Source organism: Astyanax mexicanus, chromosome 12, assembly GCF_023375975.1.
Source record: "Astyanax mexicanus isolate ESR-SI-001 chromosome 12, AstMex3_surface, whole genome shotgun sequence".
Lineage (NCBI taxonomy): Eukaryota > Metazoa > Chordata > Actinopteri > Characiformes > Acestrorhamphidae > Astyanax > Astyanax mexicanus.
In genome coordinates this window covers 19,932,624-19,993,015 of record NC_064419.1, presented here as the reverse complement: position 1 = coordinate 19,993,015, position 60,392 = coordinate 19,932,624, and the positions used below count along the sequence as shown (strand labels likewise).

Below are 60,392 nucleotides of genomic sequence, written 5' to 3'. Positions count from 1 at the left end.
GCTTTACATGGCCTGTAGGTCCCCTGCAGAGACTGATGGCATCTGGATTTTGTGGAGATTCTGTACTGTTCAGTTCCTGAGCAGTGTCTGCGATCCATTAGACCTGGGCTGCGTTCAATCAGACATACGCTATGTCCTCCTTTCAGTGTAAAAGGAAAACAGCTTAAAGACAGCAATTTTCATTCCTTGCTGTACATCTGGCTGGAATGAGAGCAGGAGCGAGAGGACAGCCTAGGGCTGATTTTTAAAGGGCTGTATATGACCAGGGGGGTGTTTGAGCAGGGATATGTCAGTGTTAATTGCAGTTGCACTTTATGATGAGGAAACAGCGTCTGTGTTTACTGACTCCGCTCAACCTGAGTAAATGGAATTCTTAATGGAACTGAGCTGCTTTTGAGTGCAGAAACGTGATGCTACAAAACTGAAAACAATAGTAACGGTCTGAGAGTGGCGCTAATTAGGCCGGGAAGCGTGTAAAAGAAGAGGGCAGTAATGCGACGTGGGGGACCACAACTGCTCATTAAGACTTTGTTAGTACTGTAACTAATTCTGGAGCTCAGAGGAAACCCTGAATGCTGAAACTGGATCTGGACCAAATTGAAACCACACACGGCTGTGAACACACCGCATCTTCGTGCATATATACATACCACTGTATATCATACCTAAAGGCCTCATAGACACACGCTTGATTTTATAAAATGTCAGGATGCGGGGTCATAGGTATGTCCTGTATATATTAGATTTAACTACATCTGGCAGATGCTCATTCTTAGAGAGACATACACTTGAATCATGTTGCAAAGGTAAGTGATTGCAGCTTGAGGAGTCTTGCATAAGGAAAGGTGTAGTGTTGCTAACAGATGCATAGATCTGTACTCTGTAGCTGCATGGAATACACAACCCAAAATCAGATTAGAAAAAAAAATTGCTTTAAAAATGGGCAGTGTCTTTTACATTTACTTTGACCTTTATTTAATTGCAGACTGTCTGTACCCAAGATATTTAATGTTCTGTCCGCTCAAAGTTGTTTCATTGTCATGATTGAGATGGTATCGGACACGCGCAGATGCAATCTGCAATCAAAATATACTTTACTAAATAAGGTATAAGATAATGGGATGTTCAGACAAAGCAAGGTCAACACCGGTAAACAGCAGCAACAAGGAGTTAGCATACCAGTGTTGATAAACTGTCCAGAGGCCAAAACATGACAAGGCAATATCAGACAGCAAGCAAAAACTCAAGGTCAGTAATACAAATCAAGGTTAAAACGAGAGAGTAACATAGATAATGGAAATACACGCTGTGAGAGGATAAACAGTCACTACTCAGCACTGAATGAGATGAAATGAGCCCCGTATATAGGGCTAAACCATGTGTCTAGTACTCTGGTGATCTACATCCTGGAAGTGTCACGTGATTGGGATTGGGTATTACACAATCCAAACACATTCCAAAATTGTGGATGGGCAATTTAGGTCTAGTAAAGATTTGATTTCAAACAGGTGATATTAACAGATAATTGTAATCATGATTCTGTATCAGTGCAGTTTCCACCGAAGGCTGTGACTTTGAAGAGCCAAGATTTGAAAGAAGATCTCCAGTTTGGCAAGAAATGTGTGAGAAAATGATTAAAAAGTTTGGAAAGTGTGGAAAAAAATTACTTTGGACTTTGGAAAAGAACTGTCCAAACTGTTATCAGCAACCCAGGGTCTGTATTAAGTTGTGCAAATACTATCTCAATACACTAACACAATGTACTATAGGAAATATAAAACTCCTCCCTATTCTTTCACTTCTATTAATACAGAAAAGAGAAAAGTACAGCATCAGATTAGACAGCAACATACGCAGAATTCAGGGTGCGTTCTTGTTTTCTTTTTAAGATACATCCATTCACTTTTCTAAGAGACAATGACAAACCACATGCTGCACACATTGCAAAGCTTACAATTTTGCATAGCTGTAAAATAGAGTATATGGGTAGTATTGGACTCATCTAAAATGGAATGGCAACCTAACAAATAATTTAAAAACATGATTTACAGTCCCAACTGACATGCTGGAAGTGTTCAAACTTTGTTAGCTATGCCAGTGTTTACTCACAAGATAACACCTCATAAAACAGGTGTATACAGGTGTGAGCATTCCCAAGCCTTGCCCTAAAGAAACACTGCATAATCAATATACAGACTGCTATCCCATGACTCTTGGTATGTCTGTGAACCTGCTTATTTAACTTACACCAGTTTTGACCTGCCCACTCAAGTTAAAGTTAAAGTGGCAGTAGTCCGTATTACTTTGTTTCTAAACTGAAAGCAGAAGCATTTCTGAGCGGAGAAGGAACAGAATATTGTGTTTAATGGTAGCAGTGTGCTGGAACCACCATCCCTGCCAAGCCTAAAAACTCCCTTCAATCTAAAAATTGGGTTGTCCGGTTGCTTTTTGCGGGAGCTCTTTTGGCCACGTCACGCGTCTTTACGTACTTACGTCACACGTACAGCCTCTAAAAAAGGATCCAGCTCAGTTTTACAGAATGCGAGCGGCTGGTGGAGCAGTGGAGACTTCAGAAGGAGGAACTCAGTGCTCAGTAGCTCATTCAATCACAGTAAAACCAAAGTGTGTAGCTGAAGTAAAGTTTCTGACTGAGCGCACTCTCTATGACTGAACATAACCTGGAATCGGATTCACCCGCACAGTTTAAAATGATTCTTCCACATTCTCGGTGTAGTTACCCATTTTCACCAGAGAGGGCCCTAAATCCCAAAACATTAAAGGTCTCATTCCATTCCATTTCATTTTAAAACGTCTAGTTGTGGTCCCTAGTATGAATGAATGCCATGTGAGCCGTTTTTTTGAGAAAAAAAGTGCTCAGGTGTTTCTAATTAGCCCTGCTTTAGATCACTAAATTAGAGGTCTTTGAAGAAAGACAGGTTTTGGTTCTTGCTCATTAATATTCATACATGCAAATATATCGCCTCTAATTGGCTAACAGCACTGCAGCAGAGAACGCCTACATAATTTCCCCCCACAACCAATTTTACAGCTCTAAAATTCAAAGAACAAAATGTTTTCAAAGCTAAGGCTACTGACTCTTACCTCAGACTTGAGAAGTTTCACAACGTCGAAGCCCCAGAGTTAGCTCTAAATCATAAAATCCAACATGAACGATGCCCGCTTTGACCGGTATTCTGTCAAGTTAAGCTGCCTTGTCAAACCATGGTTCCCTAGTGTATATTTACAGTCTTGGTAAAATGCAAAATCAACCGGAGATCCGATTTAAACCTCCAGTTACTTACACAAGATAGTTAACGCTAACTAGCTCTGTAAACAGATGCTGTATATAGAGTAAACATATCTGTTAGCTCTTCCTTAGCTATAGCTTCTAATGCTGTAGCCCGGGTTCAGCGCTGTCGGTGGGCAGTCCTGAGCTGAGGTGGGCGAGGCCATGAAGTCACTGGTTAATGTCAACACCCTAACGTCTCTCTGAACAACTTGTATTTCTGAGGATTTTCTTTTACTAGCTACTGCAGACAATGGAGGTTGAGAAACAGTTTCATGTGCAGCATGCATATACAACTTAGAGAGACCTACTGTATTTTCATAAAGAACAAGAAAAAGTGGATTTTTTCTTTAGAGGGAATGATACTTTTAAGAAGTTTTCTGCCGGGATTGCAATATAAAGCAGCCTTTTAAAAAAGACTTTTAATAGTTTTAAAGAAAATCAAGGTGGAAAATGGTCATGGTAAAACAATTAAGACTGGTTTTATAATCTGAAACCCTACAAATGTCTTAAATGAAGGTATGAAAAGTATACATAAATGACTGCTTTGATTTGCAACCAGTTTGTTTTGCCCAAAAATTTAAAAAGTGAGCACACAAACACCTACAATACACACACACAGACACACACACACACACACACGCAGGGTTAATGATAAGGCACGGGGTCTCCGTTCTGGCAGTGCGGAAAGGACGGTTGTTAAACAGCAGATGTGTTGCCTTTAGACACACATGGCATTCATATTCACATGGCTTCAGGACACACACAACCCAGCAATTTTATGCAGCATGTATTTGGAAGAGACCAGCAAACCACAATGTGTGTGTTGGAGGGTAGAGTAAATGTAGTAGGCTGAGGTGTATCAGTGTGTGATTATCTTGTGTTTAAATGTGTGGGTGTGTGCTTTATATTCAGATATTGCATATTGTTGTTGGATGTTTTATAGTGTTATGTGTGAACATGCACATTTGATCATCTATAGATCTATAGAGAACAGTGTAAAACGGTACACTACCATGCATGTAAAGTTGTATGGTTGTGTGCAGTGTTACATATTAGCAAACCCCAAAACTACCCCCACTGTACCCACCCACACCCCTCAGTATTCTCCACCTCTTAGCCTCACTTTCTCAGAACCTGTCCTGCACTGAGATCTTGGCGCACTGGAAGGAGAAGGAGACGGAAAGGAAGAGTGAGGAAACACACCCTGCAAGCAGAAGTAGGTGTAACTTTTTGTTCTTTTTTTTAATTTAGTAATAATTTACTGATAAAACAAAAGAGTAAAGACAGTAAAACGTTGCTGCGATCTGTAGAAATCTTATTTATCTGCTAAATGACCAGTCTATAAAGATTTTATTCAAGGTTTTTCTGCATTTTGGAGCATTTCTATTAGTCTTTTCATCATAAAAAGAACAACTGTCAGATTTACAAAAGTCAAAAAAGTCAAACCTATCAAAAATAAAGGTAGGCAGTCTATTGCATGACAGATATTTAGTATGGTTAAAGGGATAGATTTACGATTTACTCTGAATTTGAGGCAAAACATTCTAGTTACCAATCTAATATATTTCAAGAACTGTAATTGTATGTAATCTGTATACAACTCTATGCTTTGGTTATTTATTTGACTGCTGGCATTAAAAGTTAGAATTAAGAGCCAATATCTGAACTAAACTGCTATGTTACTGACATTTAGGAGAGACAAATACAGTTACACTAGGCTTAGTCTAAATCTGGCTTTAGAACAGTACTAATTATTCTACACCAGGAAAACAAATATTTTAAAAATAATTATTTAGACTTATCTTAGGTCTTATAATAGCTCTAGACAACTGCCTCTAAGTATTTTATACCAAGTAACAAGTATTTCAAGGTTTAATTCCACATCCTTTGGTTATGTACTTCAATGTAAGTATTAACAGTTGGCAATAAAAAAGGCAACATCTGGATTAAGCTGCAACATTATTGATGTTTTAGCATGAAAAATATATATTTAGTCTTGGTTTAGGTTTAATCTAACTCTAGAAGACCAACTACTATATTTTATAAAACGTAAGAGGTAATATAAGAATAAGATAAATCAGAATTAATGAATTACTACAAATTCTTGTCAATATCTGAGATATTCTGAGAATACTATTTGAATTGGAACACTACATACTGGATACCTCAACCCCTCGTTTAGTCCTTAAGAGGATTAATCCATCTTCACATCTCTGTCACAAAGATGCCCTCAGGAAAAAGCTTGCTGTTCTCTGCAGGAAGCAGTTAACAGTATGATAGTCGGATAGGCTGCCTGTCCAGGCACGAGGAAATTTTGCATATAACCTTGTTGTCAACTAAGTGAGAAGTGATGTTACAATTTGAGCTGGCACGATATGAAGATGCTGTTTATACAGTGGTATGAAAAATTTTGGGCACATTTTTTCTTTTTTTTTTAAGATTTTCTTTTATAAATCTTTGGTTGTTCGGATCAGCAATTTCAATGAAATGTATCATATAGCAGATGAACACAGTGATATTTTAGAAGTGAAATGAAGTTGGTAGGATTTACAGAAAGTGTGCGACAAAATTAGCAGATGCATAAATTTGGGCACCCCCAAAAGGAAAAAAATTACATCAATATTTGGCGGGCCACCAAAACAAAATTCTGTTTTGGAAAAGTGTAATGGAATGGAGTGCTACACACTAGTAGCTCTCCAGCCCAGAGGGTTGTTGAACCCAATTACATTACAGTTGATCACAAAGCAGGGAAAAAAAATAACCTCCTGAGACCCTGTGTCCTCATATGGGGACGTTACATTTCTGCGTCTCTGCACTATGATTTTTTTTTTTTTTTTTTTTAAGATGTCCCTTTGGCCTCATATGAGACACAAAATGGTTGCATGATAACATTACACCATAAATTGATTGAAAAAAAGGTTGCAGGAATCTCAGTCAAAAGTTTCTACAGCCAGTCTAGACAGAAACATGGGCCAGATAAAAATTCTCATCGAATTTTATGTGTAAAACTAGTTTATTGATTTACTGTAGAAATCTTTAGAAAACTTTAAAAAGCTGTGGACTGATTAGGTCTCTCTTAAGGACAATTTTTAAAGGTTAAAGTAAACTAATGTCCCCAAATGAGGACACTATTTTTTGGCAAAAATCATTTATGTTCGGTTCTACTAATCCCAAATATCAAGCAAAAGTCTAGTTCTTAGGAGGATAAAAAAACACACTGTTTCTCACGCGGGATCGAACCCATTATATCAGGGTCATGGTCCAATACACTACCGCTGCCCCGGCTAGTGAATTGGGACACGACCAGGAAAAAACATCTGGCCCGCAGGCCGCCTATTGCCGACCCCTGCTCTATATTCTTCCCATAGCTTCCAATTAGTGTCTGTCTTCTGGTTGAAGGTATTTTGGACCATTCCTCTTTACAAAACATCTCCAGGTCAGTCAGGTTTGATGGTTTCTGATCATGAACAGCCTGCTTTAAATCACACCACAAATAAATCACTGCCACACTTTAGAGAAGATACAAAGAGGGGGGGAAACCTGCAATTGGCCACATTAACCCTTTTCATAATTGGATTCATCTGTGTACGTAGGTCAAGGGTCAATGAGCTTACCAAACAAATGTTGTGTTCCAGTAATTAGTGCTAAATATATCCAAATTTATGCATCTGCATATTCACTTCTCAAATATATAACTGTTTTTTCTGAAAAAAATATATATTTAACTGAAATTGCTGATCCGAACAACCAATGATTTAAAAAGGAAAATCATAAAACAAATTACCAGTACCACTGTATATTTATATTTAGGCAACTAATGTTATTTTCTGTACTCCAGCCCAAAAGCTGGTTCATCTATAAGCAGTTAAAAAAAAAAGTATGGAATTCAGTGCACTTTGTAAAACACAGCCCCCTCCCCATTTAAGGGTCCATAAGTAATCGGAAAACTGGCAGCAAGACAATTGGAAAACAATTGGAAAATTGTTTCATGGTCTGCTGTGCATTACTGCATCATTAGCTCATCCAAAACCATACGATGAGTTTTGGAGTTTTGGAATTGACTCTAGCTGCTGCACGGGCACGTAATGCCACTGGTTAGCAAAGCTTACGAATAAAATCAAATAAACCACAGAAATGTGCATATACCACTTTATTATATTAGATGCAAGGAACCACTGCTGTGATTGACAATAGTAAGACATCTGGCAACCACACAGCACTGGACTGCTTAGCATGCATGTTTAGAGGTCATAAAGAGGGTTAAATGTTTAGAACTTAAAAAGTATATAAAAAGCCTAGAGGTCTGGTATGAGGAACAATTCATCCGAAACTGTCTCTGAAGGTGCCATAGGAACAGTTATTCCATATTTAAGTTGTTCCTTGATGCAGAAATAAGTATTTAGATTTCGTTAGGATGATATGCTGTTTCATTTACTACTCTTCGTATCAAAATTGCAATGAAAATTCTAGAAACATTTTTAGACTCAGGTTTAAACAAAGGTCTCAAAAAAGTTAAGCAAGTGAAATTCACATTTCAAAAATCTTTTTTTTCTCTTATAAGATTTTGTCTTACTAAGCATTGTAAGTATAAGTTTATTTTGCTTATTTTAGGAATAACGATCTTAATGAGTGTTACTCAAAAATGTCACCTTATTTAAATACTGTGAACTCAAAAGAAGCACCAGCCTTATGCCCAAATTGATGATTTGGGCTTGATTTAAGTCTTACTTTACTTATTTTGAGACTTGGCAATTGAGGCTTTTGTTTCTGCTTTAGGCTAAATTCATTTTGGTTTACATTAAATTAAGATCACGAGACAAAGTATCAACATTTCAGCTTTAAGTTGTCGTCTTATTGTGACTTTTATAATGTATGTGGGTCACTATACCAGAGGGGGCCAAAAAATGAATGAATTAATGAATAAAAAAAAAAATAAAAATAAAAGAAGAGGTAGTGCCCTCTAAATTGGCAAAAATGAGACAGCGCCCTATCGGCTGCAAATGGCAACAAATGACTAAGTGTCTTCTAAGGTCCCCTTTCTTGCAAAAAATGATTACAAGAAATTTTGATAATGTGTGCCCTTAATAAGTGCCTTTATCAATGCCAATCAGGGCAAAAGAGATAGGATAAAGACTATTTGATCATGCATGGTGCATCATATCTTTTCCATGCTGGTGGGCCCCATATTAAGTACTTGGTGCCCCTTTTATGTTTTGGCCCCCTGCCCTTCAAACAGCTTAAATACACCACAGTGTGCGTGCGCTTGATAAGGGCTTCTTCTTGGCTGAAGACCAGGGGCCTCATGTACTAAGACTTGCGTGGACTTCCTACTAAAATGTTCCGTACGCTCAGATCTGAAAAGTTCCGTACGCACAAAAAAATCCGGATTTATCAAACCGTGCGTAGGCAGAATTCCACGTACTTTCTCTTAGTACATCACAATCAACTTGAAATCAAGCGCAAATGCACGAAAGCATCACACTTGCCACGACTCCTCCCTCAATTACGCAGAGTATAATGTTATATTATTATTATTATTATTGTTATTATTATTGTTATTATTAATAATAATAATAACAATAATAATAATAATATTATATACGCATAGCGTATAATTACCCATGTTTTAAGTTTTATTATTCTAAGATAAATGCTTTCATTTAAATGCTTTAAATGAGTTGCCTACCAAAAAGACACACGTCACACACTCAGCTTGTTTTCTTATGCTCTTGGAAATCTAAAACTGCTTATAAGCCAGTCATCATCATGGGCCAAAAAAACATAATGGTCACGGAAAATGCGCGCTCAATGAATTCGGCCATTAGCAGTATTTTCCAGTAATGCCAACGCTGCATCTCCAACAACTCCAGCGCAAACCTGATCTAGGCTAAGTGGAAACACGTTAAACGATTATTTCTGTAAGACAATGAAACTGTCTGATTAATTTACTTTATTTTACCCAATAATGCTTACTTCAATGTGTGCATAAAGGATATCTTAATAGTTGTAATTTCAATGCATCGCCTCTAAGTGTCGCGAAATGACAAAAACACAATACATACGCACAAAAAAAAGGCGTACGCCCAAAACAAAACTTCCGTGGGGGAACGCACTTTCACACGTTCAAGTCAAATTTAGTACATCAGACCGTGAGCGTGAAATATGGCGTACGCAATGTTTTTGTGCGTACGCACCTTTAGTACATGAGGCCCCAGGCCTTCAGGCCTGCAGTTGTGCATCCCTGATCTCCACAGATTTTTAGACCCATATACTAGATCAGATGTTCAGAAGTTCTGTCATATTTAAGTTTGCTGAATTTCTGCACAAGTTCTAGAGTAGAGAACCAACATCTTAATCTTATGTATAATCATGCTCTCCCTCACTCTTCTCAGTGACCATGTATGGCTGGCTTGTGCTGTTGCTGTGGGCAGGATCTGTGGGTTTGGCCACACAACAACCAGACACCCAGACCTGGCTTTCCTACCTGCGCAGCCGGGCCTCCAATCGTGTTTACGGCCGATATCCTGGCAACTACTACGCTTCCAATTACGAAGATGATGAAGATGAATCTGCCGAGGTATTGGACTGCCCACTGGAATGCGACTGCCCCTCAGCTTACCCCTATGCTATGTACTGCCACAGTCGCAACCTCCGCCACGTTCCCTTTGTGCCCTCCCGCATGAAGTATGTATACCTGCAGAACAATCAAATCACTGGCATCACTGACGGAGTCTTTGACAATGCCACCGGACTCGTCTGGATCATCCTCCACATGAATCAGCTCAAATCTGACAAGATCAGCAACAAGGTCTTCTCCAAACTGCCTAAACTGGAACGCCTATTTCTGTACCACAACAAGCTGGATCGCATCCCACAAGGTCTTCCACGGTCCCTTCGAGACCTGCGCATCAACCACAACGACATTTCATCCATACCAGCAGACACCTTGCGTGGGATGGTCAACTTGACTGCGTTACGTCTCCAGTCAAATGCCATCAAAGACACTAATGGTGCTTTGGAATCGTTGCAGTCTCTGACCTATCTGGACCTGCGTGGGAACCTGTTGACCAAGATCCCAGATCGTTTGCCACCAAAGCTGAACCAACTGTACCTTGAGTACAACCGAATCTCTGCCATCCCCGCGGATTTCCTGCGCAACAGACCCGAGCTGCGCTTTGTGCGACTCTCACACAACGAGATTACAGACAAAGGAATCCCACCCAATGCCTTCAACGTGACTAACCTGATGGAGCTGGACCTGTCTTACAACAAGCTGGAGAAGATCCCCACCATCAACACCAACCTCATGAACCTCTACCTCCAGGCTAACCACATTAAAGGTACAGCAAAAAAAAAAAAAAAAACACAAATGTGCTGTCACTACAAATCACCTGCTTGCTTGGTCTTGTGTTGAGTAAACTTGTAGCAAACTGCCAAAAAAAAAAAAAAAAAAAAGTTTCCAGCCTAAGGCAGGTATCAAACCAAGTACAGTTATTTAAGACAGTTCGTTTAGGACACAGAAAATTGGAGCTAATTGGTTGTAAATTTCCTATTGTCACCTAAACTGTTTTCTTTCAGGACTAAACACCGCCTTGAATGGATCAACAGAAAGTATTGTTTAGACAATCAAAAAACGTCTTGTAATGCCTTGTAATGAACAAATTTTTTCCCTCGTATATAAAGGTAAACTATTACACTAAATAATCTTTACACAATCAAATGATTATTTTACTTGATTTTTTTATGTAGATTCTAGTCGGGTGAAAAAGTGGTATTTGTTTCCTTAATACATTAAATCTATGGATTCAAATTAAGAAGATAAGATGTGGTTGAAAGGTTTTTAACTAAATACCCTTTTGTTTAAAAATAACAGCCATTTAATCCCTTTCTTTTCACTGGCCCAAAAGAAACTGGACAAAACACAAATAAAATATTAAAAGTATTTTAATACGTGGATGCAAATTCGGTCCAGTCATCGACATCTTAAAATGTGGGACCCTTAGTGGTTTTCCCAACATCTCTAAGGCCTATTGGGTCTTGCTGTGCTCACCAGTTTTTCAGTTACCAAACTCAGCATTTTAGGGAAACAAGAGGCCAAAACAGACAAGATTTATATAAACCTGTGGAAATGGAGAGTATTTGTAAATATGACTATTAAACATATTTTCTGTTAAAGCTAAAAGTTTATTCATTTTAAATTCTCTAATGTGGTGTGCGGAGGCAAAAATGAATAAATAAACAAAATTTAATTTCTGGACTTAATTATATATAGAACCAGTCTTTATTCATTTACTCTTTCTTTTTTTAGTTGACCATTAGTTTAAAAGTGTTGAGAAGCCTAGCCTTTAATAGGTAGAACCCTAAAAAACAGACAAGCACTTTCACAGCATTCTGATCACTCTCTGACTTACAGATTGACTTACAGACATAAACAAAATGTAATCACAAACATGCCAAATGAGATTAGACAGAAACTACTACTTTGTCCCATGCCTCTTGGAAGCTAAAGAACATTGGACTGACCTGTGGGATACTCCTGCACTAAAATGTCAGGGTTCTTGCACTATTTCAAAAGACAAATTTAATGCCTTTTTAAGATCTTTTTAAGACCTCAATAAATACAATTTAAGACCCAAAAATATAGTCATAAATTCTTTGGTAGACAATAATTTGTGTTTCTAAATCTAAATTTAGTGTTTACCATTTGTTATTATTTAAAATCTTGTTCCATTGTGATGTAGAACAGAGCCAACGTAACATATGTAAAGATGAATGAGCTCTTTTGTAGCTTCCTACACATATAATATTCTTAGTCAAGGCTTACTTTGAACTTCTGTTAGCTAGCTCACCGCTAACATTAGTATGTAAGCTAGCTCACTGCTGATGTTAGCTAGCTTTCCGTTTACCTTAGTTCTCATCCCAGTAATGTGAGCTAACTCGCTGCTCAAGTTAGTATGTTAGCTAGTTCGCTGCTAATATTAGCTAGCTCACCGCTAATGTAAGCTAGCCCTCTGCTAACCTTAGTTTTCACCCCGGTAATGTTTCCTAACTCGCTGCTAACGTTAGTATGTTAGCTAGCACGCTGCTAATATTAGCTAGCTCACCGCTAATATTAGCTAGCTCGCCGCTAATGTTGGCTAGCTTTCCGTTAACCTTAGTTCTCTCCCTGGTAACATAGCTAACTTGCTGATAAAGTTAGTATGTTAGCTGGAGCAATGCTAAATTTAGCTAGCTCACTACAAATGTTAGCTAGCTCTCCACTTATGTATGTTAGCTAGCTCGCCTCTAACGTTGGCTAGCCCACTGCTAATGTTAGATAGCTCACCGTTAAAGTTAGTATGTTAGCTAGTTCTCTGTTAACCTTATCACTATATACTATACTATTCATAGAATTACTACGACCCAAATTGCAGTGCCATCATGCATTCTTATTACACACAACACTGTTAATGTCAAAAACATGCACAATTTCAGAAAATACATGTCCCATCCATCTGGCACCCACCACCAGACCTCGCTTCAACTCTAATTCTTCAGGTCACCTTGTAAAAAGCACACCGACAAATGTGTTTAACCTTACTCACAACATAACACCTCACAACTTATACAGGTGTGGCAATTTCCAAGTTCTCCCCTGAGGTTAACTCATGATAAAAAGCTATATAACATAATAAATCTACTATTAATTCTAATATGCTCACACTATTACTTGCATCTAAAACTTTTTTTTTTGTTTTGTTTTTCTAACAGAGTTTTCGATCAGCAGTTTCTGTAGGGTGGTGGACATGGCCAACTACTCGAACCTGCGTGTTCTACGACTGGAAGCCAATGAGATCAGGGCCCATGACGTGCCACCTGAGGCTTTACTCTGCCTGCGCATGGCCACAAACATCAACCTGTAGCCAAAGAACATGATTTCATGCCAACAGCAGCAAATATCGGGTATTTGTAAATGTACAGACCAGAGGCATTGACCCAATAACTTACAGGCTTTTTAATCGGGCAGTTATGTTACAGCATCAAAAAAGAGCAATAAGTTTACAAGCTTTAAACCTCAATAAACTAATGTGCAGAAAGAACCACCTTCTCCAAAAGTTTGAATGAGGAAATGGAAACATAAATGCTTAAAAAAAACTTGCAACAAACCTGCAGTAAAAGAAATCCTTAAATAAATCAATAAATAACTACTGTACTACTAGTATCTACTACGGTAGGACAATAAAGCTAATGTTTACTGGGATTTTGGGTATGCTAGGTTCTGGCTTTAAAATGTATTTTTACATATTATCCTAGGGCTGTGTATTGGTAGAACCTGGCAATGTGATGCATCACAATACAGGGGTTACACTTTGATGTACTGCAATCCTGTAAGAAAGATGGTTTATTGCGATATATTTTTGATCAAATTAAGGAAAAGTGCTATAGTTATAGCTATTAGTAGTTTAAAACAACAAAGTCAACCACTTTCACAGCTGCCAATCTTTGTGTAAATAAATAAAACTTAGTACTGTGCTTTTGAGAATATTGTTTTTTTTTATAAACACTCCTACTGCCACTTGCAAGATGTATTGGTTAACACTATACATTTACTATGTAAATCAGGGAGAAATAAAATCCCCATATAGCCTCTAGAACAAGCATTTAAACGCAGCACAATGTCATCTAGTTGACATGATCAATTTTCAACTGTGCTGACCACACCAAATATATTTTCAAAATATGTGCATGCCACACTGTACAGAAGTGTATGTTAAAGCACCAGAGGACATGGCAAAATAGAATACTATGCATGAAGATGAATGGTGTGAATATGTACATGTAATGTGTGTTCTACTAAAGCTATAAAATTAGTAAAGGTAAAGTTAGTGAAAAAGTATATCTAAATCATTTTTTTTATTCTTCTTGAAAAATTTACTTAAACAAGAGTAAAAGTTGTTGATTTTAAACACTTAACATTAAGTAACTTAACATTTAGCTAACCCCTTTGACAGACATGAGAAACAAATCTAGCTCTGTAACATTATACAGTAGTCACAAAAAAATATTTTAAAAAATCTATAATTTTAAACTACCAATTTATTCAAAATAGCTACAGTCTTAAATGTAATGTATTCACTGGTCTATACTTTTCTTTTTACTGTTTGAATCTGAGATATATGAGCTTCAACTGCTCATAAGACTACTTCCAAATTTGAATGGTGGACTTTATTCCCATCATAGCTATGACAAATTTTCTGTATAATTTTTACAACAAACCACTTTGAATGACTTTGTTTACATGTTAATGACATTACAAGGTGCAATAAGGTAAACATTGGGGCTACATAAACTTAAGCTAGCTTTTGTATCAGTTCTAATTCTTTAACTTTTGTTTCTATGCAGTTTGTGTATGTAATGTTTGTTGTTCAATTTAATAAATAATTGACCAACTTTAAAATCACTAAGGCCTTTTTTTTTGGAGTGGGGGGGGGGGGAGATGTACAGAGATTGGAAGATGTTTGGGAGATTGCTGGCATTAAAGCAAGGCAGCTTTATGTGCTTTTAAATGCAACTCACAAATGCTTTATTTAAGTCTGACTTAAATTGCAAAAGGTAAAAAGTAGATTGGATTACCAGTAGCTGGAAATTATCCTATCTACAGCAATTCAATGTCTATTTTAAAACATTTTGCAGCTAACATTTCTTTTTTCTGTACACTAATCACTGTAGTAGTTGCAGAATTCGTGGACTGATTTGAAATATCAGAACTATTAGGAGTCACTCATTTATTTGCCAACTCCATCTGGATTTACTTTTGGAAAATGAGTCTCGTCCACACCTAGCATCACCCTGTAGTTCCAGGAATTGTCTAGGAGCAGCTGCATAATAATTTCTACTCTTATTTAGCACAATTAAAGAGTCAATATAACAAGACTGCAACTTGGCTGCGTTTAAGCCCAAAATGTCTTTAATGCACAACAGAGGATTTTTTTTCTTCTTTTTTTTTTTTAGCATTTTCCTTACTTTTTTTTTTCCTTTTTCTATTTTTATAAACAAAAGCAGAACAAACATAACACTGAACAGCAGTATTCACATCTGTCACCTGTGACTAGGCTGATTACAACAACTTTCCTTTTATTCCCCCAGTTTCTTATTTTCTTTCTTCAACTCCTTCTCTCCTTTGGCAAACCCAGTAGAACTTAAGTGCTCATGCCTGCAATTAGAAATAAAAATGGTACAAATTACAGGAGCACATTAAACAAGCCCATGTACAGTTCCAAGTTGCTACTGTTTTTTTTGCGGTATTCAACAACATACTTATTCAAGGCTGCAATAAGTTTCCAAAGGGTGGCGTTCAAGACTTCAAATTATGGGTGTAAATGTTCAACCTTCAGAATTGTCTTAGTACATTTATCCAATAATCTGCTTAGCTAACCGTTTTGATGAATGGCAGCAGTGCAGTGTCATTCAGGTACAGGGCACAATTTGGCCATCTGATTTTAAAAGTCTAAGTAGCAAGTAAGAATTTAAAGCTTGGACCTCACGGCTCAATTACAAGTATGGCACAACAGGAGAAAGGTGGAGGAAAAAAAAAAAAGCTTTCCAACTGACACAGGTGGTGCCTACAGTCTATTCTCTTTGTGACTGAGCACCAAACCTGCACCGTGAAGGTTCAGTAAAAATACATGTGCCGCCAGTCTGCCACAAGCCTATCCTGGGGTACAAGTGAATTTAGTGCACCTGATTAATTTAATCATCTTGTTAATAAGGTGTTTGTGACTTAAATACAAGAGCCCAGTTTGACCTATGATTTAGTACATTTTTAAACTGTAACTGCACAAAAAACACACTTGTCCACTCACTCTCACACAGACAAACTAACAAATAAAAAGCAAAATGCAGTTCATGTCATAGGTAACAACCCAAACAGCAACCTGCTGAACTGTGGATTTCAAACCATTGCTATTAATACATGTGCAAGATGAGAGGTTTATGTTGTAGCAGATGGCCATGTGTGGTGGTCATGTGTTTTATGGTGGTTATCATGCATTTTAAAACAGGCACATTTGAACCCTTCAAATGCAAAATTCATTCATTTTTCTCACCACTCCACTCAATGTTTTACAGACGTTGGTTCTTTATATATGACTCACACTAAATGCAGTTTTATGCCCACTGCTGGAGAAATTAGACTGCAACACTAGCTAGTATAAAAAAATATACTACTAAAAAGAAGGCTTGTTCAACTGTTTTATTGAAGGAACTTTGACATTTGGCTATAGATGCTTGTGGGGAAACTATTTTATAACTTAACTGAAGGTATGGAAAAGGCTAAGAATTTATCACACCACCCTGTGCAGACAGGTAACTTTACTACTGTAGCCCACCATCCAGGTCCTTTCTATCTAGAAGACACTCTCTGCTAATAAAATGTAGCAACAAGAAGTATCCAAAAGTTCACAAACCGTGCTCTCGTGTGCTGTTTCACCCATCTGAAGGGTCTTCATTTTTTAGGTGACATTTCTTTGGCTTGATGAGCTTGAAGAACTGCCACTGCCTCATCAACCTAACAAAAACATTTAAAGATTTATCAGACATGCATTATTTACTAGGCATGCATTTTACAAGAGCCTTGCTCTACAGTTCCCTTGAGGAGGAGTGCACTGTAATAATCAGCATGCTTACCTTGGCATCCAGGGACTCCGGAGACTCCAGCATATGCAGCAATTCAGAGTTGTCAATCTCCAGCAGCATACCAGTAATCTTTCCAGCAAGATTAGGGTGAAGGGCCTGTATCAGCGGATACAGACGCTCACCTGTAGAGGAATCACAAACAGAGAATGAATTCCCTCAAAAGGCATCTAAGCTTTGTACATGCAAATGTGTGAGTCAGGGGAATGTACCCAGTAGTTGTTTCTGCTCCAAAAGTGGCGCAGCTGCCAACATTGATGGAGTGAGGGGCTCTTGACCTTTAACATGAACTGCAGGCTCCATAACAGGAGGTGGCACTACCTACAATACAAAGAGTATTTTTTCAATAAAGCCAGTAACTAGGGGGAATCAAACCTGTGCTCATTGGGCCAGAGTGGCTGCAGGCTTTCATTCTAAACAATCAGCAAAACACTTGATTCCACTTGTTTTAAACCAGTTCGTCTGTCCTAAAACTACTGATGACAGGTTTCTCCTTGGGTAAAATGAAAACCTGCAGCCACACTGGCACGATGTGGACAGAATATACTATGAAATGGGTGTAAAAGCCTGTTAAAATCTTTCCAGAATATAATCCCGATATTAGTTCCATAAAGTGACCAGGTGTAAACAGGGTCCTTTATTCCAAAGAAGATTTTTTTCATTATATTAGACATTACTTATTTCCTGTTTCAACCAGTTCTTCTTCGGGCTGTCTGCTGTTTCTGCCAACAACAAACAAATTAAGAACAGGTACTTTGTATACATTTGCATGAATCTAAGCACATTACCTGCTGTGCGATAGGAGGTGGTACACTGATGACCTGTTGCATATTTCGGACTCCGCTTGAGTATTTGTACTGATTGACTCCTCTCATCACTGCCCCTCCTACTGTCCGGCCGCCTGCTGTCTGTGTGCCAATATGAGCTGGGCAAAGAGACAGTATTTAAGAAAAGTGACATGGAAATATCGCTGAACAGTCGAAAGACGAAGAACACAATATAGGCAAACGCAAGCGCAATCAATGAAGCTGGAAAAGAACAAGACAAACTATAAAGATCATTAAGAAGATTAGGGATGAGTGCTTATTTTTGAACAGGCAGACTTGTGTTGGACAGAACAAGAATGTGTCAACTCAACTAGTATTTTCACCACCAATCTAGACTATAACTTAGAAAAAAAAACCTCAGATTCTTACCCATTCTTTGAGTGTTAATGATGCCTGGAGCCTGTGTAGAGGCCTGGCGCATTGTACTGATTGGGGTAGAGGCCCTGCGTGGCATGGCCGACCTTACCATTTGAGCAGAGTATGGCCCTAACACAGCCAGACAGAGAACAAACAGAACAAACATTCAGTTACACTTCTAACAGTTGATAGACGTGTTCTTTATATGCGGCAAAACAATTAAAAGGGTACCGAATAATGTAGTACATTAAAAGACAGAAGAAGCAAGATTTTTAGATCATTAAAAAACAATTCATTAACTGCCCACATTTTCCTACCTTGTGGTCTGGGAGCTTGGGCTGCAAAGCGTGGTGCTGGTCGCAGGTTCGGCACTGCATTGTAGAAGGCACGTCCTTGAGCCTATTGATATTGTAATAGGAAAGCTATGTAAACAGTTTTCCTCCATATAGCAAGCAACAAACACTCTCCATCCTTCTCAGTCTCTCACACAATCACTCACACCTGCTTCTCTCCTTTGCCCACCTGTGGTATAGAAGGCATGTAGTAGCCAGCACTCTGCTGGAACGCAGGCATGGCAGGGCTGGAGATGGCCCTCACACTGGCCAGTCTCTGCATGTACTGGTTGGTGAGGATGGCCTTGCGCTCCTCCTTCCTTTGAGCCAGTGCCACATACAGAGGCTTAGTGCTGACAATACGCCCGTTCATTTCAGTCACTGCTTTAGTGGCCTCCTCAGGAGAGGAGAAGCACACAAAGCCAAAGCCTTTACTCCGTCCTCCTTCAGTCATTACCTGGTTAAAAAAAAAAAAGTTTCAAAATCTTAAATAAATAAAAATAAAATTTTACATTGTTAAAACTTTAATGAAGGAATGAAATCTTAATATCGTATGGCTGAATTTTCTTACCTTAGCACTTGTTATGGTACCATATGGTGCAAACTCTTTTCTCAGTTTATCATCATCAATGCCATCATCCAGATTCTTCACATACAGATTAACTCCCTGCAGTCAAACATTTTCTTAGCAAAAAAATAAAATCAAATAAGATAATTTTCTGTAGATTTCAGTGCCTTTAAGTCAAAGAATGAGTTTACCTGGTAGCGATTTAAACGTTCTTGTTTGATCTGCTCAAACTTGCGTTTAAGTTCCCCCTGTCGTTCCAGTCTCTTCTGAGCCCTACCCACATACAGAATTTTTCCATTCAGCTCTTTCCCATTCATCTCAGCTACTGCCTATAACCAGGACAAGCAGTTTAATAATTCAAATCTTGGAGTGCAGACTTTTTCATGTATGGCATGAACAGTGTCAACACCAAGCTTACCTTCTGAGCATCTTCATGGTTTTCAAAGTTCACAAAGCCAAAACCACGAGAACGTCCTTTTTCATCAGTCATTACACGAACACTAAGGGTTTTCCCTGTAAAGCACAATAATTAGCAGCCATAGTTTAACATCATGCTTGGCTAAACGACGCAATAAAATGACAGACATTGGCTACATTAACAGTGTGTTAACCTTCGCTTACCATATTCAGAGAAGATGTTTCGTAGTTTCTCGTTGTCAAAGTCCTCGCCAAAGTTTTTGATGTAAACATTGGTGAACTCCATGGCCTTGGCTCCAAACTCTGCCTCACGCTCTTTACGAGATTTAAAATGGCCTACAAAACTATACATTTAGATGCAAAAATATAAGGTGAGAGAGAAAGAAATAAAAGCACATGGATAATTATTAAAGATGGAACAATTAGAAATGGAACAACCAACTGAGAACAAAGCTGCATGGCACATTAACTTTTTTTCAGGCACACTTGGTAATACATTAACATGCAGAGCTTTTGTAATGCTGCATGCAATGCATAATAAGCTAAAATCAGCCTTTTTTAAATGATACCTATGAATTCCTATACAAAACCACACTGTGTGTGTGAATAGCTATATATGAGTCTCCAGGAGTTGTTAAAGTCCAGTTGTTAAAAATCTGTCTTCCCCACAAGTAGGAATATTTTTACACATTCTAAAAAAATTAGATTAGAAATTTGAGTTTGAATCAGGCACTGTATTTAAAAAAAGCCCGGCTTGATATTTAATGTGGTTCTGCAGTGGTTAGTGAGGTCTGTATTGCCATCTAGCATTTAAAAGAGGGACTGCAGCATCCCGTAATGTAACACTGCAGCAACTCACAAAATACGAATAAACTTTCTTACCAAATCTGACCAACTTTCAGGATCAGCTAAATTATTGCTCCATCTGATATTTGAGCTGAAAACAGGATAATACCTCATCACTGAAACAGCATCAGACCAAATCAATGAGGAACTGTTGCTCCTGGGAGACCTACATTGCCTAAATTACAATCAAGGTCAATTTTACACCTTTCTCTAGCAAGCCCTAAGCTCCTCTTGACCTCAAACAACACTGGGTTGATTGCAGTTTAGTCCTCCGGACTAGCAGCAAATTCTTCCTCACATGCACTGACCTAAGCATGGACAGCTGAATTTTGCTCCCCAGCTGACAGACTTGGCCTGGACAACTTTCCAGATCTTTACCTGCCTCTTTTCTGAGAAAGGAAAGGTCAAAAGATTCCTATGAAGTAACAGTTCACTCACACTTTCAGTTGTAAAGCAAGCGTTGGCACATCTGGCGCTAACAAAAACCTAAGGTACAGTTCTCTTAATTTACAACAGGCACCAAATAAACCTAAACTTCAGAACAAACCACAAATAAAACTATTTTTTTTAATTAAGCTGGTCTTGGACACATCTTAAAAGATCATTAGCCTAAACATATTGAATGAAAGTGCAATGCTTACACTTTGCGATCATTCAGGAGCATGCCGTTCATGGTTTCAATGGCTCGATTGGCTGCCTCATGAGTTTCAAAGTGCACAAACCCATAACCTTTAGAGCCATTGTCGTCACATACCACCTATATATAAAAAAAAGCAAAAAACAAATAATAATAAAAAAAAAATCTAAAGTCATGTCAGTAAAAAGTATAATTAGTGAAAGACTAACACTGATTAGAAAACGTTCACTATCCATTTCTAAAGCACTTGCTTCATAACCACAAAACAAATCTTAATCAAGAATTTAAAAGTTGCAATCTGCTCAATACATCCAAATCTTACCTTACACGAAAGAATATTTCCAAAGACAGAGAATGTGTCATAAAGCGCCTTGTTGTCAATGGACTCATCCATGTTCTTGATGAAGATGTTCCCCACTCCAGACTTCCTCAGACAAGGATCTCGCTGTGACCACATGATCCGGATTGGACGGCCCTTTATAACTTCATAGTTCATGGTGTCCAGTGCACATTCCGCTTTAATATGAAAAAAAGAAACATTAAAACACATTAAAACACAAGAGATGGTACAAGAACTGGTACTTCGTTTTTAGGTGGAAATCAAAATCAATCATCAGTACGTGTTCTCTATGGTAATTAAAGTAACTGAAACTACTACAGCCATTACAGACAATTAAAATTGTCTGTACATGTGGATTTGCATTAGCATTCAGAATTAAATACGGAAAGAGCTCAACTTGATCTAAGCACCATAAGGAGTACACAATTTAAGGTGAGTGGGTTTCATAAAAACGTTCCTAACCTGATTTTAAAATCATCTCAATTCGAGACATTTAAAAAGAATCGGGTATCGGCATGCATTGTAAACTAGAGCAAACCTTTTCATTTTTATTAGAATTTCTCAGAATAGTTTTACTCTTAATCTGCAAAGGTTTTGGTGCAAGAAATAGTATTGGACACAGAAGCCATAATGGAGGAAAAAGGGCTGCTACCACAATGCAGCTCTCCCCACAAACAGTAAAACAACTTCAGATCAACATATGAACAGGTGGATTAAGCAGAAAGGAAATTAACACTGGGTGAGGTGAGAGAATAATCGACATTTTAAAATAAATTAAATAAAACTTACCTTCTAAACACAACAGTAGTAATGCTGTTCACACAACACTAAACACAACTGCTAACATTACCATGCTGTGTACAAAGAGTAAATTATAGGAGGAAGTTGGGGCTACATTTTTTAGCTATATTAAATTACAAGCACTTGACCTTTATCAGTCCACAGCACCTTATTTCAAAACGATGCTGGCTAGTCCAAATGCGGTTTAGCATCCCTCAAGTTACTCTGTTTGTGGTGTGTGTGCAGAAAAGGCTTCTTCTGCATTACTCTCCCATACAGCCTGACACTTTAAAAACTACAGAATTCCTCCATCTAAAGGACGTGTGTGACCTTACCATCAGCAGGCTGCTGGAAATTAATGTAAGCATATCCAAGGGACCTGCGTGTGATGATGTCTCTGCAAACACGAATCGACATGATGGGTCCAGCAGGTGAGAACTTCTGATAGAGCATGGCTTCTGTGACATCAGGGTGCAAGTCTCCTACATAGAGGGAGGCCAACGGGTACGCAGGACCACTGCTGTTCATCCTTTAAGCTCTATAGGAAACATAATATAAGATGATGATGAATCCCACCCGTCACAACTGGAGTTAAGCATAGGGCTCAGCCAAAATGTATTATTTTATTCACCCAACAAACAACAACGAGTCTGATACTGGCTCGACAATGAACCAGTAGCAGAGCATAACTCAATGTTTATGGTCCGAGCCTAACTGCTAAGTATTTAGACTGACCTAGAGAATATTTATATTTAAAAAAATAAAAAATAAAAAAAATAATGAACAGACAGAAAAAACTTGGCCTCACGTCTTTTAACCATATCAACAACCAACCAACCAACCTCTGCCCACTACTTCAGCACAATATGAAAAAAAAAAACTTACACTTTAGAGCATTTCACTGCAACAGCTACAATCTGATACTGTCTCGACAAGGATCCAGGAGCACAGCGCACTATCTATGTTCATGGTCCATTGCCTCAACTCAAATGCCAAGTACTCAGACCTACAAAGATGCAATGTTACCATTAGGGTGTGCCATACCGTATCTTAAGCAATAATATCGCCAACATTTCTTTATATCGTGAACGATATCATACCCTGAAATGTGATAATTATTACATCAGGGCACTACATTTTTGCTGTTTTAAGCTATTATGTATCTATATTTCCCATTATATATCTACTATAGACAGATTATATCGATCCAGTATTATATCTAACCATTTTACATCAGTCCTGTATATATGTATTTATTTATAGTGCATTATTATCATCATCATCATGACATTCTGAATGGTTTTGGTATTCTGGTATTTTTTAATATCTCAGGGGTGTGCCATATTATATTGCATACAATACTTAAATTGAATTTTCATTTTGATGCAGTAGTGTAATCTTGAAATATGTTTTTTAATTCAGTGTTTTGTCATATCGCCAAGCGTATCGTTAAAATACCATTAAGTATTGTGATATTATTTTAGGGCCATTTGTGCTCCCCTAGTTACAATATGTAACAAAGAAAATTAAACAAGCCAAATGATCTTTCTTACACAAACAAAATAAGCACAAGATTAATTCTCATGGTAAATAAAACAACAATGTTGAGACACTTAGCTGTTACTTAATTCTGCATTCTAGCTATTTCACTACTAGCTGTGCGTATTTGACTAATTCGGATTTGATATAAATCGTTTAGTATATCAACACTGCTTTTGGTTCTCCTACTGAATTCTACTGAAATTAAATATGCTTCTCTTTTGCAGCCTAGGTTTTAGAAAAGGTTAGGTTAGCCTAGTTGATTTAGCTAACCTAGCTAACTAGTTGACTTAGTTACTTTAGCTTGTTTGTTATTACGTAACATTATTACACATTTTAGAATTACTTAATAGGGATGTAACTAATGATTATTTCGGTAGTCGACGAACCTAATGATTATTTCTTAAATTAGTCGATTAGTCAACGATTATTACGGTCATGTCCTCCATCTTTAAAAACGATAGAAACAGCTTAAATGTGGAAAGTACTAATATTTAGTGATTAAATATGTAACTGTTAATCTAAGTTTGCGCATTTTGGAGGCATAGACTAAACTGAGAGTAAACTGTGTGACTAAGCCATTTAAGTTACCCATCTCCCATTGCGCTTCGGTCCCCAACAAGTATAAGCAATTTATAGCCGCTTTTACCGTCACCAAACCTCTCAAAAATTATCTGCAGTTGCTACGTTAGCTATGAGACTAACTGACCAGTTAACTAAACTTATCTAACGCCAACTTGGTTAGCGAGCTAGCAGCTTTAAAGCAACGGGGTAAAACTAGTTTAGCCAGTTTACTAGCTACGCTAGATTAACAAACGGAACATTAGCTAACTACCAAGACAGCCATAGACATCATACAAGACCGAGCTACATAGCTAGATAACAAAACGCTTAAATTAACTTTCTAGTCAAAGGTCGTACTAACGACGGGCTGTTGGAGCAAATTTAACGCTAACATTTATCTGTTACACAGAAACATCAACATGAGTAATCTGCGTATTTAACCGTTAAAAAAATCCGCTAACAATATCAGAGAACTCGTGAACGCGGTAACGGTAGTCGCACTGATTTAGGTCCGCGGCTTAATTCGTTTGAGCCGTCCAAGAGTGACAAGAAAGTTTGCTCATTTTAAAATGTATCTCATGTCTAAGTTATTGCTCCTACCTCCACACCTCGCTGTGTGTCGGTGGCACTGAAAGGCGTTTTTCTTCAGCAAGCTGCCGCTGCGGCTCTGCGGTTAATGTTTTAGTTTGATTGCGCTCTCCAAACACCTGCCGTATCAATGCGCGGCTGCGGTAAGACCAATTAAACCCGCGGCTACCGAAATTGGAAATGTCTCTCCGCGAGTGTAACTAGTCCAGACCAGTATGAGAACAAACGAATTTCAGTAGGTGTTTTTTAAAGCCGGTATCGTGAAATGAAAGAGTCGTCGCGTGTGTAAATAAATGTCCTAATGTTTGTAATTTCCCCACCATTTGTAAAACAGTCTCTGGTAATATTACCGAGGCACTAATTTTAGCAGTACCGTTCTCACACCACTAGAGGGCAAAACTACCCTGAGCGGAGAGAATCAGTCAGTCAGCAGTCATTTTCTAACAGGAGGTTAATGCTGCCTTCAGTCCTTTTTTCCTCTGAAAAGTCTACTAATGAGGCTGGAGGTCGTAATTACGATTTAACATGTGTTCGAATGTTTTTTTGGTCGAGTGGAAATGGACGCCACTATATGCAGACTAATAAAGTATACTTTTTCTCCTTATATTTTCATTTTTACCTGCTTAATCTGTATTTCAGTACTTTAAAAGTACTTTTACGTGCTAATTGTGTACTGGTGATGTACTTTATAAAAATATATACTTTCATTTGTTTTATAAAACTGCTTTTCATGATAAAACATACTTTTACTAAGTGTGTCTATAGAAGCCTATATTTTTGCAACAAAACTGTACTTTAGTCAAATTAGCTAGTAAACTGTGCTGACGAATCTTTTATGTGTTAGACCTATAATATAACTTTAAAAGCTTCCCAGCAAAAAGCTACACATCGGCCCTTCGTGGGCTAAGTTCGGGCACTGTGGGCAGGGGCTAGCCCATTAAAATTCCAAACAGACCCAACATGGGTTTTCTGTGGGCAGCCTGTTCATTGGCTGGCCCACTCAAATCCTATAAAAGTCCGCTGTGGGCTAGCCTGAACTGGTCCAGTGCATTAATGCCCCTGTAGGCCCAGTGTGGGAATTATTTGGACAGCCAACACTTTGATGCGCCCACACAAATCCCAGGCAGGCCCACTGTGGGTCAGCCCACATTCAGCCTGCACCATTTCACATCCTGAAGGGCCAGTGTGGGTTATATGTGGGCAACCCGCACTCTGGCATGCCCACACAAATCCCATGCAGAGCCAGTGTGGGTCAGCCCACATTCAGCCTACACCATTTCACACCCTGAAGGGCCAGTGTGGGATATATGTGAGCAAACCGCATGCCCACACAAATCCCATGCAGAGCCAGTGCACTGCACCATTTCACACCCTGAAGGGCCAGTGTAGGATATATGTGGGCAAAACACTTTAGCATGCCTACACAAATCCCATGCAGAGCCAGTGTGGGTCAGCCCAAATTCAGCCTGCACCATTTTACATCCTGAAGGGCCAGTGTAGGATATATGTGGGCAAAGCACAGTTAGCATGCCCACACAATTCCCATGCAGAGCCAGTGTGGTCAGCCCAAATTCAGCCTGCACCATTTCATACCCTGAAGGGCCGGTATGGGTTATATGTCGGCAACCTGCACTTTGGCATGTGCACACAAATCTCATGCAGGGCCACTGGGTCAGCCCAAATTCAGCCTGCACCATTTACACACTGTAGGCATTGTGGGTTATATGTGGGCAGCACGCACACATATGTGAGCATGCCCACACAAATCCTATGCTAGGTTACTCTGGGTCAGCCCAAATTTACCATACAATATTTTACAATCTGAAAGTTTGTGTCATAACAAGTTCATATGAAGGGTATCTGAATATTTTTTATTGTTTTTGTCTGTGAGAGCTAGGTAGATTAGCTAGCTTAGTGGATAGGAGCAACACTTTGTGAAATGTAGTAACAGCTCTGAAAGATTTTCTAAACCAAAAGTGGAGAAAAATCAAGGTACCACAGCAGAGTTGTGCAGAGACCTTTGAAGGGGCAGGTGCTCAAAGTCAAAAGGGTGCACATGGAGCAAAAATTTGAAACACCTGCAATATCATTGATAAACTCTGATGCACATAAAACACACACATAGTAACATCTCATATTTTTCAAGACATATACTGTATAGCTATACATTTTTATTTATAAAAATATTTTTATTTAATATTTTGGATAGCTACGAATGTGCTCCATGGTGCTGATTCATAATCTCACCTTTATTATTGGTAGTGCTGATAATAAATAAATAAAAATATTAAATTATAAATGTATTTGTGCTTGACTATACACTTTGTGTAAGCCAGCAAGGTTATAAAAGTTACATATTTTTTTTTTTGCATGTGATATTTAATTTGTGTGTATTTGTGTGGGCGCGACAGGGCAGTGAGGGCATTTCAATGTGGATCATGTGACCGACGAATCCACCCCCCCCTCCCCCTCCCCCCTCCCTGCACGTGCCTTTACCACAGAGCAACGATCAAGCTTAAAGGCAAAGTCAGTGAGTGACTTTGGTCTGTCAAAGTGACTAAAAGGTAAGTTATAATTTCTGTAAGTTATAATTTTCTGTTGTACGCTTTTCTATTTTTTGCTAAGATATGCTAATGTGGTGCTAATGCAGTTACCACTCTCAGGTTATTGTAGCATTATAAGGGTAGCTATGTCGAAGTTAGCATTGTGCTAAAAAAAAAAGTTAGCATTGTGCTAAGTTAAAATGAGAATTTACCTCACATTTAAATAACACGAGGGGCTCCCAAGTTGGCAGCTTATCTCGGCTCTTGGAGAAAGATTGCTGTTAAGTAAGTTAACTTTATATCCAAGTATGTCAACAATAACCAGCTAAGGGAACAATGGCTTAGATGGCTTAGAATGGCTTAGAAGATAGCCAGTTAAGCTAAGGGAAAGATATTCAGTTAAGCTAACGGAAAGCTAGCCAGTTAAGCTAAGGGAAAGATATAATTTTAAAAAGTTTTGGTATTTTTGTGAACCTGATATCCTGATATCGGCCACCTCACATGTTTATAGAATGTAACTGCCAGTCACACACAGTGACTGTAAAGGCTATTTATGTTTCACCATGAATAGCCTGAATTTGAATTTGAATTCAAATTCAAATAACTATCACTATATAAGAATCACTGTAATCAAATACAGTCTGCAAATTCCTCTTAAATTAAGCATTGTACATGAAAAGACACTAACAGATGTAGTATTTACCTGACTGCATTCTCATATCTCTATATTATCATTTTAAGAGGCCGTGAGAAGATCAATCATGCCACCACCAAAGGATGCAGAGATCGAGCAGGTTGCAAAGGTTTGGCTTTGGAATGCACGGGACCGTTCAGGTGGACCGAAGCATCGTCTCATGCAGTCTCTTCAAAAAAATAGTTAATTTATGATCTATGCCATATTAATGCATAAACAATATTCATTTTTGATATTATGATTAACTATATATGTTCTATTTATGTAAAGTACATGTCTATTTTCTCCTTCATTATTATTGCTGTGAGATAAAAACCTTAATGCAAAAACTAATGTTATATTCAATTAGAAAGTTTTTTTACTGGTTTGATTGGGATGACATTTTGGTTCCAAGTCTACAACAAGAGGAATAAAATTAATAATAGAGATCAGGGGTGGGTTTCCTGAAAGCTTCGTAACGCTAAGAACTTCGTTAACTCGTACATAAGATTGATCGTTAATTAAAGAGTGTTTCCCAAACCCGTGCGTAACTAAAGTACTACGTGAACTCGCATGCAGATTAACGAGTGCCCTCACCCAGTCGTTATTCTTAAGAGCTTCTTTAGGGGATCTCCACTTGCAGTACAGCACCTTAAACACCAGGGACTTCCAATTTTGAGGGAGAAAAATTATAATTTCCCTGGTTGAAGCAATTATATTATGTTACTATTAATTATAATCAATTATATTATATATATAATTATTATTATAATAATTAATATTATTATATTATATTGTATTATATTATATTATTTCCCGTGTCTGCTGGTGCTCCGGTTTCCTCCCACAGTCCAAAGTTCAGGCTAATTGGATGTCGGATAAAAATTGCCCCTTAGGTGTGAGTGTGTGAGTGGATGTGTCTGTGTGTCTGTCTGCCCTGCGATGGATTGGCGGCCTGTCCAGGGTGTATACTGCCTTCAGCCCGATGCCGGCTGGTATAGACTCCAGCCACCCCCCGCGACCCTTAACGGATAAAGCGGTTGACGATGAGTGAGTAAGTGAGTGAATGAGTTATATTATATTATATTATATTATAATGCCAACTTTGTCTGTGGCTTGTAGTCTAACTGGGCATACTGGAATTGATCAATCAAACCCATAAATTATTAAAATCCAGATTCCTGCAGATGATGCTCACGGTCTAAGCAAAGCTGCAAAGTCACCAAGTCCGTGGATTCTGTAATCAGTTACTGTGGAATACACACTTACAGTGAGTCCAAGAAGTATTTGATCCCTTGCTGATTTTCTTCGTTGGCCCACTAATAAAGACATGATCATTCTATACTTTTAATGGTAGATGTATTCTTACATGGAGAGACAGAATATCAAAAAGAAAATCCAGAAAATAAATCTAAGGAATATATATTAATTGATTTGTATTTCATGGAGTGAAATAAGTATTTGATCCCTTAGTATTCATTAGCAGTTCTGGCTTTTATAGACCAGTTAGACACTCCCAATCAACTTGTTACCTGACCTGAAGCCACCTGTTCTCACTAATCACTTGTGTGAAAAACACCTGTCCACAGAATCAGACAGATCACACAGATTTCAAGTCTCAACATGCGTAAAACCAAAGAGCTGTCACAGGACCTCAGAGTCAGAATTGTTGACCTTCACAAAGCTGGAATGGGCTACAAAAAGATTAGTAAGGTGTTGGATGTGAAAGTAACAACTATTGGTGCAATTATCAGAAAGTTTAAAGAGTATAACATGACAATCAACAGACCTCGGCCCGGTGCTCCAAAGAAGATTTCGTCTCGTGGGGTGGCAATGATGCTGAGAACGGTCAGAAATCGTCCTGCAACCACTCGGCAGAAGTTAGCAAATGACCTGAAGGCAGCTGGGACCACAGTTTGCAAGGAAACAATTGGCAACACTTTGCGCAACAATGGATTCACATCCTGCAGTGCCCGAAAGGTACCCCTGCTGAAGAGAGCACATGTGGAGGCGCGCCTCAAGTATGCCAATGATCATTTGAAAGATGAACCAAGTTATTGGGAGAAGGTTTTGTGGTCAGACGAGACCAAAATTGAACTTTTTGGCCTCAACTCCACCCGCCATGTGTGGAGGAAGAAAAATGCTGCCTATGACCCCAAGAACACTGTGCCCACCGTCAAGCATGGAGGTGGAAGCATAATGTTTTGGGGGTGTTTCTCTGCCAAGGGTACAGGGCTACTTCACCGCATCACTGGGAAGATGGATGGAGCCATGTACCGCACAATCCTGAGGGACAACCTCCTCCCCTCTGCCAGGGATCTGAAAATGGGCCGTGGTTGGGTCTTCCAACATGATAACGACCCTAAACATACAGCAAAGGCAACAAAGGATTGGCTCAAGAAAAATCACATTAAGGTCATGGAGTGGCCCAGCCAGTCGCCAGACCTTAATCCGATCGAAAATCTATGGAGGGAGCTGAAGGTCAGAGTTGCCAAGCGACAGCCCACCAACCTTCATGATTTAGAGAGGATCTGCAAAGAAGAGTGGGCCAAAATTCCCCCTGGTGTGTGTGCTAAACTTGTGGTTAACTACAACAAACGTCTCACCGCTGTGCTTGCAAAGGCTTTGCCACTAAGTATGGAGTGTGTTTGGCAAGAGGGATCAAATACTTATTTTCCTCATTGAAATACAAATTAATTAAAATATATTCTTTAAAATTATATTCTGGATTTTTGTCTTGATATTCTGTCTCTCCATGTTAGAATATATCTACCATTAAAAGTGCAGAAGGATAGTGTCTTTATTAGTGGGCAAACAAAGAAAATCAGCAAGGGATCAAATACTTCTTGGACTCACTGTATATACACTTCCCACCAGCCCGGGAATTACAGCACAATACAATATATTTCCATGCTATTGGGAAAATCCCTGGTACTGTAGGTCCGGTGCAGGGGACGTCTGCGGTGTCTTTAATCACACCTACACGTATTGTAAAGGCTATCGGTGAATGTGCAGGTAATATTTAATATTGTTCTTTATTTAGGTGTTTCTAACCAACGTTGTGGCCGTTCATCTGGGCAAACTGTGGGGTGTCAGCTCGCAAATATATAAATACCAGTCAGTTGACACGTCTCATTTAATGTTTTTTTTTTTTTTCATTGTCGATTAATATTAAAACTATGAAAACAATTAATTGACGCATATGGAATTATCTAGTTAACAAAAAGGTGCATGGCCTTCAAAATCCCCTGACCTAAACCCAACTGAGATGGTGATTTAGGATGAGCTGGAGCTTTACAGAGTGTGTGTGTGTGTGTGTGTGTGTGTGTGTATATATATATATATATATATATATATATATATATATATATATATATATATATATATAAACACACACACACCGGAACATACATATATGTATTATTATATTATTTTTATATTATTAATAATTATAATAATATTAAATTAATATTATTAGCAATATTACTATTAATAATATTAGTACAATATCTATTAATATAATATATACATATTAACAATAATAGTTTTAAAAAAGTAAAAAAAAGTTTAATGTTTATTAAACATTGATATATAAACATGACTTATTTATTTAGTCATATGTATCTTTAGGAGTATTTTATTAATGCCAAAGTACATCCTTTTGTAATTTAAATTTCAAAATATGTATAATATTGATGATTACAACACTTTTTTTTACATTTTAAGGTGTAATACTGAATAAATACTGCATAATAATCGATATTTATGGATCGATTGAGCACGCTGTTTCGGGGGAGGAGTCAACAAAGACGTTCTTTAACCTCCTTTGTTAATTTTCACGTTGCGAAGCTCTTTGGGAAACACACGCAGAACTGGCTCGTTCTTTACTCACGTCATTCGTTAGTTCGTTCTTTATTCGCTAAGGTTGATCGTTTTCGGGAAACCCACCCCAGAGGCTTTGTTCCAGTAGCAATAATAGTATCAGTTTATTATTCATCTACTACATCAGTCTAGTGCATTTAAGTATTTATTCAAGAATATGATTTGCTGTTTTTATTGATGTTTATATATATTAATTTAAGTTGTTTAATTCTTTGTTATTTTGTATTATGTTTGATATTTACATCATACCGTTTATTATAAATACTGTTTTTGCAAATGGAGATATTTATGCAGTACATGTTTATCTACATGGTAAAATATAAATTTGGGATTTATTATTAAGTAATTTACTTAAATACTGTTGTGTGTTGTTTATATTTCATACATGATACTTTGTAATAAATGTATTAATTTACTATACACTTTAAATTGTGTTATTTATATAATTGTTTTACAGCCAGTTGCAAAAAATGTCAAAGTGCCAATAGCACAGCTTTAAATTTTCTTTCTTGAAAAGTGTTCTCTGTTCAATATTGCACAGTTCTAAAAATTTGGGGCCACAATTGGTTTTCCACTGAGGGCATGAGTCAGTGTGTGTGTGTGTGTGTGTGTGTGTGTGTGTGTTTTGCTCTGCAAATCTCTGTTGGCCCAATGGGCCAATGCTTTGGTGTTGATTTTGCATAGAGGAGTAAATCTTCGCTGGCCAAATGTGGGCTGCCTTAGTTAGTTTAGTGTAGGTAAAATAACTTAACAGCTAATGCTGTAGCAATGACATATCTTGCTTTTGTTTTGACCAGTTTATATATCCTCCTCAAACTGAATGTGATGTTAAATATGTTTAATATGTTTTTAGTGTTCAGTTGGACACAGCTCAAATATACTTAAATTGTATTAAATAGTGGCGAAAATAACATTACTAGTGCGGGAGGATTGTTTATTTTATTTTATTTACTCCAATAAAATGAAGCGAATTATACAAGCGTTAGGTGAGTGATGTTTTTATCTCATTAGAACCGGGAATCGTACTAGAATAATTTTTTTTACACGTATTTCTAGTGATTTTATTAGTTAGCTAATAACAACCTGCAAGTGTTGACGTGTTGTAGCAATGACAGAAGTGTAAGCAGTTTACAAAAGAACTGTCTGCATCAATTTATTGACCTCTTGTTACTGACACGCTCCTAACTGGGAAACTCGGGGATTATCTAAAAAAAAAAAAAAAACGAGTTTCCCACTGATATACGAGTTTGTGGTGGCGTTTATGTGCTCTCATCTCGTAAATACGGTATTTCCAGCATAATGTAGCATAAACACGCTATAATTTGTATCCAGTATATCTATAAACAAATCTAAATGCAGTTTTTATTCTTTCTATTATAAACTAATCCACAAATTATAGTCTTAATTCATCTCTAAAAAAACAACATACGTTTAATTTAAATCTGTCCAACCAGCAAGTACCACTCAAGGATTAGGACACACCCCTTCATATTTTATGTATTTTTTTTTAACTATATATTCATATTGAAGACATCAAACATATAAAGGAACGAATATGCAATTATGAAGTAAACAAAAACGTGATAAACAAGCCTAAATATGTCTTATATTTTAGATTCTTCAAAGTAGCACCTTTTACTTTGATGATTTTTGCCCACTCTAAGCATTAATGGTAGATCTAGGGACCATATATGACAAATATTCATATAGGGACATACAAATTTTTCATGAATCACACCATGTTTTGAATGTAATTTAAAAAGCTTATACAGTTTAATTTGTGCCAAAAATAAAAATAATAAAAAATAAAACAATTTAAAAAAAATCTGCAGTCAAAATAATATTCAAATATAATTTTCTGTCTTTTCTTACATTTTTCTGTTTCGTGGATTTTGCTTCTAAAGTGTTATGCCTCTTCAAGCTCTTGTTTGCGTCTACTTTTTTTTCATTCTATATGTATAACTATGCAATCAATAATTTGATTGCAGATATTTTTTGCTTAAAACATTTGGCACAAAATTAACTCTTTTTCTTACCCATGAGACATGAGTGACAGGACAGGGGGGCAATCAGATTCAGCTGGGGCCAATGCGCCTGTGGCTTCACCCATAGAAACTCCAGTGCTGAATTGTTATTAGTCTAATTCATGTCAAAGAATTTCTATACACGCTGAGTTCTTAACTGCTTTTCCTTGACTCTGGGCTCCAACTCATCCCAAATCACCTATGTTGGGTTTGTATTTGTATTTCTTTGCAATATGTTTCAATGAAATACCAGTAATAATTCCTTAGAATATACAGAAGTGAATGTGAACATTTATCAGTATTAGCATTTTCAATATTGTTCAAATGTTACGTTTAAATCAAATTACATGTTTCTCAAAAAAAAAAAAATGATATTAGTAAGTCACCATTGTGGCTCCATGACATCATATAGTTGCACTGGCAAACAAAAAAAGCTTTGTAATACTAAAATCACCTTCACTGGAGGTGAGCATTATGCTTACTCTTACCATTTCACATTTATCTTTGTATTTTTAGACTTTTAGCAAACCCAGATCAGAACAGCTATAATGAACATGTAATAGTACTGGACATGTACATCATATTACAACATACAGCCCTACACAGTATATGTTCACATTTAGCTAACTGATGCAATCCAATCTCTGTTTTCCCTATTTATTGCTGTGTGTGTGGAATGCAACATCTTAAATAAATACACATTTTCCACTGAAATTTAATTTTCAGACATTTACTTTATGAAATGGCCATTTGACCATGTGTCCAAACAGGGCTTTCAGTGATTACCCTAGCGACACCAGGAATTCACGCTGAGAGGCATAGCATCATAGGTCCAAAAACAAGATACAAAACTCAAGAATTACAGTGTTTGGTGAAAATAAACTGCCAGTTTAATAACCATACAATAAAACCTGCAAATACCATGACGAATAACACTAAAAAAATGTCCATAACAAAAAAAAGAAGAAAAAAAAAAGATGAAAATGCACAACCAGCTAAGGTGGAAAAATGGGAATCATAAGGAAGGACTATTAGAGTTCATAACCCCCGACTCCAAAACACACACACACTCGTTCATTCTCAGCCATCCACGCACTCAATCTCAAGTTTACTCACTCACTCTCTCACGTGCACACACACTCGCTCAATTACTCTCTCTGACTCTCATTCGCATAACCATGCACACAACATATAGGGCCTTGCTATTCAGTACAACCATGTTAAATTCACAAAATGACTGGACCTGCTGACATCGGCATGTCACCCTGTGAGCCCCCCGCCCCCTTTCCTGCCACCGGTGCCTGTGTGAGGGGCTTCAGTGTGTGTCTTGCTTCAGGTGTGTCTTGTGATGATCATACAGAAGGTAAAAGGACAAGGGGTGGGTGCTGGAGGGAAATAGGGGGTTACATGGATAAAGGTGGGGAATGTAAAGTAGGAGGGATTGGGGAATGTAAAATAGGGAAAGGTACGGTGGGGTGGGATGGGGGTTGGGGGTTGGGGGAAGCCGTCTGTGTATTATTATTATTTTTTAATTAAGATGAGTGTATGTGTGTGCGTGTGTTTGGAGATCAGTGCAGCTCCTCTAGTTCTCTCCTTCACCTGCATCTGCCTCGTCGCCCTGGTTTTCCGACGTCCACAGCTGCAGAAATGAAACGTACAAACCACGGAAACATTACATAATGTTAACCAACTAGGTACAGAAACACCAATGTAACTATAGAAAATGATCACTTACGGTGAGATTGTCCCTTAGTAGTTGCATGATCAAGGTGCTGTCTTTGTAGGAATCCTCATTTAAGGTGTCAAGCTCAGCAATGGCTTCATCAAAGGCCTGGCAAAAGGCATAAGTTTCTTACTAAACAAATAACTTTCTCTTACTAGTATAATTACTGTCATATGTATTTGTTTAAACAGAACCTTTATTTTGCCATACATTCATACCATATAAAAATTGTGTTTAATTTTGAAAGTAATATTTTGTATTATATAATTGGAAAGAGTTTCATTTGCTTTAAAAGTTTTCACTATATTTATGCTAGATTTGTAATAGGTACTAGTGCTGGTGGTGTTATGTTCTAACCGTCTTGGCAAGGTTGCAAGCCTTCTCAGGAGAGTTGAGGATCTCATAGTAGAAGACAGAGAAGTTGAGTGCCAGACCAAGCCGTATGGGGTGCGTGGGCTGCATGTCTTTCTTGCTGATCTCGAATGCGTCCTGGTAAGCCTTCTGGGAATTATCAACTGTGGCTGAATAAAAAAAATAAAATAAAAAAAAAAAAGGGCATCATTAAGAGTCAGTTCTGTTCATAATTCTGAAGGCACTGAATTCACACTCAAAATCAGCCAATATAAGAATGAATTACATTTGGTTTATGTAAAATGATATGTTTTTTGTTAAACACCCAACTAAGAAATAACTAAAATGGGTTTAAAATTCATGTTTAGTTCATCCCTATTAGCTTCACCATACTTTTCAGGCAGTGGGCAGTGGGACTAAAAACAAAACCTATTATACAAATAACTTACTGGTCTTAGACTCTCCAGATGCAACCTCAGACAGGTATCTATAATAATCGCCTTTCATTTTCAGGTAAAACACCTTGCTCTCAGCTTGAGAGGCATTGGGAATCAAAAACTTCTCCAGAAGACCCTAAATGGGGGGAAAACAAAATGAAGCAAAATCCATAATTAGTAATATTTAGTCTTATTAAAATGTACACATTAATTCAAACTAATTAAAGTATTTGTAAATTTTGTTTTAAATACATTATCATTTCACACATCGCAAAATAATCAGAACTTTATTTAGAGATTGCACTTTAGTATTGTCTTTCCTTATCTTTAAGTATGTAAAGTAGTCACAATATTCTAATCCTAATCAATTAACTGCCAAAAAAAAGTTCTGAATGAGGTCAAAGACTGCGTGCAGCATTACCAGAACATCGTTGCAGATCTCCTGCAGCTCACTCTCGATCTTCTCTCGGTACTCGCGTGCCATCTGCTGCTTCTTCTCATTGCCTTCGGTCTTCTGCTCAATGCTGGAGATCACGCGCCAGGAGGAGCGGCGAGCACCTACCACGTTCTTGTAGGCCACGGAAAGCAAATTGCGCTCTTCATTGGACAGCTCCATGCCACCTTCGGTCACCGCCTTCATAGCAGTAGCCATGTCATCATAGCGCTCTGCCTGTTCAGCCAGCTTGGCTTTTTGCACCAAATCACTCTTGTCCATTTTCAGACTGGAAAAACAAATTGGAAGATGATAATGTGAGTCATTGAAAAACTCAGAAATAGAGCAAACTGTGACTGATCATTTTATTTACACATAAACGCAACCAAATCAAAACAAAATTGTAGAATGAGATGACATCATTAGTGAATTTCTTCAAATTAAAAAAAATCATTTTAGAAAAATGCATGCTTTTAAGCATCTGGTATTAGAGTCTGCTTTCGCAGTACACTTTGTGTGTGTGGTTTCCTGTATCGTATACGTGACAGGTACGAAAAACGTGACCATCAAAAGCAAGGGGGTGGGGGGTTGGGGTGCAAAGACGTTGGTTTCACACCTTTTTTTGACGCAAGAAATACATGCGCGTCCTGTCAAAGGACTTAAACCAGCTACAGTTATAGAGGCGATTCACCTGACACTTTCTTGATTCGCTAAGAGTCTATATCTTAGTTCTGCCCTGCAGGCCAGCAGTTTGTATGCGATGTCAGAGAAGATCGAGGACACTCCCGGTCGGCAGTTGAGAAGCGGACGGCCCTTCTCAACTAAGCTAAACCGGGGACGAAACCGGTGTTCTATTGAGCTGCGCAACCCATCGATATGTGCTACTCTGCGCATGCGCAAACCCCCCATTCCCCCCCCCACGTTCATGTGTTTTTACCTAAGGTGGATAACCCTGGTCCAGAAAGTAAAAATCCATCCCAGGGTTTTTGTACCAACTGCCTCCACAGTTCTGCTGCAGGGGTTGGTACAAAATCCTGGAATGGATTTTTACTTTCTGGACCTGGGTTACACACCGCTAGTTTTTTTCTGATAATTTATAGGCTTTTTTTTACGTTTTTCATCACCTTTAGTGTCTTAACTGATACTGCGATTTAGGCTATTTAAAATATCAAAGCGACACTTCTACTGCCACCAGCATGTTTTAATAATTAATATTCTTTTTACAGTTAAACATAACGTTACACTAGGGTAGCACGGTTTGACAAGGTAGCAGAACTTGACAGAACACCGGCTAACTGACTAGAACGGCTAACGAGGCCATGACCCATTTTAACACCGCAGTAGGCTCGATCACTGGGGAGCAGGCGCGCTTCTGTTCATATATTTTCGTTTACCGTGGTGAACGTCACTGATCATGCGGACAGGAGCGGACAGCTAGCTTACGTAGTTAACGTTAGCTCATCTGACCAACGTTTGCTAGCTAACGATAACATCCCCGTTTAGTTTAATGATAAATTTAACTAACCTATGCTAACTCAGTTAGCTATCTTATTTAACTAAACGATATCCTCGCATCGAGGCGCTTAATCCTACACAGGCCTCTAGGAGGTCTCAATACAAATCGATGCGCTGATGTTAGCGTTAGATAAGCTAAGTTAGCCAGCTAGCTAACGCTAACCTATCTAACCGAGCTAGCTAGTTAGCTAGCCAGTCAGACAGCCTTCTGGCTACAATGACGTTAGCTAGCTAGCAGGCTAGCCATTTTAGCTAATCTGTTCAGCTAGCGGACCGGATACATTAAAAACGCGAACACAAGAGTGAACCCAGATTTCTAGTCTACATTTTAGCTAACTTAAAACATACATAGGTGACTACATCGCGTGTCATTTTATTTGTAGAACAGATTTTCTCTGCGGAGGGAGCTAACTAGTTAAACCAAACTATGCTATTCCCCCCCCCCCAATGCGGCGGAGGAGGCTTTCTTTCGTTGAGACGGACGGAGGCCTCGCACTGACGAGGAGGGGCCGGTGAATGACCCACCTAACATTAACGAAGCGCTTACATCAAGCGATTTCAAGTGTTAAACTCGCTTATAGCTACTAAAAACGTCCGACCAAGAGTCTGTTTTGCCTCATACGTCTACATCTACAAATACAAGCTATAATCTTGGCCGGTCAGCGTTTGTTCAGCAGGCTAGCTCGCCGCTCTCCGCTTAGGGAGCGCTAGCTAACTACAGCGCATTTCGGTAATGCTAAAGCTAAAGCTAACGACCGCGAATGGGATCTCTTATATTCATCATCAGAGCAACAAGCACACGCTCAATAAAGCAATGTTTTATGGCGCATTATCATTATTGCGGTTTATGACAGCTGCACTCACGTTTAAACGGCGTTTAGTCCTGCCTTTATCCGTGAAAGATACAGTCGGAGTGTCCGTCCTCCTTCTCGCTCTTCAGTCGCTCTGGGCAGTACCACTTCCGCTCAACTTGACACATCCGTTTTCCTACAACCCGTAACAGCAAAAAGCTTCCTCAAGACACAGCCAGCTATTGAAGACCGAATCGAGCGGATTAAATCTTTAAAATAATCCGTTTATCTTCATTTAAGTTGCTATAACGTTAACCTGACGCTTCCGTGGTCGAACTGTGCTAGAGTAAGGGTCTCAGAGACAAAACTGGCTCAGTCAATTACATAAAAACACGAATTCACATCACAAGCCCACACCCAGAAAGCTAGTCAGCTAGGTTAGCTAACCTACCTCTCTTATATATAATTCATAAGATAATAAATGAATGAAACATACATACACAAAGTCTGTGAGAACACCTGGAGAAGTTTATTGACCCAGAAGAACACAAGACAGGTCAAACCTAAACCCCCTTACCCCCTCAACACACAAAATGCATACACATCATAAAGTTTTCAAAAATTATTTAATATATTCAATGCAGCACATATTGACATAAATGTGTACATTACATAATAACACTCCTCTCCTTGACACTGTGATGTGTGATGTTAAAGTATGATCATGGCCCTCCAATGTCCATCAGCTCATCAGCTAGCTAAATGCAGCCATTAACAGGATGTTCCCTCAGTGTATTTATTATACATAATATTATGTCACCAAAGTAATTCCCTTGCAAGAAAGGCAGAATGTCCACTGCGGCAAATAAATGAATGAATGTTGAGGGACTGGACGCAGACACTCAGAGTTGACGCAGAGTTGAGCTGATCCAGGCTAGGCAAAGAGTGGTTTATTTGGGTGGCCTGTAAGCAATCTTCCTGCTCTTCAGAACAGACCACCTGTGCCTCTTCAGGTAGTACACTAGCGGAATCAGGATTGCTGAGCCCATAAGCAGCTGTAGGTTTAAAAAAAAAAATGGACAACTCAGTTCAATCTGTTCAATGAAACATGACTCTGCTCACTATATTTAAGAACTGTATTTTAAAAGTATACACGAAAAAGCTAGGAGAAACATTATTACCTTAAGGCCCATGCGTTTCCTCTGGTCGTGTTCTGGCTCGGCCGCCCAGCGCAAGAAAGTACACACATCTTTAGCCACCTGGCTCATGGTTGCTGGAGTGCCTAAAATATGTAAACAAACAAACAAACAAAAAAAAAACACTTAATTATGGCATTCTCTCTGCATGAGTAGCCCTAAAATAAAGCATTAACAATTAGAAACCACCTTTTTACTAATCACATGAAAAAACAAGCACAGAGAAAGACATAATGCTATGTAGGCTACAAAAGTTGTGTTTTAATTGGAAGAAAAGCATCTTTAAATAGCTTATGTCATATAATAGCATTGCATTTACATTTTACTTCTGTGCAACCTCACTGCAGGAGTGTGTTCTTGTAGAATGGTTGCAATAGTTAGTTATATTTATGTTAATATCTTTGTAACTTAGGATTCAATGACATTGGTAAGAAAATGTACACAGGACAAATTAACTGGGTTTTAATTATTCTGACTGCAGTACTTTGTAATTAATCAAGGTAATGGAGAAATAAATGTTCCTAATACAGGCTTAATGGCCACTATCAAATGAAGAACAACTTCACTGCGTTCCTTAAAAGAGAAAGATACTTTGAGGTCATGTCCATGTTAATTTGAGTTTTTGAAAAACTTCCAAGGTGTAAGTCCCCAGGACTGAGAGGTGGAACTATATTACTTGGAATGATGGGTGGTGATTATGAAACATCATGACGTCATTAACTGTAGTCACTGAGTGCAATCAAATCCTTGGAGCAATGCTGCACAGTTGCACCAACAGATACAGTTGATTATTCCACGTGTTGTTCATTAGTCCTGTCAAATTAATACTAACCATCTTCATACTCTAGGATCTCATTGTAGATGGGTGGTGCCATGCCAATAGCCTGGCCAGGGAAGTAGGGGTTGTAGTAGAGACCCTCTCTCACAGAAATGCCAGCAGGGGGTTCACAATAGCCTGTCAGCAATGAGAACACGTAGTCCTCCCCACCATGCCTAAAGTATGAACAAACAGTATATAGTTATTTTCCTATCATGAATATCTTTTGGTTCTATAAAACACATTATTTTATACAAACAATCTTAGCTTAAATGTTTCTAAATATTATTGGCCTTTTTTATTATACAGAGCCACTTACAATGTTCAATATAATAAAATGTTACTCCCATTATAGACAAAAAACATTTAATCAAGGAACAACTAAAGCATTTTCAAAGGATTGTCTGAGTTGCCTTTCCTATAGAAAATAATTGGATTTTAGGCATATGAATACATTATTTGTTAAAGAAAAAAAAACTTTGTTAGTATACTAATTATATCCAGAACATTAGCTTTAAGTGTTTTAGACACACATCATTAACAACCATCAACATTAAGCACTTTCTTTGAACACACAATTTTAATTTGTTGGGATTCCTGCATTGTCTGCTACAAAGTTTATTTGAAAGACATACTATCTGTGTGGTCTATTGCAACAAACCACATGAAGCCCCACATTTAATTCCAAAATAATGTGTTTGATGGTAATGTAATCTGATGCATTTATAGATAATATTTGTTGAGACAAAGCTGTAATTGTATCACAAATCACAGGTGTCAGATGTCACAATTCGTATATGCCTCACATTATATATCTAAAAAAAAAACATGAATAAACCATAAACCATAAAGATTATACAAATTATATGATTTAATAAAGAACTTAAGCTGCATATTGTTATCTGTGATTTCAATTAACATGATAATAATGACCACCAAGCTACCCTATTTCTAGCTGTTAGCATTGAGCAGAGCTGATTAAATGTCTGTGTTACCTGGCATTAACAATGTAGCTGAGGTCAGGAGGAAGAGCGCCATTATTAGCAGCCCGTGCAGCTTCTGGATTGGAATACGGCTTTGGGAAATAATCAGACAGCTTCCCTGGACGAGTGAACATCTCTCCCGACTCATCTGGGCCATCTACTACCTCAATCTGACAAGGACAGCAAAAGAGAGAAAGAGAGGAATAGAGTTATGATTATGAGACCGATAAAGTTTCTTGCATTTGAAGTTACTTCAGTCCCCCACTGCAATGCTTTCCTATAAATCCTGAACTGGTCTAAGGGAATGCTGGACCAACTGTCAAAAGAAAACTTTACAGAGTTGAAAAAAAGAAAAAAAAAATTCCTTTACAACCTGCATTTCAAAACATATCAATTTGCAAGCCAGCTAATGATCAATTATATAAATTATAGAGAACCCTTTATAACAAACCACAAAAGGCTCCGACATAACCTGGAAACATGCCTAATAGTTCCAGGCCATCAATCACTGCAACCAACACCTCTGTTGAGACTGTTGCTAACAGTCTCTTAGCACCTCTGTTGCTAACAATGCGTTTTACCCTAACCCGTACTGCTAACTGATGCTGAAAACTCATTCATTACTTTCTTTAAATGAAAAATGCATTAAAGGTTGTGTTTAATTATGCTTGTGTCTCTTCCCATTCAAACAACTGTAAAGCTCACCTCCTCAGCAAGAGCCTTGACCTCGTCCTCTGTGTGCGACACTCCAACCAGGTTACGGAAAGCCAAGTATTCCATACTATGGCAGGCTGAGCACACCTGCTTGTACACCTGGTAGCCACGGCGGATACTGTAAAGCATACAAAATGTGTCAAGAAGGCTTCCATTATGTCAATAAAGTCTGTAACAATTGAACTGAGTAAGCGCACCTGGCATGATCCAGAGAAGACAGCATGCCATTGTGGCTCCAGGGATAAGATGGTGGGTGCAGCTCCAGGTCTGAGGCTTTCACAGACTGATGAAGTATCAGTGCTAGACCAGCTCCTCCTGCTGTCAACACACCCAAAGTGGAAATCGCCACCTTTCCCCCTTTGGACAGGCTGGTGAAGGACATATTCACCTAATGAATAAACAATAAAAGGAAAAAAAGAGGACATTAGTAAAAATATTGTATTTTTGCCATTTAAGACTTTTAGAGATGTTAACCACAACATATTAAAACACGCACATATAGGTTACTTTAACTCAGTTTCAGAAAAAAAAAAAAAAAATTTCGAAGTCAGTGACCTCCTGGCCAGTCCCAATTGACCATCTAAACATATCAGCTCTTACTCCAGGTACTTCGTGTGTTGAACTAGAGATTTTAAAGCAGATTTAAAGAAAAAAAATCCTGTATCTGAAAACAGCAGCTAGGTTAGAATATAAGTTCTGCTACACTCATGTCTTTACTCCAGTGCATTAGAAGGCCTAAAGGACAACGTGAAAATCACACAGGACACAAGATACACAGACACCTGTGTAATGGTGCCCAGTTCCAAAATGGCAATATTAGTTTATACAACAGGTATATCGGTGACTACCTACACTATAATTAATTGTGGGGCTCCAATGGGGTCCTCAGACCTGCTAGGCTAAATCACAGATACAAATGACAACAACCCAACTCACAGACACGCATAACAATCAAAATAATGGATATAAAATCATGCTTATTTTTCTATAACGCTGTTGCTCACAGTGTACAGCCCCTTCGGTTACCTCCACGGTTAACGTTGCTGAATGGGGCTGCTGTTCCCGGTGTGACCTTGTGGGCTGTGTGATCTATCGTTACCCAACAATGACAGTGAGGTGTGGTAGCTAGTTTACGGAACATATCACCCACACAAACACGGTTCGGAACACACATAAACGAGGTAAAACCCTCAGAACTTACTTTAGAAACATGAACTGCGCTTTTCGACGTGAGAAAAGCTCTTCCAGCGGAGCAGCACACAGCCATCCGGAGCGCCGCCATTTTCGGTGTCTCAGCTCAGCGCATGCGCAGTCTTCATGTTAGTTACCGAACAGATGGTCATGGAGCCAGCATAGCAAAAAGAGTGTATCCGCCCGAGAGGAGACACTCTAGAGCACAATGCTCCATATTTAATTCTCAAAAGTCTATTTATTATAAGTATTTATATTATTATTATCTATATAATAATATATAACTATTTATATTATTATTTGCTTCATATTATTTTATGATCAATCTGACCTTGTTGCTTGGCATATTTCATATACATAAATGCAAATTCAGTGGTGCCAAACCATTATTTCTTGTTATTGATACTGAGCTGGATACATTTGAGCACATTTCAATGCTCAAACAATCTCAGAGCTCAGAGGACTATGCTTCAATACTCCACGTACGTGATATTACATCTGTCTATACAGCTCTGGAAAGAAATAAGAGACCACGTAAAATGATGAGTTTCTTTGATTTTACCGAATTGAAAACCCCTGGAATATAACAAGAGGAAGTTGGATGATCAAACTAAACTGCTTGAAGTTTGCACCAGGAGTGGCATAAGGTTATCCAAAAGAATTGTATAAGACTGGTGGAGGAGAGCATGCCAAGTTGCAAAACAGCTGTTTCTGAAAACCAGGGTTATTCCACCAAATATTGATTTCGAAACTCCTAAAACTATGAATATGATCTTATGTTCTTTGCATTATTTAAGGTCTGAAAGCTCTGCATCTTTTTTGTTATTTCAGCAATTTCTAATTTTCTGCAAATAAATGTCCAAAATGACAATATTTTAATTGGGAGAAATGTTGTCCATAGTTTATGACAACAATAGAACATAGAATAAAACAACAATGTTCATTTCACTCAAACATATACATATAAATAGCAAAATCAGAGAAACTGAAGTGGTTCATTTTTTTCCAGAGCTGTGCGAAGCGTCCTGTAGCAACAGTCGCCCTCTACTGACATTACTACGTACTGCAATTATGGTTTGATAACTACAGACCACACATAGTAACAGGAATGAAACTATTAGGGCAGTTGTGTGTGAGTAGATAGATGAGATTTCTGTACTGTTTAAAGTTTACACATTTACTGCAGTAAACAGTAATAGAGAAAGAAGGAAGTAATTGTAAAATAATAAATTCATCAGCAGAGACAGCGTGTGATTAAAAAAGATGTAAAATAGACTGTGTGGGTTAATCTGGTGTTTGGGACTATTAACAGCAGCTTGACGCGACACCGCAGCGCCATCTACTGACTGTTACCCATATCACATCAGAACTCTATACGAAACGGCCACCGTCCGCTCTATTAACCTATTAGCAGCAAGCCTTGTCCCGTATACGAGCTAAAGGTGTAGGTGATACAAATCCCTTATTCTCTACAGTAAAATAACTTATTTAAATTCTGAAAATGTAAGGGCTTTAAAATCTTATACAGGTTAATTGGAGAAGCTGCCTGTTTTCTTTCTAAATTACTTCAGTTAATAATTCTAGATAATTCCTTATCAAACATGAAAGCTTTTAAAGTAATGTTTGAATAGAAATCCTCAAGATTGAGTGGTGTCATGTCAGGCATACAAAAATCCTGGCCTGTTATACTTTCATATTATTAACAAACCGCAGCACAAAACAGCTTAACAAATGTTTTTAACCCATGTAAGGATTGTCTGAAGAAATGCTGTCTTTTAAAGTATTATTATTATTATTATTATTATTATTATTATTATTATTATTATTATTATTATAGTTTTATTATTATTATTATGTAAACATAACTCCCTCTTTTTTTACAAATATTATTTAATTGAAAAAAAATTAAACGTACAATTTTTATAACATCTTTGTTAACTTGGCTATAACTAAAGCACGAGAGACTGGATTAGCATTTTTTTTTAATGATATAGTACAGTAATTATGGATCTTAAAAACTGATATATGTATTTGAGTCTGTGTTTCTATATTAGGAATAAGTTATAAATGAGTTGTATTTTAAAAAACTTAAAATATTTAATGACGTGATTCATGAATTTTAATGTTAACAATGCTGTTTTCTGAATTTGAATATTTTAAATTTGAAAAATTCAGTTCCATAAATTGTCTAATAAAAAAATATCTAAAATATTTCAGATAGATATAGATAGCTAATCAAAAAGTTGTTACTTTTTTTAACAGTAAAGATTACCACATCATAAGTAAAAAAAAAAGCACTGTTAAAATTGCAATTTGTGATTTTTTCCATAAAAAAATACAAAACAATTTAAATATACAAAATGCAGATGTACGTATGTATGTACATTAAATCTAGGCTGTGTCTGAGTTTTATTCTGCTCATGCATTTCTGATATAATATAAAGATAAACTGCCAAACTTAAAAGACGAATACATATAGAGACAAAGTTTTTGAGTGACAGTGACAATTTATTTTGACCACTTATGCTATAAATCTGACAATGCTGCTCCACTAGTACAAGACTGGTTGTGTTTTCCTAGCAAAAAGCAAAAAGAATGTTATTTAGGGATTTGTTATGTTTCTTTTTCTTTTTTAGTGCTATTAAATGCTATTAAATTGACAACAGCAATGAATATATCAAAATGCAGTCTGCATATTTAAAGAGAAAATTTATATTTGCATAGTAATACTGCACAGGACCTTATTTTACATATTGTCTATCATAGTGAATATTGGACAAATGGACAAAGGTGATAGGGACATTATACTATTCTGTTAATGCAACTCCCTGAAATCCATTTATTGAGTTTTGAAAACTGATTCTGCTTGTAAACTAGACTTTGTTTAAAAGGAGCCATAGTCTTCTACAGTTTGTGCTTACATTGTGTCATCCTCCATAGACATGATGGTAATAAGAACATAGAGGTAAAGCGCATAAAGTCTGATTATACGGAACTAAAGCAACGCCCGAACAGGGACTTGAACCCTGGACCCTCAGATTAAAAGTCTGATGCTCTACCGACTGAGCTATCCGGGCTCTGATTCAATTACTTTTGTGGCCATGTGACACTTGCGATTATTTTCGAGTTCCGCGTTTCATGAACAGAGTTACATGTTTTGGTCAACAATACTAACACTGTTAGCATAACCAGCTGACCTCGTGGCGCAACGATAGCGCGTCTGACTCCTATGGCAAGCCAACTAAGCCAAAACGTGTGGGAAAGAAACGCCTCCACGCGTAAAAATATGACGTGTCCACACGTAAAAAAATCACGTGTACAGGCGGTAAAACTGTTCGTGTATACACGTTTTGGCATCTAACATCCAATCGGTAAACGCGCCTATGCATACATTTGCATTGTAGGCAGCCTGACAACACATGATGTCATGCAACGTATTGTATTCCATATTCATAAGACGCTTACGTGGGTTACAACGCAGTGTCTACGTACCGTGACATAGCCCCATACATACTCATACACACTCTGCACGCAAGGTCCACATAACTGAAACGTTGTAATCATGTGTCTATGATGTACCCCCTATTTCACATGATGTAACCCCCGCCATTTTATATCCATAGTGTTTACCCTGCCTTTAGGTCAGTGCAATCATGGCTCTGCAAAATTTTCTGTTGATTTGCTTTAGGACAATAAAAATGTAAAAGAAACCAATAAAAGATACAGAGAAATTGTGACTCTAAATTTACTAAATTCAGTGGCTGAACACCGAATGTTGTTTACTAGGGCTTAAAAAAGCAAAATTACAATTTAAAAGTATAACATTTTAAAAGTTAAGACTTTAAGTGTGGACAGTTAGGACTGAAATATTGTGTTTATATTGATTGTAGTTCATTTTTTTTATTATTTTTTTTAGACCTAACATTTTTAATAACAGCCTTGCTTTAGTGTTAATTGTGCCTCTATAATACGACTTGACTTAATATGACTTTCCCTGTGGGATCTGTCTTACACCTAGCAATAATAGTTATATTTCTTGTGTGTTAATGTAGGGAATGTTATGTTCCCTGAGTAGGGCACTGTGGCATTAAAAATACTTGTTTATCCACATTTTAATCTGTCCTAGCAGATATGAGGTGTTGTACAGGCATTTTAAGACTGCTTCTACAGCTCAGTAAATGTTGCCATCTACAGGCTGCATATTGCAACTGCGGCTTTTTGAGATGGACAGTAAATCCCAAGACGTTAATTTTTTACGTCTGTACACGTAATATATTATGGCAAGCCAACTAAGCCAAAACGTGTGGGAAAGAAACGCCTCCACGCGTAAAAATATGACGTGTCCACACGTAAAAAAATCATCCCAGATAGCAAAAAGCATTCTAGCCGGATCCGGGCCGAGTCTATCACAAGTTCCGCGCCGGATCCGTAAAACGGTTCTGGGCCGGGGTCCAGATGCACAACGGGCCAAAACCGTCACGGATCCGTTTTACGGAGTCAAAAAGATACTGGGCCAGCACCAGCGTTTCAGGTGTTCCTTTAGACCGAATATGGGCCGGATCTGCGCCGGATCCGCTTACCGTTACACTCGCTGGAACAGGTCCGTTACAGATCTGGACCAGATCTGGATCAGCCCCGGATTAGTTCCGTATTAGCTACGGCCAAGCCACGGCCTTTTCACGTTCCCCAGCCTACTTATTAATGATTATAATGACATATTTCAAAATAAAAGTAGTAAAGAAAGAGCACTAAGCTATTTGACTGCTTTTTTACATTGATAAATTAAAAGAGTTTAATACAGTACATTAAATTACAAATGCAATATTTAAATAATATAATAAAAAAACATTAGTTGTAAATGCAATCCTTAATTAGGTTAGCTAAATGAAATACAATAATTATAAATGCAATACTTAATTAAGCTAATTAAATAAAATACCATAACTTATATATGCAATACTTAATTAAGCTAAATAATGACAATACAATAATTATAAATGCAATACTTAATTAAGCTAATTAAATAAAATACCATCACTTATAAATGCAATACTTAATTAAGCTAATTAAATAAAATACCATCACTTATAAATGCAATACTTAATTAAGCTAATTAAATAAAATACCATCACTTATAAATGCAATACTTAATTAAGCTAATTAAATAAAATACCATCACTTATAAATGCAATATTAATTAAGCTAATTCAATAAAATACCATCACTTATAAATGCAATACTTAAGCTAATTAAATAAAATACCATCAGTTATAAATGCAATACTTAATTAAGCTACTTAAATAAAATTTGATTTCAATTAAACAATTTATAAATCAACAGGCATTAATACAATTATTTTAATAATAAAACCATTTTTAATTCACATAATATAAACATGCAGACACAGACGTTTTTTGCAGCCAGCTGTGCCTCCACTGATGAGAGCATTCTTGGACACTTAACACCACTACAGTGCAGCCTATAAAAAAGACAAAATAAGAAAATATTTTATTTCAGAAACAGCAGAAAAGAAGTGGCTAGAAATGAATATAGCGTACTAAAATGACAAGTGTTTTTCATTTGACCAAATTTCTAAAAGATATATAAATGTCACAGCTGTATTTAATAGGGGCTAGCTAATTTTCATTTATACCATTTCACATAATAAATAATTACCATTTTACTGGAATTATGCACCCAAAATTAAAAGAAAGATAAATAAAAAGTGCACTTATAGCTTTGGGGTGCATTTCCCAAAAGCTTTGTAAGGCTAAGAACTTTGTTAACTCGTACTTAAAATTATATTGTATTTTATTTACAATAGAATATAAGTCAGCGGTTTTTGATAAATGCATTTGTTGTTGCAGTTGTAATTGTGTTTTTGCTAATAAAGCGGCCAGGTGATAAATGTTCAGGTTAACCCTCAAGCCCTCTTCAAATTTTGCACCCTCTGGACACGTTTGTGGTAAAAATGTACAAGCACCTAAAAAATGCTCTTAAATCATTATAGATCAATATTTTTTTTTTTTTACATAAATAAACTTTTTTTTTCATAAAATCACTTAATCAACTTCCGTTCTACCCAAAACTACCAAACATTAAATAATTTTCAGGATTTTAACCCTTTAAATGACTATTGTTGTATTTTGGCAAAAAAAAAAAAAACACAAAAATTATTTTCCACAAAACAAACAGCAGACAAATGAGGCATTGGTGACTATTAGAGTCTTGGACATGTAAAAGATTACCAACAAAATTGCTATTTTTTCATAAATCACTTAATCAAATCCAGCCCTGATCAAAATGATCAAATATTTAATACATTCCAGGATTTTAACCCTTTAATTGACAGTTTAATTACATTCATGATTAATTATTCATTAAAAACCCCCACAAAAGTTGTACTATTTCTCATATAATAAATATTAGATGTATGGGGCATTGGTAGAATTTTTTTATGTAGTGTCAAATACTCCCTCTGAACACCTTCGTGGCCAAAAATGCCCCATTGACTTCCATTGAAAACACATTTTTTATCTCACTGTAATTACTGTATAAAATTATTAAACAGTTATTTAAATGGTTAAAATCCTGATTTATGAAAAAAAAAGCAAAACAATATTGATGTATAATGATTTAAGAGCAGTTTGTAGGTGTGTGTGCATTTTTGCCATGAACATGTCCAGAGAGTGCAAAATGCGTCCAGAGAGTATGAATGACGTGAGAGTAAAAGACATTAGATTTCAAAAATTTAATGAAAAAGCAGGTTTTCTGCAAAAATGCATTCCCCTGGCTGCAACATAGCCAAAACGATCACCAAATGAAAAAAAAGTTGAGTCAGTACATCAGTAGGTGGGCCCATTACATTCTCATTGAAGGCTAATGCATCCAAAATTGATTTAAATGCTATTCTCAGTGGGCCCTGTTTCTTTTCAAAATAGATATTAAAGTCACCAACAATGATAACTCTGTCAGAGTTGAGAGCTACTGCAGCTAAAAAATATACTGAATTTCTTAGTGAATTTTGCATATGGTCCTGGAGGACGGTACATAGTTATCAGCAGGAATGAATGTTGGGTTTTGGTGGCAGTAGATGGGCCTGCGACTATAAGGTTAAACAGTTCAAATGACTTAGCTTCAAACTCTGTATTTTGATTTATTCCTATAACTGACGACTACACCACCACCCTGACCAGTCCTGCATGGGTAGATGAAATAGCTAGAACCTGGGGGGAGTGGACTCATTTAGAGCTAAATATCCATCAGTTTTAACCCATGTCTCATAGAGAGTGCATTGTCAATGATAATTTAACCTACAGTAACTGATTTAGGTGCCAGCGATCTTATATTTAACAGCCCTGATTTAATGTGGTTGTTGCTGTAACTCAGAAGGACAGACGAGTTTGTATTAATTCTAATGGAGTTGTTAAAACAGATTTTCCAGCTATTTTGATAACGTGTTTTATTTACACTATTATGAAGAATTGACATACAAATAGTACAAGCAGAAATACCAGCAAACAAACCTACTTGGCTGGTGTGACTGGGTAGAGACAGTCAGTCTCAGCGTAGCACCGCCTCGATGTTCACAGAGAGAAGCCTGTCTCTGTGGAACGGGGCCGGTCGCTCCCGAAAGCTCATCCCCACGTGGAGGGCGATGGTGCCGGGGTTCCTGCTTTGGCAATGCGCCCCAGGGAGCCGCTTGCCGACTACCAGCATGCAAGCATCTGGAAGACATGAAATTGTGCCATTACTCTTAGATACTTTTAAATGTCTAACAATTGAATCTCCTATAATGAGAGTACCGCCCTTGGTAGTTTTCCTCTGTGCTGGGGGAGGCGAGGGCTGAGGACCTCGAACCATTTTGCGGATACCAAATCCTGCTGAGAAAGTTGTAAATTAAATAAATTATTTAAAAAAAATCATAAATTGTGATTTCCGGATTTTTATTATGTCTCTCACGGTGGAGATGCACCAAAGATGAAAATTTCAGACCCCTCAATGATTTATAAGTGAGAGAACTTGCAAAGTCGCAGGGTGTTCATTTTCCTCACTGTATATATGTGTGCCTCTAGGTCAACTCAGTTCCACAGAGTTCCACCATGTACCACCTAACTGCCCACTGATTTTATGCTACAGGTGGTTTCCTGCAGACAACTGGTGATGGTCACGGTCTTAGCAAGTGTGCAGACTCCAAGTCTGTGCATTCTGTAACCCAGTTGTTACTGCACCATACACACACTTATATGGAATTCCCAAGGAAATACAGGATTTACAGGAATTGCAAAGGGGAGGAGTCAACAAAGACGCTCTTTGAACTTTTTGCAAAGCTCTATGGGAAACACTTGAAGAACTGGCTCGTTCTTTTCTCACGTCATGCGTTAGTTTGTTTGTTATTCGCTAAGATTGATCACTTTCAGGAAAAACACCCCTGTACTATTTAGTGTGTCATGGTGACCATGTGTAATTACAGTGAGTCTGGAGAAATCCTGCAGTAGTTCTCTCCAGCTTAAAAAAATGCAAAACATTTAAAACTGTTATTTTTAGTTTTCTAGTCAGGAATAGACAACTGATTAGGAATTATTTTAGTTCAAAAGGTGGCAATCATTTAAGATAAAGCAAAGGGATGAAAAGTAATGAAGTATTAGTACTTGGTTACTTTACTCAAGGGTATAGAGTTAGCACGGACACCAATATCCAGTGATTTTTTAAATGGTCCCCGCCAACAATTTGATTTGATAATTTGAACCTCGATCTGATAACGCCTGATGTAATTGTTATTATACGTAACAACACAAATGTTTTAAAAGGAAAGAAATGTATATTTCTTACCTTAACTACTCTATGTAAAATGTCACTGCTCAGTGCATCAAGTACTGTTAGGATCCAGGCTGATCCGTCGAGGGGGAGATGCAGCAAGCGCAGACAGAAAACAAAACACAAACTTAAAAGCTATTCTGAACTTCAAAATCACTGTTTCACTCCATTGAGGTGTAATACACTGAATAATATTCCTCTCATGTCTGATCTGACCTCCACGGTGTTGAAACGAGGCTGAGAAAGTTCTGATAGCAGGGCACGCAAATACTTACATAGCCTTGTTTTAACACAGTGGAGCCCAGATCAGACATGAGAGGACTTTTATTCTGTATATTACAGCTCAATGGAGTGGAACACTAATTTTTATGGTTGTAAATTTACTTCTTTAAAAATGTATATAAATTAATCAAGAAAATCTTACAGTGTCCCTTAAAGTTTTTAGTGCAGTGGCACAACAAACAATTAAAATAAGAAAGTGGACAAATGCTACATTAAGAGCAAACATATCAAATCAAACGTGTATCAACAGACTTAAAGTCAAAATTAATTACAGAACTGCTGGAAAATAGAATTAATTACATTGTTAGGTGATTTGATGGGTAAATGATTACACCTAAAATACAAACAAAACAAAATTACATTCAGTATTGTAAGTTAAGCATTTTCTTTTTTAAAATAAAGGCTGAACTTTAACTTACCATACATCAGATTTGCATCAGACTTTATGTATCCAGATTGAGTTATCCAAAAACTTATTTGCAAATAATGAACAAACTAAACTAAATGAGGCAATAAGTTTTGTAAACCTAACTATTAATCACTGTTGCAGCAACCTATACATGAAAGATCCATGTTCAAAGCTTTGTTGTCACATATTTAGCACTTCTGAAAATTACTACACTACAAAGCAGTAGAGGGCACAGAGGCCCTTTAAGGCAAGTTCGGCTCAAAACCTTTTTTTTAGGATCATACTGTTATTGCATATATTTATTTATAGAATTGGCCTCTGCGCCACGACGTGAGAATAAATTTAAGGTGGAATGGAAAAGTTTATGCTGGAAAATAATAAGTTAAATGCAGCCTCATATTTTTATTGACAGTAACTTAGTTGTGTTTATAACAAATTATAAAATTTATAATTACTTTTTTTTCTTTTTTTTTTACTTTTGGCCAGCTTCTTTGTATTTCCCACTCCACCTTAAACAGTGCTTAAATATGTCAATGTCAGTAAGCCATTGCTGCACGATTTAAGGTGGAGCAGGAAAACGTCTGACGAGCTTTATTATAATTAAGCCCAAACACAACTATTTAAAGTTCTAAGAATAACTAAAGTTGTTTATTTTAATAAAAAAAGGTGTGTTACTCGAGCAAAATGAGTTAACAGCGTTTATTTCAGCTAGTTAGCCTGGTTAGCTTAGCTAGTTATACTAGCTAATACTAGCATAACTAACTGGTATCGTTAACTGAAGCTTTTTGTCAATTTTGCCTACAAATTGACAACAATTAACATTAAATACACAAAAAAACAATTGATATTATCCAACATACGCGTGATAAATCAACTTTAGCATATACAAGATTAAAAATGAGCAATAAATGTAATTAAATGACGCTGATAGCTAGTTAACTCACCTGAAGCGCAGATTCAGCAGATATCAGTTGGTCCTCGCGCTGAGTTTGAATTTCTCCCGCTCCTGTGCCGCTCCGCCGATGCGGCCCGGATCCGCAAAACGACACTGAACTGACACTGAACTCACATCTGGTATCTGACTCCGTGCCGAAGTCATATGGAAGGCGTGAAATGAGACGGACTGTTATGCGGATTTACCGTCAGTAAAACGGATCTGAACGTGAGTCACAATCATAACCCGAACCCGGAGTGAAGCCGGACCAGATCCACTAAACAGACCTGACTGTAGCGCGGATCTGCCGGAGGTAAAACGGATCCGGATCGGAGTAGTCTGCTATCAGGGATGTGTTGACAGATAAAGACGTTATCTTTTTACGTGTACAGACGTAATCTTTTTACGTGTGGAGGCGTAAATTTATGCCGTCTGTACATCACGTGCTTTTTTTCACCTGTACAGACGTGGATATATTACGTGTACAGACGTAAAAAATTAACGTCTTGGGATTTACTGTCCATCTCAAAAAGCCGCAGTTGCAATATGCAGCCTGTAGATGGCAACATTTACTGAGCTGTAGAAGCAGTCTTAATATGCCTGTACAACACCTCATATCTGCTAGGACAGATTAAAATGTGGATAAACAAGTATTTTTAATGCCACAGTGCCCTACTCAGGGAACATAACATTCCCTACATTAACACACAAGAAATATAACTATTATTGCTAGGTGTAAGACAGATCCCACAGGGAAAGTCATATTAAGTCAAGTCGTATTATAGCGGCACAATTAACACTAAAGCAAGGCTGTTATTAAAAATGTTAGGTCTAAAAAAAAAATAAAAAAAAATGAACTACAATCAATATAAACACAATATTTCAGTCCTAACTGTCCACACTTAAAGTCTTAACTTTTAAAATGTTATACTTTTAAATTGTAATGCTTTTTTAAGCCCTAGTAAACAACATTCGGTGTTCAGCCACTGAATTTAGTAAATTTAGAGTCACAATTTCTCTGTATCTTTTATTAGTTTCTTTTACATTTTTATTGTCCTAAAGCAAATCAAAATGACAAAATAACCATAGATTATTGTGCAGATGACTAGTACTACAAAAACTAATAATAATAATAACAATAATAATAATAATAATAATAACAATAATATGACTAATATATACACTATGAATTGCATTTTAATAAAATAGACATCCAAAGTATACAATACAAATAATGCTATATTAAAATATAGCTTTTTTAAACTGTTTTAGCATTCTCTGTTTTATAGATGTGAAGTGTTTTTATTGTCTTTTTTTTCGTTTTGAGCGCACGCCCCACCCCCCCACCCCCCCCCCAGAGGATGGCGAGGAACCCGTATGTAATTTACTGTAATTTAATGTAATTTATTTAGAGCTAACAAGTACTGAAAGCAATGGCAGGGCGAAGATTTAGATTGCTTCAGGAAAACTTTAACAGAATTGCAGGGTAAACACTATGGATATAAAATGGCGGGGGTTACATCATGTGAAATAGGGGGTACATCATAGACACATGATTACAACGTTTCAGTTATGTGGACCTTGCGTGCAGAGTGTGTATGAGTATGTATGGGGCTATGTCACGGTACGTAGACACTGCGTTGTAACCCACGTAAGCGTCTTATGAATATGGAATACAATACGTTGCATGACATCATGTGTTGTCAGGCTGCCTTATTACAATGCAAATGTATGCATAGGCGCGTTTACCGATTGGATGTTAGATGCCAAAACGTGTATACACGAACAGTTTTACCGCCTGTACACGTGATTTTTTTACGTGTGGACACGTCATATTTTTACGCGTGGAGGCGTTTCTTTCCCACACGTTTTGGCTTAGTTGGCTTGCCATAGACTCCAGCTCAGAAGGTTGCGTGTTCAAATCACGTCGTTGTCAAAGTTTCTTTACTGCAAATTGACAGTAAGAAAAGCATTAGTATTGCTCCTTGTGTCAGAAAGTCTGTTACATCTTTCTGAGCTTTCTCTTCCTTGATCTACAATATTATTTAATAGGAATTAAATTCTAAATAAATGCAGTTAATCACAATTTGCTGTGCTTAATTGTGATTAACTGCATTTATTTAGAATTTAATTCCTATTAAATAATATTGTAGATCAAGGAAGAGAAAGCTCAGAAAGAGGACAGCACAGCCTTTCAACAGTTCCTGTAGCTTACAAATAATAATTTGTAAGCTACAGGAACTGTTGAAAGGCTGTGCTGTCCTCCATTGAGCAAAATCTGTTCAGAACAAGCTATTGTTCCTAGCTGGTTATTTTCGACTGACTTTGCTATCCGTAATAGCAGTCTTTCCCCAAAAGCCTCGGCTATAACCCACACTGGCCCTTCAGGGTGTAAAATGTTGCAGACTGAATGTGGACTGACCCACAGTGGCCCTGCCTAGGATTTGTGTGGGCATGTCAAAGTGTGGGCTTTACACATACAACCCACACCGGCTCTTCAGGGTGTAAAATGTTGCAGAGTTTTGGCTGTCTAAATCAGTGGTTCCCAACCTATGGGTCGCGACCCAACCTATGGGTCGCCAAAGATCCACGATGGGTCGCGAAGCCCTCTTGATTTTAAGGGGTTTAATTTTAATACTATATATAGTCTAGGGTAAGCAAAATTCGCCGAGCTGCGCTGCGCTCTCTCTGTCTCTCTCTCTCTCTCTCTGGCGCGCGCGCGGGCGCTCTCTCCGGCAGCGCGGAGCTGAATTCAGCGCGAGGCTGAATATATTAATATAATAATATAAGAATATAAAACTCAGTTTAGTTAAATAAATGAAAATGAGTGAGGGCCTGTAAAGTTAATCAATTATTGTCCAATATTTGGACAGGTTGAGGTTTTGGTGAGCTGTTTTACTGATTTGAAACTGAAACTGAAACTGATATTATTCTTTTTTTTTGTTTGTTTTTATTTTATATAAATTATTTTTTATTAATTTTAAATAGTTGTATTATTTTATTGATCTAATTATTTTTTCTTCATAAGATAAAAATTCCTTATGTTTTATGTATCAATTTTTCCTTTTTTACGTGTTTATTTTATTCATCTATAGTAAATGTCAGTTTTTATTTGTCATTTCTAACCCCCCCCCCACCCCCCACCCCAACCCAATTATACACTTACATCTTTTACATTGGGGGGGGGGGGTTATGTTGGGTCACCAAAGCTTACAATGGTAAAAATATGGGTCCCTGAAGAAAAAGGTTGGGAACCACTGGTCTAAATAATACCCACACTGGGCCTATGGGGGCATTAATGCACTGGACCAGTTCAGGCTAGCCCATAGTGGTCTTTTATAGGATTTGAGTGGGCTAGCCAATGTGCAGGCTGTCTACAGAAAACCCCTGTTGGAACTGCTTGTAATTTTAGTGGGCAAGCCCATGCCCACAGTGCTTGACTTAGCCCACGACGGGACGTTCAAAAGTAATTAAAAAGAGAAAAAATATATAGCAAATATATATATTTTTTCTCATATGAATTTGCAACATACATTTTTTCCTTTTATTTTTTTTTTTCATATGTTTCAGCAGCACTATTAATTCATCCGCCGATAGATCGGGATTCTCATCTTATCCAGCGTCCTCTGCAGCTTCTCCTTCAATACACGTGCCTTCTGCTTAATAGCATGGCCCAGCAATATTCTCTGATACATCAGCTCCTCCCAACCATCAGCGACCTTTTCCTTCATTTTTCTCAGCTTCTCCTTAAGGCAATCCCACAGGCTCCCGCAGGAGCCTAGCCAACGGATCTCGTGTACACAGGAATCCGCGGTGATATCCGTGAAGTTCGGGCAAGGGTAAGGGTAATGTAGCTGCGTCCAAGGGTCCACCATGTAATAGTAAGACATCGCACCTCTCCTTTACTGCTTCTCTTTTAGAACCCGGTTACGCTGCTGCCTCCGCTCTAACGCACAGAACGCGCGCCACCGCTATTTATAGTCCTCAGCCCCGTGACGTCACCGAGGTGACGTCACAGACAGTGACGTGGCCGATGAGCCACGATATTAAAACCAGCTCCCTATATAGGCCCATAGACGACAATACAGGGATCAGCCATAACATTAAGACCACCTCCTTGTTTCTAAATTTCTTGTAGCTGTTTGTTTTTTTGTAAATACTAGCTTATCTGGCTCGTTTACACACATTTTCTGAAAGCATGCCTCATACTCTCGGAACTCTACATGGCACATTTCGCCGAATCAGTGCCCTTTCTGTTCCCAGAAAATGTATAAATGTGCACACAAAATAAAACTTAAAATACATTTTATTAAGCATAGTGTCTTGTACATTGGCCTAATTGCAAAGGTAAGATATGTAATGAAAAACATTAAATAAAACTATGTAGAACGCTGAAAAAATAGCATTTGTTAATTCAAAACATAAAAAAAACTACTTAGAACACTTAAAAAATAGCATTTCTTTCCTGCCCCACTCTCTCTATAAACTTTTCCCTGAAACATAATTATTAAAATCCTTCAGAGATGCAATGTTTTGTGACTCTAAATCCCATTTATGCTTTAAAAATATTTTTTCATGACAAATCCATGATATTCAAGTTAAAATACACATTTTAGTTGTGTCCCTAGGTTATCTATGGGTATATGTTTGAGCAAAATGAAAACTGTTGTTGTTTTATTTTATAAACTACAGCCAACATTTCGTATTATGGCGAATTGGTGCCATTTCTGTCCCCATGTATAAATGTGCACACAAAATAACTTAAAAATACATTTTATTATTAAGCATAATGTCTTGTACATTGACTTAGATATATAATTTATATATATTATAAATATATAATCTTACTTTAATCTTACTTACAATGAAATATAATTATGAAAATAATCATTATTTTTTGTGCATTGTTGTGTGTTGTGAGTCCAAACCACACCTATGCTTTACAATATTGTTTTCATAATAAATTCATAATATTTAAGTTAATAAAGCAACTTTTAAAATATAATTTTAAATGAATTGTCTTTTTAATGAGCAAAGAGTACATTATTTAAATGTATTATTTATATCAATCTAATTATTGGATTTGGACCTTCTTGACCTGGACAAATTAGGTTATTGTGGGACTTTATCACACTTAGAACACTCATTACTGCTGATAGTTTAATTAAATAGATCTTAATCTACGATTTAAAAATTCACAGTGTCTTAAATCTGTAAAACTCCTGAAGATGACACAAGCTACCTACTGACACACACGCTCTGTACTGTTTATGGACAGCATCATCAGCTCAATTTATTTAAACACTGAATACCGAATGCTAATCCACTGAGAAGCAGTGAGAAGCACTGCTCTGTTCGAATGTTGGAGCAAGACCATGACCAAGCAACTGAGGGAAAAGGTAAAGTTAGATAATTCTAGTTTAAGACAAGATAAAAGAACATTTTCTAAATTTCTCTTATGAAAATTTTGCAATGTTACCAAAGTTCAGGGGGCACAAATATACAAACAATACAAGAACATATCAATCTAGAAAACTGAAATTAGAGGATGCATGGTTTAAGAGTTTTTAAATACAATTATAAGTATAGATGTTCTTTCAAATTCTGGATTGTTTTAGTGCATTTCTGCCACTCTTTTTGGAGTGGCTTGGTTCCGATACCTGTCCTAAATGTGAAACTTTTTGTCATCTTTAACTGTCTTGTCCTTTTGGGCATCTCCAAGTGTCTCTTAGGGCTTCTCTATGTGTCTTTTTGGGGATTTTCAATTGACTTTTTAGGCGTCTCCAAGTGTCACTTTAGGAATCTTCAAGTGTCCCTCTTGGATATTTGCAAATGTCATTTTGAGCGTCTCCAAGCGTCCCTTTGCTTTTAGGCATCTTTAATTGTCCCTTTGGGCATCTCCAAGTGTCCCTTTGGGCATCT

At 37.4% G+C, this 60,392-nt stretch overlaps 4 protein-coding genes, 1 long non-coding RNA gene and 1 other non-coding gene across 10 annotated transcripts; 1 reads left to right on the top strand and 5 right to left on the bottom strand.

The window, feature by feature from the left end:
* The first annotated feature begins 4,100 nt into the window (after positions 1–4,100).
* fmodb (fibromodulin b) lies at positions 4,101–14,729 on the top strand. Its single transcript, XM_007241280.4, has 3 exons — positions 4,101–4,505; positions 9,682–10,629; positions 13,040–14,729. Coding segments are annotated over exons 1-3 (1,101 nt in total). The 5' UTR covers positions 4,101–4,504; the 3' UTR covers positions 13,192–14,729.
* Positions 14,730–15,214: 485 nt separating this feature from the next.
* On the bottom strand, positions 15,215–24,904 carry pabpc1l (poly(A) binding protein, cytoplasmic 1-like). 4 transcript variants are annotated; one of them, XM_022670673.2, is made up of 17 exons: positions 24,768–24,904; positions 22,400–22,602; positions 21,267–21,460; positions 20,949–21,064; positions 20,616–20,696; positions 19,666–19,805; positions 19,463–19,557; positions 19,236–19,373; positions 19,048–19,143; positions 18,667–18,933; positions 18,462–18,543; positions 18,157–18,273; positions 17,749–17,885; positions 17,173–17,281; positions 16,955–17,085; positions 16,735–16,835; positions 15,215–15,482 (listed from the first exon to the last, which is right to left on the bottom strand). In XM_022670673.2, exons 2-16 carry the CDS (start codon positions 22,590–22,592, stop codon positions 16,773–16,775), a joined length of 1,959 nt encoding a protein of 652 aa, XP_022526394.2. In that variant the 5' UTR covers positions 22,593–22,602; positions 24,768–24,904; the 3' UTR covers positions 15,215–15,482; positions 16,735–16,772. The 4 variants fall into 4 exon arrangements, with proteins under 4 accessions (XP_022526394.2, XP_022526395.2, XP_022526396.2 ...); XM_022670674.2 differs by having other exon boundaries at positions 24,776–24,883; XM_022670675.2 differs by lacking the exon at positions 24,768–24,904 and adding an exon at positions 22,950–23,078.
* A 9,687-nt stretch (positions 24,905–34,591) lies between these two features.
* LOC103023259 (14-3-3 protein beta/alpha-A) lies at positions 34,592–39,337 on the bottom strand. Its single transcript, XM_007241278.3, has 6 exons — positions 39,201–39,337; positions 36,810–37,110; positions 36,401–36,524; positions 35,958–36,121; positions 35,613–35,708; positions 34,592–35,516 (listed from the first exon to the last, which is right to left on the bottom strand). The coding sequence occupies exons 2-6, from the start codon at positions 37,101–37,103 to the stop codon at positions 35,460–35,462; spliced, it is 735 nt and encodes a 244-aa protein (XP_007241340.1). The 5' UTR covers positions 37,104–37,110; positions 39,201–39,337; the 3' UTR covers positions 34,592–35,459.
* A 397-nt stretch (positions 39,338–39,734) lies between these two features.
* Positions 39,735–44,160, bottom strand: LOC103023575 (cytochrome c1, heme protein, mitochondrial). Its single transcript, XM_007241279.4, has 7 exons — positions 44,039–44,160; positions 43,035–43,225; positions 42,829–42,955; positions 42,136–42,293; positions 41,156–41,316; positions 40,309–40,409; positions 39,735–40,182 (listed from the first exon to the last, which is right to left on the bottom strand). Exons 1-7 carry the CDS (start codon positions 44,117–44,119, stop codon positions 40,078–40,080), a joined length of 924 nt encoding a protein of 307 aa, XP_007241341.1. The 5' UTR covers positions 44,120–44,160; the 3' UTR covers positions 39,735–40,077.
* Positions 44,161–47,032: 2,872 nt separating this feature from the next.
* Positions 47,033–47,105, bottom strand: trnak-uuu (transfer RNA lysine (anticodon UUU)). Its single transcript has one exon. It is a non-coding gene; the product is annotated as a tRNA-Lys (tRNA).
* A 2,137-nt stretch (positions 47,106–49,242) lies between these two features.
* Positions 49,243–52,947, bottom strand: LOC111196305 (uncharacterized). Of its 2 annotated transcripts, none has more exons than XR_007441511.1 (3): positions 52,861–52,947; positions 51,559–51,908; positions 49,243–49,507 (listed from the first exon to the last, which is right to left on the bottom strand). It is a non-coding gene; the product is annotated as an uncharacterized LOC111196305 (long non-coding RNA). The 2 variants fall into 2 exon arrangements; XR_007441510.1 differs by having other exon boundaries at positions 51,559–51,911; positions 52,861–52,945.
* Between the last annotated feature and the right edge of the window lie 7,445 nt (positions 52,948–60,392).

Bases quoted from the DNA above. Each gene is read 5' to 3' on its own strand.
- pabpc1l (XM_022670673.2), bottom strand. From the start codon at position 22,592: ATGAACAGCAGTGGTCCTGCGTACCCGTTGGCCTCCCTCTATGTAGGA. The intron at 17,282-17,748 runs GTAATGTGCTTA...TTTGTATTGTAG, and splicing joins CACCTCCTATCGCACAGCAG to GTAGTGCCACCTCCTGTTAT. The intron at 16,836-16,954 runs GTAAGCATGCTG...TGTTTTTGTTAG, and splicing joins CGGAGTCCCTGGATGCCAAG to GTTGATGAGGCAGTGGCAGT.
- LOC103023259 (XM_007241278.3), bottom strand. From the start codon at position 37,103: ATGGACAAGAGTGATTTGGTGCAAAAAGCCAAGCTGGCTGAACAGGCA. The intron at 36,525-36,809 runs GTAATGCTGCAC...CCCCCCATTTAG, and splicing joins AGATCTGCAACGATGTTCTG to GGTCTTCTGGAGAAGTTTTT. The intron at 35,709-35,957 runs GTTAGAACATAA...GCCTTTTGCCAG, and splicing joins CTTGCAACCTTGCCAAGACG to GCCTTTGATGAAGCCATTGC.
- fmodb (XM_007241280.4), top strand. The intron at 10,630-13,039 runs GTACAGCAAAAA...TTTTTCTAACAG, and splicing joins CCAGGCTAACCACATTAAAG to AGTTTTCGATCAGCAGTTTC.
- LOC103023575 (XM_007241279.4), bottom strand. From the start codon at position 44,119: ATGGCGGCGCTCCGGATGGCTGTGTGCTGCTCCGCTGGAAGAGCTTTT. The intron at 41,317-42,135 runs GTAACACAGACA...TTCATACTTTAG, and splicing joins AGCTACATTGTTAATGCCAG to GCATGGTGGGGAGGACTACG. The intron at 40,183-40,308 runs GTAATAATGTTT...TTAAACCTACAG, and splicing joins GGAAACGCATGGGCCTTAAG to CTGCTTATGGGCTCAGCAAT.